General features: G+C 41.6%; 2 protein-coding genes across 5 annotated transcripts; one reads left to right on the forward strand and one right to left on the reverse strand.

Annotated features, from left to right (window-relative positions):
* The first annotated feature begins 7,748 nt into the window (after positions 1-7,748).
* Positions 7,749-21,159, forward strand: AGT (angiotensinogen). 2 transcript variants are annotated; one of them, XM_027806829.2, is made up of 5 exons: positions 7,749-7,838; positions 13,404-14,220; positions 17,973-18,237; positions 18,683-18,827; positions 19,458-21,159. In XM_027806829.2, the coding sequence occupies exons 2-5, from the start codon at positions 13,431-13,433 to the stop codon at positions 19,647-19,649; spliced, it is 1,392 nt and encodes a 463-aa protein (XP_027662630.1). In that variant the 5' UTR covers positions 7,749-7,838; positions 13,404-13,430; the 3' UTR covers positions 19,650-21,159. The 2 variants fall into 2 exon arrangements, with proteins under 2 accessions (XP_027662630.1, XP_005440312.1); XM_005440255.4 differs by having other exon boundaries at positions 13,407-14,220.
* Positions 21,160-24,841: 3,682 nt separating this feature from the next.
* Positions 24,842-56,958, reverse strand: COG2 (component of oligomeric golgi complex 2). 3 transcript variants are annotated; one of them, XM_005440247.3, is made up of 18 exons: positions 56,819-56,958; positions 55,797-55,958; positions 54,930-54,995; positions 53,922-54,002; positions 53,221-53,324; positions 51,816-51,924; positions 49,934-50,113; positions 46,749-46,873; positions 45,323-45,449; positions 41,343-41,482; positions 38,044-38,105; positions 36,593-36,744; positions 34,964-35,164; positions 34,053-34,125; positions 32,725-32,867; positions 30,241-30,380; positions 26,893-27,073; positions 24,842-25,295 (listed from the first exon to the last, which is right to left on the reverse strand). In XM_005440247.3, exons 1-18 carry the CDS (start codon positions 56,888-56,890, stop codon positions 25,194-25,196), a joined length of 2,220 nt encoding a protein of 739 aa, XP_005440304.1. In that variant the 5' UTR covers positions 56,891-56,958; the 3' UTR covers positions 24,842-25,193. The 3 variants fall into 3 exon arrangements, with proteins under 3 accessions (XP_005440304.1, XP_027662628.1, XP_055570031.1); XM_027806827.2 differs by lacking the exon at positions 56,819-56,958 and adding an exon at positions 56,306-56,412; XM_055714056.1 differs by lacking the exons at positions 24,842-25,295; positions 26,893-27,073; positions 30,241-30,380 and adding an exon at positions 30,387-32,408.
* Between the last annotated feature and the right edge of the window lie 14,883 nt (positions 56,959-71,841).

Here is a 71,841-nt window from a genome sequence, read left to right on the forward strand (position 1 = left end):
CTGAAACACCAGGATTTGCATCTGTTACCTTCAGCCATGGCTCCAAAGCACAGAGAGAGCGTGAACACCAGTCCAATTCCAGCTGCCCACCGGCATCACCCTCCTGCCTAGCCACGCTGCTCATCCCACGCCATCCGCAGAGGGGGCCGGGTACGTGCTGCACTGAAGCAGTGACTCTGATGGAGGGTGAACATCCTCTGCCAAGAGCATGGGTGATAGGAACAGGAGTGAAGTCATTTCTGCCTGCTGTCAGGTCAGACTTCCTTGGATCTTCTTGTTTTCAGCAGGAAGGCAGAAAGTCCAATTTGGGGTTTTTTTGTATGTTTGTTTTGTTGGTTTTTTGTTTGGTTTTTTTTGTGTGTGTGTGTGTGGTTTAAGCTGCTTAACCTGCTTTTTATCTAAGAGAGACTTATTCTTTCTCTCAGTAGTTATAGTTGATGAAGTAGAAGATGACATATAGGGGACCCAAAAGGCCTGATGTAGGAAACTATGATTTCCACTTCTCCTTGGCCTCCTTACTACAGCTTTGACTTCCACCCCATGCTGTTCCACATCTAGCATGTGCTTTTCTGAGTCACGCTTATGTAAGTCCTTCCCTATTAACATCAGGTGGACCCTGGTCATTCAGGATTTAAAGCTGGTTATTCAAATGACAGACACCTGATTAAGTCTTTCATAACCTTGTTGTCATTAAACCTCATGCCCTGTCATCAGTTTAACATTGGAGGGTTTATCCATAGCCTTTGACCTGACTGATCCCACGTTCTCTAGTGTTTGTTGCCTGCTGGCTAAGCCCCTTCAGTGTCATCTGACCTTCTCTAAGGGGCTGGTTTAGGCTAGGTTACTTCATTTTGTGTTCTTTCTCCAGGGGTTTGAGAGACATGACTGGTTTTGTCTTGGTCCCTTTACAGCTCTCCTTATATTTGCAAAGATATAAAGGTAGGTGTTGTTATATGGACTGAGGTACCGTCTGTGAAGCTCTGCAGCACTCCTTCCTTCCTTTCTCCTCTGAATTTGTATGGAGTTATATAAACCATCTTTGTTCTGCCTCTGAGATTAGTCTAATTTCATACTGCTTGGCGCCCTCTGAACCTTGCATTGATTTGAATCCAAACGCCACAGCCAGGGTCACATGAAACCAGGCTGTTTCTTACACTTTCCATTACTTAGGCTCAATGCAGTGCATGGACTCTTGCCCGGCGGCTTGCAGCCTGGCAGGCGTCGCACATGCTCCTGCATGCATCTTTGCTAACTGGGGACATGTTATATTGCTTTAGCAGCAGCTGAGGCCAGAAGAAATTGAGCCCAGCTTGGGGCTGTTTTTTTTAAGATTTTTTCCTTTGGCTTTCAGGCTTCCAGCAATAAGGTAATACATATGCTTTCTCTGGCATTGCCAGGGCTCCCTACAGAGGGGCTGGAGCATTCTTCTCTCCTTCATTTCCAGAGGCAGAAGTGATGTGGAGGGAAGGGATGGGGGAAAGGCCATGCAGGGCTTTAGGGATTGTAAAGGGACTGCAATCCAGGCCTGAGGACTGGACAGCCCTACAAAATGTTGTGGAGAGCCTAGTGAAAAATGCTGGAGAGCAATGAGAAAAAGGGCACCAGAAATCAAGGGAAGGGGTTTTAAGAACTGCCCTTTGAAAATCCTGCCCTGAGTTGATTAAAGAAAAAAAATATCTTAGAGGAATTGCAAGATATCAAAATCTCATTCAAAGGAGGATCCTAAAATTACAGTGAATGTTCATTATCATTTTGCATAGTGGTGAGAGGCCAGGGGGCACAGCCTGGCTGATTTCACTGTCGTGCATAATGGCAAAAGGTCCTTCTCCTAAAGAAGCATCAATCCCAATTGTGGTTTTAGGACTAAGCTGTGCTCACACCACCTACAGATTCACCATCAGTGCCCACTGCCATGCCTGGTTATGAAATGCAGACCTGGGGGAGACATCCTGCAAAACCGAGGGGAGGTGGATGCTGAGCTGTTGCCCTGACTGAGGGTGACCCCGTGGGGCAACTTCCCCACCGTAGCCCACCTTGCCCAGGTTACCCTGATGCTTACAGCACCCAGGGCTGGGAGGCAGCTCTGCTCTGCCTGTCCTCTTTCTGCTCAGCATCCTTGATGGGCTACCCCCCGGCTTTTGCACACCCAGAAAGAAGTATGAAACACATCTTCAGATGTGCTTTGGTAAGTAATGACAACATTATCTGTGCTGGCAGCTGAAATATCATTGTTAGACAGCCATCTAAGTGATTTAGCCAGCCAAACAGGCATGGCTTTCTGAGTTGTTGTTCCAGGCTTTTGTCAGAGCTAAGCACGCACTGCTGCATTAATACATTACTTTGGAGGAGTGGCCGTTTCACAAACAAAAGGCGGCTTTTAAGATTATTTTTATTCTTTAGACTGTGAAACACCGAGTGGCAGCGTGGGAGAGGAGCCAAGCTGCAGCATGCCTTCAACCCCCTAAGCCAGAGGCAATCCCTATGGGAGTTCAGCTTTTCCTGGGAGAATAGCTGTAAGAGCACCCACTGATCCTTTTTTGGGGAAGCTTATAGTTTTCAGAGGCATTTGTCAGGGTCTGCTTCAGCATCCTGACCAGGAAGCAATCTGAATTCTTTTCTCACTAGGAATATCCTGGGCTGAATTTACCGTCCCTCAGCTTTATCCCTTAAACAGTAAACTAAAATATTACTGCATGTTTTTACAGTTAACATTGAAAAGGTGGAAAAAGAAAGCAAAGTAAAAATGAAATGAACCCAAAATTGCAGTGAACATTTAAGCTTTTGCTTAAAAACCATCCAGTAAAAACAAAAGAGCAGGAAATTCTGATCTGCAAGAAGACTGATTTTTGCCACTTATGAAACCCCAGAAACTTCAATTACAAGCTCCTCCATTATTTCTTGTAAAAAACCACCACTGGGTACAAATTTAACTTTTCCCTCCTCTTGCTGTCAGAATTACGGGTTTAACAACGTGCAGTAAGGTAGTCACATTTCCCAACGTTACTGGCACCGCAGCGGTGAGTGCGGGTGCGCAGCCAGCCCCCCCGCGCCGGGAGCAGCGATGCGGTGGCGCTCCGCACGGAGGCAGCTTCGGCTAAGGAGAGAGGGATCTGCCACCATCCCCGCAGCTCCGCAACCGGCTGGATTAGTGCCTGCCTTCACCCGGTTGACCTTCTTTTGCAAAATTTCAACCTGTGAATAGCTGCACGTCGGTGCCGGCGTGGGAAGTTAATTCCCGCTTCTGCGTGCCATGGCGGGAGCTGCTCCTGAAGGAGGTGATGGGTCTGCACAGCAGTCTCGAAGAGAGAGATCCTGTGAGGCTCTAGCAACCTGGGCAGCCTTAACATAGTGCTGCCTGGCTCAATCTGTCTCTGCTTTCTCCCTCGCCACCTTTCTACCAGGATCTGAAAATGGGAGGGAGTCCAATGTGGCCAACAATTTTGCTACCGTCAGTTGTGCACCCCTCAAATTAAAGCAAAACTGAAAGCCATACCCTTCTCTCAGCTCACAAATGAATCTGTTCTTTTCCATATATAGATTGTATTTGGAGCAGTGAAAATTGCTGCTCCCTGCCCAAGAGGCTGGCTGTGTGGGAGCTGCCTTTCAGTGGCTACAACTCCAGAAAATGGAGGAGTCCCCTAATGCCCACAGTGGGGCAGAAGCCAGTCTGTTTCTCACTAATGAACTGCATAAACCGTATGTGATTAAAACCACTCCTCGAGTGAGGCAGAAGACCACCACAGACAGTGTTCTCAGAAGAACACTGAGTAGCAGCCAAAATAGTGGAGCCCTGCTGCTTGCCCACCCAGGGCAAGAAGCTGCAGGCAGAGGAGCAGGAGGAGGGGTGGAGGTGGCCTGAGGGAGGCTGGGGAGATGAAGGAGAACCTGAGTTTGCACAGGGAATAGGATTATCCCAGTTTCCAAAGGTCTTTCTATGGCTATGCTTTGAATTTCCAGGCTGGGAGACAACAACTATTATGCATGGTGCCCTGGGGACAGTTCAGGTCAGGACCAAAAGGTGCAATGAGATTTTCAAGGTCTCAGTAGTGCCAGCAAGGATTAGCCTTCCAAGGTCTCAGAAGATCCCCAGGAAGTAAATCGTCATTGAACTTTATGCAGCAACTATTGCAAAGTATTATTGCAATACTGAGAGGAGCGGGATGTTTGGTGGTGGAACCTTTTGGAGCTGAATATTGTGACACCTCCTAGACAGTGGTCACCTGGCTGCTTCCCTTGCTTATCTTGGGGAACAGCTAGAAGGCTTCAGTGGCTGACCCAGCTGGGAAATGTTAGGACAAGGCAAAATCTCTCCCTGACACAAGGGCATCTGTCAGGAGAGTAATCAGAAAAAGTGTATCAATTCTGATGACAAAGCTGGCCTCAGCTCTTTGACAAAGCATCTCTCTGTGCAGGCACTGCCATCCCTGCTCCTCTGCCTTGCAGCTCTCACCCAAGGGATGAAGGCACAGCGTGATCAAATAGGTAACACACTGGGCTGGGAGTCAAGAAACCTGGCTGCTTGTGCTTGAGATGTTGCCAACCCGCTGCGTGACTGAAGGTGAATCCTGTCACCTCTTCGTGTCTGCTTTCCCTCTTGGGACAGAGGCTCACCCTGCCCTGACTGCTTCAGTCCAGGATTGTCTCTTTGCTTCTCACAGGCACAGCACCTGCCACAGGGAAGGACACAAAATCAATTATAGATCGCCAATGTAACTGTTAGACTGCAAAGTATTTTGAGATCCTCAGGGTAGGAAATTCTGCATGGGCAGGCTGTGCATAGATCATTCTGAAAATGCTATTAAAAAGTGTGTCTTCCACTGGGAGAGGCAAAAAATAGGGTTACAAAAGTTCAAAGCAAACTCTACACTCAGGGCCTACAAACAGAAGCCATAACAAACCGAATGCAATTATAAGCTGGAACAACGTGTGCTAGTGTTACTGTAAGTTCATTTGGGTATTAAATAACTCAAAGAGCTCCACAGACAGGGGGTGATCAGAGCACAGACCTCCCTCAAGGGGACAGAAAGAGATGCAAAGATGGTGATGCTCCCTCCTCCACCATGGAGGGTTTGCAGCACGGCCAGGGCAGTGGCTGCCAGGGCAGCTGGCACAGCCAGGACACGTCTCCTCCTGTGAGGAGGCAGCGCCATGCCACACGTGTCCTTTCGGGGTGGCCCCAGCTACCTGAGTCAGCTCTCCAGCTGCCCACTCACCATCATACATTTGGGCATCATCCAAGCTGGCACGATGCGTCCCTCCACCCCAGCACAGGGGTAGAACACCTAGTCCTTGGGGTTTGTAGCAGCCGTGTTACCAATTTTTCCATTGCTCCTTGCTGTGAGAACGCGTGGCAGAAGCAGGATAATCTCTCTCTTTCATCATCTGTACTTTGAATGCTATTATTGAAAAGCATTTTTGCAATCCTCTTTACACAAAAAATTGGGCAAGCTGAGTACATCCCCCACGCTCACCAGCTGCCTTCACAGAAAAATGGTTCCAGCCAACAAGGGCAGAGGTCAGGTGTACAGAGAAAACATCGGAAAAATCACATGCAAACCTATTCCTTGTCAAAGTTTTATTAAAACAGTTTAAAAAAATTGCTTTACAGCCTTTCTCCACCAGGAAGAGCAAAAATAAACAAATAAAATCAGGTCCATGGCAGCTTGGCACAGCTCTCACAGAACGGGGGGAAAATCGGTTTGCTGATGTATAGAAACCTGCCTGACCCATCATCAGAGCCGTACTCCTTTCCCCCTGCTTATTTACTCTGGAAAAAGTGTGCAGCTGAAGTGAGAATGGAGCCCAAAGGTCCAGCAGGAGACAAGAGACACATTTCAGACCCCAGTGCAGTTAGTACACGTACCGTGATTAAGAGAAACAAAACTTGAAAAGTAGCTAACTAATGTTAAGAGCCTACCTACGGTTTTTGAAAATTGTTCATATTTTCTAGGGCTTATGTTGATTCTGGAGAGATAGCAGCAGGTTCCTGAATGCGCTGTGCGCAGGAGCACAGCCCAGCAACACCAAGGCTTAGGGTCAGGTTGGCTGGGTGTGTAGTTTCCCTGGCAGAGCTCTGCTGAAAGAGTATTTCCAGTCTGTGCTGCAGAATGAGCCAGCATAAGCTGGCCTCAGCTCAGACGTCTCTATTTCCATCGCAAGTTGAAGACAAGCCCTTGGAGGGGAGCGCGAGAGCTGTTCTATGGATCAAGCTGAAATCCATTCCAGCCAGCTGTCTGGGGATTTCCTGAGTTAGCAGTCGCACCTGGGCCATCACGTTCTGCATCCTCCGGTGCCCACACCCTCTGTGATTTCATTTAATCTCTTTTTGTACCAGCTAAGACTCCACAGCATCCTATGGTAATGCCTCCTGCACCTTACGTATGCGAAAGGGCCCTTCCTTTCATTTACATTTGCTGCCTGATGCTTTTATTGGGAACGTGCTGATTGTGGCATCGTTACTAAACAATGATTCAGGACTTGCTGTTCACCTTCATCACTTGCCATTTATACTCCCTGCACCAGTGGTTACTCTTCCAAACTGAAGCATCTTGGTGTCTGTAGGCACTTGACTGCTCTACAAATTTTTTTCCTGGGTGTCTCACAAATGGTGGTCCTTCCACTGTCATGACTGGCTGCCACACCTGGGGCAACCACCGCACCCACTGATGAAGTGATATTCCCTATTTCCCTTTTGTTGGATCCTTCTGCATGAGCATCCTCATTTTCCTTTCCTTCCTGTCCTTTTCCCAGTGTCTGTTTGCCCTCTCCGTTGATGCCTTGTCCAGACCCCGCACTGCCTTCCCTTACCCAAGCAGAAGAGGGAGGGAACGTTATGGATGTTGATGGGATGTAGATGTCTACAATTACCAACATCAACCCACAGGCTGTATAAACAATCTGTTTGTGGCCTACTTCTCACTCAAGGCACTTTTAGTCTTAAAAAAAGAAACCCTCAGATTTAGTAATGAATGCTGTATGACCATGCACGTGCTGTTACGTCTGAGTTAGCCATATGTTAATTCATAATCTATATAGGTCAGATATACCAACCCAACCCAGGAAAAGTCCATGGAAAAGTCTGTGGTCTGAGGTTGTAAACAGGGTGATTTATTATCCCTCCTCCACAACTCCCACCATAACCTCATGGGGAGACAAGAACATCATCACAGGAGTACATATGGTTGTTTTGAGTTCAGATCTCAGGGCAAAATTTGGGAAAGCTGGAAAACAAACTGAACAGAAGAGAAAAAAATATTTACTATTGTCTCTGCACAAAGTGCTGACTTTTATACAGCTTTTCCCAGAACAATCTGGATCAATGAAAACACTCTTTGACAGAGTGGAGACATGATGTTCTTCAGTGAAAGAATAGCTGCCTGGCTGGTCAATCGCAATTCTAGCTCAGACAATATCATTTTCCCATTCTACAGCTAATTACACGCTGCTGGCTGTAGGGTCAGTGTTCCTGTGCCAGGGTTAAAATGCCTAAAGCCTATATGACAGTATTTACAACGGAGAAGGGCCAGCAGCACCGTCACCAAGGCATTCTGACATTCCCGTGGGGCAGAGGAGCGCTTCCCCATCAGCACTCCAGAAGAGCAAGGCTGCCCAAGAGATCCACCCCTCTTTGCTCCCTCTCAGCAGCCACCATGAATAACAAGCAGGAAAAACAGAGGCAGGTTTTGAAGAGAAATGAGGGCAGCAGAGGGGAGGAGGGAGGGCCGGCCCCGCTTATGCAAGGGCGGGTATAAAAGGGGGAGCCAAGCGCCTCTGCAAGGTAGGGAAGCGTGGGGCAAGAGGAGAGCGCGGACCTCTTCGCTGAAGAGCAGGTTTGAGAGGTCTGTGGCTCTTTGTACCTTTACTGCCAGTGTCGCAGGGAGGCATTTGTTAGCAAAAGTGCGTGGGCCCTGGGCTTGCTTTGCACAGGGGACGCCTGTATGCTTCCCAGCCTTGCTTTCACCTTTCTCCATTCCTAGTTGCTGGAAAGCTTTTTTTTTGCCCAGGTTTGGCCCCATGCAGGTTTTCTGGTACAGCTCTCTTCAGGGAGCCAAATCCTCCAACCCCGGAGCCAAAGGGCAGGACAGAGACTCTCTTCTTTCCGAAGCTGAAGCTCTATTTTTAAGCACACGCTTGTCCTAAAACATGGCAAGCCAACAAAAAAAGCCGGACAACAGGGTCCACGTATAGTAATTGGAATAATGCTTGTGGACTCCTGCTTAAAAATGGCTCAGAAGTGAAATGAAAGACTAACTGTAATTAAATCTTACTAGGATGAAATACATTCCAAGAGTAGCAGTCTATGTTCTCCACAGTCTGTGAAGTATGTTCCAAGAGTAGCAGTCTATGTTCTTCATAGTCTGAAACCTCCTTTAGTAGCAACCGTGAGAAGATAAAAGACAAAGATCTAAGAAGTGTGCTAGTGTGTGATGCATCTTAATTAGGGGAATATTAATTGGGTGAGTATAAGTGATGGTCAAATTAGGGGGCTGTTGTGTACAGGGACTTTGTAGTAGGACATGAACATAAGGTGAAATCAAAGGATCTCCCTCATTACTGAGGCCAGCCACATTCCCAGTAGTCTGAAGGAGGAGGAGCACTGGTGAAAGTGGGTCATTGAACATTTTCTGGTGAAAGTTTTTTTCTGAAGAAAGCTGGGTATTTTAATTCTATGACTTTATTGATTGGGGGTGGGTGGGGGGAGTCTCCTGCACTCCTCAAAGATATTGACAGCATTTTTTGTTGACAGAAAACAATAGAACTCGGTGCACAGACACCAAAAGAGCCCCAAAGGTCAACTAGGGTGAAAACCCTGAGAACTTTAAACTAACAACTGATCTTTATTCATGTGACGGAGCCAGATTGGAGTTATCATTCAGGTGACTCTTGCTCCTCCTCTTTTGTGGGGCAGCATCCCCTGCAGCCACGGATGCCTGACTTGGGGCTGGTACCTATAGCAAAAGGAGACCACCAGCTGCAGTGTGACTCAGTCATGGCTTGCAGGGGAGTTGGGAGCAGGAGATACCCAAACACCGCCCTCCAGGTGCTACAGCACAGAGGCACATGATTTAAGGAAAAAAATAATAATACAGTAGCTTCAGATTATATGATTTCCCCTTCTAGTGTTTCTTGTCCACAGCAAACATAAATCTGGCAGCTGTAGTATATGTTACTAGCATCACTTAGAGCTTATTAGCCAAAGTCAATAATTCTCGTTAATAAGGATACTTTTCAGAGTGTTGCAGAACACAAGGCGCCCGCCACTGAAAGAGCCTAGGTTTCTTTGTCCCCGATACTGAGATTATCAGGCTGGGTTTGCTTTTTCCCTGTGTTCGAGCTTCGCCTAGGGGGATGTAGCAGAGCAGCTACAGCTCACAGGCACAGCATGATCTGGCCGCTCCTGCACACCGCTGGTGCCTAGTGCCTCATGTGGGGCTGTGTGGGTGGTGGGGCAGGAGACACAGGTTTGGGCTGTGCTGTCACACGTCCCACCCGCACCTCCACTGGCCTCTGAGGGACCAGCTTTCTCCTCCAGCATGCCTGTGGGAAGGACTCTCTTGGGAAAAGGGGAAACAAGGGGAATGGCAACCCAAAACCTAGCTCGTTCTCGTAGCATTTAGCCGAACAAAATGCATTTTTGATGGAGAAACTTCTCCCATTGCCTGTATCTGTGGCTGGGCTGCATGCATTTTGTAGCTGTCTGGAGATGGTACAAATGCTCAGGGACTGTTCTGTTGCCAGGTGCTTCCTCAGCTGAGATGTCCATGCAGCAAAAGGACAAAACACCGTGAATATTTCAAACTATTTGTTTAAGCCTTGTGTGCATGATAGCATGTCATATGGGCCTGGGCTCAGAACTACTTTCAGACTTCATTAGACTTAAGGTCATCAGACTGTTTAAATGAAAAGCAGGGCTGCAGAGACAGAAATTCCCAATCCCTTTGGTGTTACATGCCTGGCACACAGCGCTTGGGCTGGCAGGACTCGGCTGCCCCTGTCTCCTCCTCCAGCTCCAACAGCTCCGACTGCCCTGGTGCACTGAAAACATCCCTCTCTCTCGGCTCTCTCCTTGAACCCAACATCTAACTGGGCACAGCAGTACAAACCATGCCTGACTGGCCCTCCAAAATCAGGGCATGGATGTTAAAACAGCCCTAATCCCATTATAGCCATGGGATTTTAATTACGAACTGTAACAGGGGCACCGTGCAAGACCCAGTCTAACCCAGCTGAATCATCCCTGGTTTGATTCAGTGTTTACTTGATTAAAGAGGAAGAAGGGGCACACCAAAACTGGAGGACCATTTCAAAAGCAGCAGAAATATCTCCAAATCCCATCCCTTTTGCCAAATAGGACTTGGGAAGCTGAGACTGGGAGGCATGAAGTCTCTGTGATCCAGCTCTGGCAACCTCATCCGTTTGGCTTGCATCCTCTTCTTTTCAACACATTTCACTTTGAAAAGGAAAAAGAACAAACTTTTGATCTTCTGGGTAGATCAAGAGGGAAAGAAAGGGTAAAAATTGAGAGCTTAATCCTTTTATTCTGCAGTAGCATACATGTCCCACTCACTGATGGGTACCCAGGCTGCAAGGTAGAGATTAAAGGCAATTTGTCTGAGAAGAAAAAAATCTGGTCCGACTGTACAACAAATACAGGTACAAAGAAATCTGCATTCCTTTCAGTCTGGCACAAAACAAGCTGAGTTATTTTCAGCTCCTGTAATTTGTTCTTCTGCACAGAAAAACGCCTGTGTCTGTCTTAGTAAATGTGTAACTGCAGGCTACACAGACGTGCTGGGTCTGGTTAAAGGTTGTGTATCCATCCCTGAAACTTTCTGTGTGGCCGGTGTTGAGCCATGCTCTGGTTTCATTGGGTCCTCTCTGGCCTAAGCTAACTTCTTTTGGCCCCCCCAGCCTGTGATGTAAAGTAGCTTTGTGTAACGCCACTGCAGACGTGTCGAAAGGGCCATCCTGTGGAAAGGGCATAAATCCACCCGCAATCACGCCGCCCGCTCCAGGGGGAAGAGGGCACGCGCCAGGACGGAGGCAAGTAAGCACACCTAGATTCACTTGGAATGCCAGTTTTTCAACTCGGGATTCCGTGCTTTTCTGAAAGGCTCAGGGCTGACTTCTTTAGGGCTTTCTGCAGGTGGGGCTTAGTGCAAGTGCTGGGGTGAGAGCTGCTCCTCTCGCTTCTGCTCAGGAGAAATGAGCTGACATGGTGGCTCTGGCAGCCTTGAGAAGTAACCACCAGGCACCAGTGATACCTAATGGCACAGCCTGACTGGGCGGCACAGAGACATCCTCCATGCTCCTACGGGAAAGATTAAGAAATGCTTCCAAGGAGTTGCATGATGGAGACAACAGGGTGGGAAGAGCAGTGCCTCTAATTTGTGGCTTTTTGGTCTGTTTTCCTGAGCTGTCTCAGTCAGGATAATGCAGTGAGTAGTCTGGAAATGCACAGTGGCTGGGCTAGCAGTGAAGATGAAGTTGGGAAGGCAGGTCCCAAGATAATTTTTCAACTGGTCATAAGCAACGAAGAAGCTCTGTGATGCGCGTCACCTGCTGCCGGCGGGGCTGGGGAGGCAAAGACAGGGCAGGGAGCAGAGAGGACAGCAGCGCTGGCTGCGCTGCCTGCACAATAATTTAGAGGATGGGATGGGAGTTAACAGGCAATAGCAATCCTTGGATGAAGGCACAGCGCTGGAGATATGCAGCAGGCCCTCCCTTGCGTGCTTCTGGGGAGCAAATATTTTCAGGCCTGACTCACTAGGAAGATGTTCAGAAATTCCAAGGGACCATCACCAACAGCAGAAATGCCATTTGCAAACCAAGCTGTTAGACAGGAGCCTACAGCCTGGGAATTTAGATGTGTATGTTAGCAGGCATATCTACTTAACAAGGTATGTCTAATTACCAAGCATCTGCACATCTCAGTTTTTTGCATTTGCAAGAGAGTGGCGATACTGCAAACAGGAGTATTATTAGGCATGAAACACTTGGGGGTCCCTCAATGAAATGAATATGATTACACACAATAAATCAGGATGGAAAGGTGCCAGGTCTTGAATGGCTGGATTTAAACCCAAAGACTTTTACCCTGTGTAAATTAAAATGTTGGTGAGACAGATATTGCACTGTGTCCTCTCAAAAGGCTCAGGCTACTGGAATTGCAGTACCTGAGAGGCTGGTGTGACTCAAAAAATCTTAGAGAAAGAAGGCAGGGAGTGGAGTTTGGTCACTGCTGAGGCTGTTAGCAGTTTGCCCATCCAATGAGTCTGCAGAGCTTGGAAAGGGGAAAAGAGAGTGAACAGAGCTAAAATAAATAAGAAATGACTAGTAGAATGAAAATACAGCTCTAAATAACAGCATTTTGGCCAATGGTAAGTGTTATAGCTGCATAATTTCCAATGCATTTGGATCTCAAATACACAAATTCAAGGCTATATACTAGAAATCCAGGGAAGGTACAGCAGAGCTATTAGTTAACAAAAAATCAGATACAGTAGAAGTGAGAATTACAAAAATGCAAACATTTTCAGTGTATTTGCACATACGTGTGTATGTATGCATGCGTGTGTATGTGTGCCAATGGCTTTCTCATTCCCAATATGCAGCAGAACCTTTGTGCCAAAACATCAGTGACATCCATATCCAGTCAAACTCTCTACTTCTTATCAGGAAAAACAAGAGCAGCAGGTAGTCTTTTACCACAGGAGAAGACTACCTGTACTTTGGAGTAAAACTCAGCTTACCCCCTCTAACTCTGTATTCAGATAAAGAAGGTTCTATGAAAGCGGTTTCAGTGTCAGCACATTTGTATAAGGAAGCCGTCAGTGTGTTTGCCTAGAAGCTGGAATGAATGTTTGCACTGGGCTATGAAAACACAAAATGCTCTGCTAGTGCCAAGTATTATGCTGACTGGACATATAAAGTGAAATCATTCAGTGGTGGGACCTTAAGAGACCTGGTTCCCGACCCCACTTCGCTTAGCCTGTCTGTGTACCAGCCAGATTCATGCAGCAGTTTGCAGAGACAACTGACCAGGTCCCACAAGCAATATCGTCGCACTATTACAATGCCCTGCCAGAACTAGCACGCTCTAGCTGGCAAGCCCAGCTGGTTGGCGCGCACAACCGCACTGCTTCCCATGCTAAATCATTAGGGTGCTGCAGTGGGTAACGGAGTCACATCTGTGCTTAGCATTTCCCCACCTGCCACCATTGAAACCAGTGGCCATCTCATGCTGGACTTTTCAGGGGGCACACTCAGACCAGCTAGCACTAAATACTGAAATTCCTGCCTTTTTAATTCCAATGCAGCACTAGCACCTCACCCTGTGAGTAAGAGGAATTGTATTTACAACAGGCTAATCAGTCTTCTTTCCTCCTCACTTTTTCTTTCAGCAGACGCCGTGGAAGCAATTTCCCAACATGAACCTGATAGCAGAACTTCTCTGTTTGTTGGCGTGCCTCACCACACTGACTTGTGACCGTGTCTACGTCCACCCTTTCAATTTGTTTTCTTTCAACAAGAGTACTTGTGAGGAGCTGGAAAACTTGGTACAGGAGGGAAAGAAAACTTTTGTCCCTGTCTCCATCAAGTCCCAAACCACACCTGCCTATGAAGACGACCTGAACCAGGACAAGCTGGAAGTCCTGAGCCCGAGTGGCCGGAGGAGGCAGAAGATGAGGTACCTGAAGGACTTAATCTATGTCCTGGGTGCACGGTTTTACAGCGTGCTGCAGGAACGGCGGCAGGGCCAAAACGTGCTCCTGTCCCCAACCAGTCTTTATGGCTCCTTGGTGTCTCTCTACCTGGGCGCCTCAAACCAGACAGCGGCTGATTTGCAGCGTTTGCTGGGATTTGTTCCCCGCTCCGGAGATCCTGACTGCACCTTCAAGGTGGATGGACACAAAGTCCTTTCCAGCCTGAGGATGATTGAAAGCCTTGTCAAGAGCAGGGATGAGGAGTTGCAATTTTCCAAGATGCTCTGCCTGTTCTCCGCCCCCAGCGTGCCTCTATCCCAGCTGTTCGTGCAGGACTTGCTCCCTTCTGCTGATGCTCTCTACGCCCGAGCTGTTGACTTTACAAAACCAAGCGAGGCAGCAAAGCAAATAAATGCCTTTGTGGAGGCCAAAAGCAAGGGCCAAAGCAAGTGCTTACTGACAGACATCGACCCATCTGCTGATCTGCTGTTTGTGGTGGATGTCCACTTGGCAGGTATGAGGCAGCACTGCTTGTTTCAGGGGCAGGCTGGGTGGCGGACAGGCAGTGCCTCTGCTCCTGGGAAAGATGATGAAAGGCTGGACCACTGCTCCATGTGCAGTGCCCTGCTCCCCACCGCTGTGCTGGGGGTCCTGCCTACACTCTGCCATGAGCCAGCAAGGGCAACGGGGAGGAGGTGGAGGGAGATGGCCTCCTAGAAATTTCCCTTGTCTAGGAAGTGAAGAATTAGGAAAGGTGTGGGAAGATGAATAAGAGAGGTATGCGCAGCATTTCTGACTGCAAAGGAACCAAGTCATGAGGGGCTTCCAGCAGAAACGATCAGAGAGTAGCTTTAAAGCAAGCCAAAGAAATACCTGTCCCCAGAACCTGTGGAAACACAGGGAGCTGGGTGTAACAGGCTGGAGGTACAGAGTCAAGAAAGGCTGAAACACGTAATGGCCATGACTCCTCCAGTGGCTATTAAACACAGAAGTCTGGAGGCAACTTCTGGGCTAGGAAGGAATCAAACAAGCTACCAGTTATGGAAGTGGGGAGCATATACAAAATTAGAAGAATTAAAGCGATGTCTTAATTACCTAGGGTTGTTCCATGCTGCTGTCCCAGAACTCCCCCTGCACCATAGCTAAGCCTCCTCTTCCAAGCGTAGCTGCTTTTCAACATCCCTGTGACTGAATGCGGTATCAGAGACCGCACACTCTCGGGTTGCTTGCCTACCAGGCAAGTATTTCAGAAAATTTGCAGTGAGCCATAAGTTTCTAAGCAGGCCTCTGCTGCTAAAGGCAGAGCTCTGGTGCCCATGGAATGCTTTTGTGCCTTCACCTTCCCACCTGAAAACTGGATGTCAGGTTGTCTTTGCCTTTCATGGGTGCTGTCATAATGGATCTCAGCTCTTCAGGCAGCTGTGAGCATCAGCCTTCTCTTCAGTGTAAGGTCTAGAGATGATACTGCAAAAATAATTCTCGTGTTACAGACTTCAGCATGGTCACAAGAGTTTTCCTTTAGCAGAACAGTTTTTTCCTCTTCTTCTGTATTGGAAACATATAATTGTATTAGCTTAGGAACACGTTTGAGGGTCTGAGTCACTGGGTCAGCTCTACTACCTTCTCTCTCTCAGAAGGGTGAACTTGAGATGTAGTCTCCACGTGTGGGATGGAGAAAATTGGCTCAAGAACAAATGAGTTGGATAAGCAAGTCTCTTCTAATAAACACAGGAGATGACTTCAGCAGTTGCTTTGCCATTTGGTTGTGGAGAGCAACCACGACAGCTAATGCTGTCATGTTCCATGTCTGTCCCTATAGCTGCAGAAAGGAAAAAGTATATTTTTTTGATCTGAAACACAGTATATATGCTCCTGAGATCCTATCAACAGCCATAGGATTGATTACATGACAGAAATCCAGACCAAACAACAGCTAAATCTTCCAGTGGTCTCAACTGTTGTTTGCTTGCACACAGTTGTTTTTACATTTATAGACTCGCTGCTGAGCAGAGGCTGCCATTTAGAACCCAATACATAACATCAGGTGCAAATTTTGCTGACATGAGACTTCTTTTGGTTTTTTTGAAGTTGCAAAATAATTACAAACTACGGAATGAAAATAGCACCATGGGATTGCACAATCTTAAGCGCCCTTACCTTCTCTCTTTTAAACGCTCTTCTGAACAGACAACCCCCAACAACTTAGTGTTAACTTGAAATGTGGCAGGATGCTTTTTGCCATATTTTTTAAAAAAGTAAAAAGTCACAGCTTTCCACAGGAAGTCATCCTCTCATTAAGCTTGCCAGGCTGGCGTAAAGCCTGTATCACAGAACATGGAGATCATCACCTGAAGCAGAGAGGTCCAACATTTCTTTCCTGCACTCCCAAGCCAGTACTGCAGCATGCTCTTACTCTTGCAGGCTAAATCTTCACTCATGACTGACAGCCTTTTTCATTTTAGCTATCTTGCCTGTATTGTAGACACAGGTTTCTTCCCTGCTCTGATGTGGCTGCCAGAAGGCTGCCCAATCCCACAGCTTTAGTGTTCCGATAAAAGATCTCACTGTAAGAAACCATTTCTTCCAATGTGTCAGCTATCACTTCCTATAGCAAGGATGTTCATCTTCAGTTTTCCTTATATTACGTTCTGGGTGTGTGAGACAAAAAGCAGGGTTTCTGTAGTAAATGCATCTCTCCCATGTCCTGAAAAAATGCTGTGAGAAACAAATACTCATATTAAGACTACGAACATCTTTTGGAGCACTTTCAGGGGAGCAGCTAGTTACACATTTGAGGACACAGACGTCCAGACCCTCACCTAGCAGAAGGCCACAGGCAGTCGTTTCACACAGTGGTGCTGGTTTGTCAGTTCACAACTGGCACAATATTAATGGACACAGCCCCAAAGTCAGTAGCAGAGCTTTGAAATTTTGCAGTATCTTTCCCAAGACTATTTTAAATCAATTACTCTCCCACCTTCATACATTTAGCTATCTGAATGCTCAATTCTTCTTTCTCCCTTTTTATTTAACTCTGTTGCAGTCTTGACTTTTGCTATCCTGTGAGAATAAATTCTGCAGGTTATACAGACCCCGTGAAAGTGGCTCCTTTCTGCTTGCATCTCATAAGAAAAAAAGGTGAACAACTCTACTTCCCTATTCTTTGTTTTGCTTACACCTTTCACATCTCCTACCTGCCGCTTCTTTTTCGGTGAAGTTATAGTAGGTGAAAGTGCCTAAATGCTCTTCTTACACAAACTCATCCAACTTATTTAAGAGGCAAGTGTTCCTATGCAAAGCCGCTTACTACATATTAAATATATTAGGGTCCAGCATGTATCTGGATTAATTGGAGAATAGACTAATCAACAGTACAGCCAGACCAGCTCCTATTTTATACCATATTAATTATTTAAATGTAAGGAGCTCCTTTCTTTACCCCAACGTGTACATCTGTTTTCCTAATTCCCCCAAACAGCAATTTTGAGATTTCTGATCTTTGCCCTTCTTGCTGATGGCAGTAGTTTCTTTAATGCCAACAGGATTATCTGCCTAACTGGGCAGCAGCACTGATCTATGGCAGTGAGCAGATAACCTGTTGAAATGCAAAGCTGCACAGAAGCAGCGGGAGGTGAGAGCAAGGCTTTCCATACTTGTGAACTGGGTAAGAAATCTATATTAAGGTTTAGCAAGCATTCAGGTACGTCCTTTTTAACCTCCTTGGCTCAATCAACACTTGGTGCTACGCTTACTACCTTCCCCATTGCTTTGGTTCATGCAATGGCCAAGGGTGAGACCTCAGCCAGAGCTTGTGCTGCCTTCCCGATCCCGAATCCGCCTGGCTGCCTGCGGGTGCTCCTGCAGCCAAGGGCTGGCTCTGATGGGTGCGCTCCCAAACCACCACCACCACTCAAGGGATGGAGAGGAAATCCATCAGCCAACAAGGAAGCAGGCAACCAAGCAAGCAGAACTACTGTGCCCAGAAAAGGCCACAAAGCCAGTAGAAATCTTGTGGCTTTGGCTGCAGTCCTGATGGTCGCCGTCCGTGTGCAGCCAGCCTGCACCAGCCTCTGCCTGACGCTACCAGAAAGCGTAGTAAAGGCAAAATACATATGCTTGTAGTAGCAAAACATGATTTTATACTTGCAACCCTTGTCTAATGCACAGTGTGTTGGTTTTAAATGAACGTATATACTGGCTAAGGGGCAGGGGGGAGGAGTGAAGAAAGTGAAGAATAAATTTCTTCTTTCTCAATCTGTTTTTCAGTGAACGTTAAGCAAGCCTGCCAGCTCAAAGAGCCTCAGGAGTTCTGGGTGGATTCAAACACGAAGGTCTTGGTTCCTATGTTGTCAGTGACGGGGACATTCAAGTACAACACTGATGCTAGTGGGACTTTTTCTGTGGTGGAAGTCCCCATCAGCAAGACTGCGCTGCTGGTGCTGCTGCAGCCCATCAATGGCAGCGAGCTGGAACACCTGGAGTCTGAGCAGCTGTTGCAGTCCTCAGCTTGGCTTCAGCAGCTGGCCCCAAGGTAGGGATGAACAAGACAGGTACCCCACACAGGCCTGACTGCTCACTGACCGGGGTCGGATCCTGCCAGGGAGGGTTTAACACCCAGCACCAAGGGGAACACCTGCAAACCTAGGGGTCTCACTGCGAGGGAGCTCGACTTCAGTGGGATTGGCTTTTTATCTGGGGTGTTTCAAGGAAACGAGCAAGTGCTTTTCCATAGTTGACAACACAGGACCCATGAATTGGGATGAGCTGGGGTTTAAGTGTGCCCAGGGCAGATTTAAGGCAACTTCCCACTTGGAAACAACAACGTGACACCCATCAGCCCTTGGTAGCTGTCTGGCCCCACATACTGAGCACTTCTTGTGGCTGTTTTCACATGCCCGTTTCCCAGGAGTGCCCAGATACCATGCTTTCATAGCGGGGAGCATGCACTTGCCTCTCTCTCTCTCTCTTTTCTGCAGAGAAATTAAATTAACACTGCCGGAGTTAACAACAGAAGGCAGCTCTGATCTACAGGAGCTTCTTGCAGATATGGAACTGCCTACACTGCTGGGAAAGGGGGCAGATCTCAGTAAAATAAGCGATGCCAATCTAACAGTTGGAAAGGTACAGTACACATCACTGGCATTTAAAAATATGCCTCCTGCTCAATTTCAGCCTCTTTAACTGTACAAATTCACCCAGAACAAACCCATCAGAGCCATGTGGGACACATGCTCAGTAGGGAACTTCCAAGGTGACTGAACGATGCAAATATTCCTTCGATTAACCCTTCAGCAGCAACAGGTTTGCCTTAAACTCTTCAAATTTCATTGCTGCAGCCAATACAACATGTGCACAGAGATGAGGTTTGAGATCCGAGTGTGCTGCACATACAAATCAGGCTGCATTTGTTACCACCTCCAGGCACCACAGCAGGAGTGTATAGTAGAGGCTGCAGGTACTGGGCTGCTGAGGATAACCCTCCATCACCGAGGGACTAGGAAGTTCTGTCAGAGGCTGCAAGGGTACCAGGATTTCCTACAGCCCAAGTGTACAAGCAGCTGTAGAGCTTTTTCCTGTTATGGAACAAGTACTCCATCTTTTTAAACATCCATGGAGTCTACCCCGTGCTGCTTACAGCTGATCTAAGTTATTGATTACTTCATGTGCTTTATCGTTTACTCAAACTCTCATTTGTCTCTTTGCTATCATGCTCTGGAACCATCAGAGTTACTTATATGTTTTGCTTTACAGGTAATAAATAAAGCCTTTTTCAAACTGACCGGTGATGGAACAGATCAGCCAGAAGACCCCACAGCACAGAAGGAAGATGTGGCGGTCCTGGATGTAACACTGAACAAGCCCTTCCTTTTAGCTGTTTTTGAAGAGAAATCAAGGGCAATGCTTTTCCTTGGCAGAGTGACAAACCCTCTGAACAGGGCTTAGTGCAAGCACAGGGAATAGGGAGGGAGGGGAACGACATGCATTTCCCATCACCTTCTTCTTCTTCATCAGCTAATTTTACTATCTTGTTGAGTGCTCTGTTTAGCCTGGACATGAAGCAGGTAGTGTCTGAAATACAGCTTTCTGAAAGCTTTTAAAACATTGCAACGTTTCATCCTTGTTCATCTATTTCATACGAGGCGACTCAAACTGTTCCTCCAGCTTCTCTTCCTTATTCCCACCACTTTGTCTCCTTTCTGTCCCCAGCTCCCTTTTTTGATCCAGTGGGGACAAAGTAGTAGCCAGCAGGGCACTGACTTAAAAAAAATAGTTTTATAAGCCCAAGCAGCATTTACTAGAGAAAGGTGTAGCAAAGGGCCTCTTCCTTCTTTAAGAGGTCACTTTATAATTTTTAGTTTGGGGAGTCTTGCAACAGAGAGTCCCTTTTATGCTACAGTGAAAGTTTCAGCTATCCACAGAGATTTCTGTCTTCATCAGCAACATTTTCCTTTAAAACGCTGCCAACAGCGCAGGCAAGCTTCACTTGTCCCACTGAGACAAGATTTTCTGCCTTGGAAGCAAAAACACATTTAGAGGAAGTTTCTTCTTTCCGCAGTCCAGATGGATACATTCATTTCTTAACTCTATGGAAAAGCTAAAAATAGAGTTTGGTAGCATTAATGAACAGTGATGGATAACTCTCATAGCTTGACAGAATTATCTCTGACTTTTTAGGAAAAAAAAGCCCAACTATTTCAATACAAACCCGTTCCTTGGGTTACTTTCTAACCTGAGAGGCATCTATTACAGCCTTACATCGAAAAAGAACATTACCGGTTAGAGCCCAGGTATATAAACTTTAACATATCAAAACCATATGTTCTTAAAAACTAGTATTAATGGCAATAATCTGTACTAGTATAAATGGTGGATGTGCTGGTACGCATGAATAAAAAGGTTTCAGTGGTCCAATCCAACTGTTCACAGAGTCATAAAGGTTTGAAACATTGAACTGCAACGAGAGATTATTAGATGGCTCTTGAATTAGGAAGCGAGGAATTGGAAATGAAATCTTGGTACTAAGGAAAGCCTCTCAATGGAACAAGGATTTCCACTTCTAACCTCCAGATTTGCCTTTAACACTGATGGCATTTAGAAAATATCTGCAGACCTCTTTGGTATATGATGCCAGATGTATCCTACAAAGCACGGTAGCTCATTGTCATCCAGAGTGGCCCAAATGTCTAATCCAAACCCACTAATGCCAGTGGCTTGCTAACGGTGATGTAGATAACGTGACAGATCCTTCTGGGGTGTTGGAAAAGACTAGTAACACAACTAGATAACGCTAGGATTTCAAGTGCCATGATATAGCATCCATGTATTTATCCGATTACACTGTATGTATTCCAGCTAACATCTAAATACTGTATTCATACATAGAAGCAATTAACTATAAATATGCAGAGATGGAAAAATGCAAATAAACCCACTTCCAAGTTGCTTTGCCACAGTTCAGTTGGGTTTACGTCCATTAGTGCCTCCCTTGTTCTGGCTTCTGAAATTTGCTCCAAGTCAGATTTATGTTTTTTTTAAGTCCGTGAATTGCAAATTTTCATGCAAGACAGCCAATGGTATAGCTGTAAGCATGAAGCCTGGCAGCTCCCAAGTGTTTGTACCAATTTTAAAGTTACCCGTTTATTCATTAAAGGCAGAAGGTAGCATCAGCCACAAATAAAATTTCTGACCACAAAATGTTCCATTTCTATGTTGATGGAGGACAATGAAAGGAAGCCCCAGCCATGCTGCCAGCGAGTTCTGGGACAAAATGCTATTATTCGCTGGTGGGGGCTGCATGCTGTTGGAGGACTCCATACACTGTCCAGTGGTATACAGGCAGAAAAACAAACAAGCAAAATCTAGCATCCACAAAACCAAACACATTTCAGAAAAGAAAAGAAAGCACCTCTCACCTCTCCACTGACACCCTGGAGAAGAAAAGGGAGGAAGAAAGGGCAGAGACAAGGAACTAGAAGTACACTGGTCAGAGCAAGGCCTGGGAAGAGACGTGCTGGAGCAAGCACTACAGTACCCAAAAGTTAAGCTATCTGTACTTGTACCCACGCACCTGGATATTCAAATGGTAAAAAACCCAAACCAACCAAAAACTAAACAAACATCACACACACACACTGAATCTCTCCACTTCCCCAACAACGTATAGTCTCTTGAGACTTGTTTCCGACATCGATTTTACAACTAAAATTCTTCTGGCATTTTGTACTCTTCACTCTGCTGCAGTGGTGTCCTTCAGTTCCACCAGATTCCTCTGCCAGGCACACAGTGATGCACATCCTAAGCATCACTCACACACTGAGCTCTAAGCTGCGGTTTACAGCTCAGCAGTCTAGTGAAAGAAACACCTAAAATCATGCTCTAACAGGTGGGAGATTTCGAAATGGAAAACAAAGGCAAGGACAGGCTTTTTAAGTTTCATCAAGACAACATAGTTCATCCCTGAGCATAGCTGACAATTACGTGGGTAAATTTTAAAAAAATAAGTACGTATCTAGACAGCTTGCTCCAGTTCAAGCATGAAAATACAACTGCTGATGGAAAAAGAAGAGTAAATGTCATTCAGTATTGAGTGGTCTGGCCAAACACAGACATTGCCAGTTATCTGCAGGTGATGAGGTTAAAACAGCCCCGTCCACTTCTGGTATAACTCACAAACTTGAGAATCCAATTACCATTTTAGAGGAAAACATGCCATTATTCTTTTCCTCCTTGATGCTACTATACAAAAGCTCTTCCAGCTAATTCATTCCAGAATTAGAAAGGCATAGCAAGTTTTCTAGAAGTTACAGAAGAAGAAAAAGACAGAAAATCTGCGTTACTGTCATGAAGTACAGCGCACTTAAAAAAAAAATATCTGTGGAACAGGAATTAGTAGCAGAAGACACCTCTGTCAGAACACACTTACATGGTAGATCCTCTTCTCCTGACTGATCCACAGTATTGGAAAATGCTAGAAATTTTTTTACCAAAGACAAAGCCAATTAACACCTCTTCTTTCAACACGGGTATCACACAATTTTTTAAATAATGCCATATTCCACTGAAAGAAAATTAAATGCGATTCAAGTGAACAAAAGATGGGGAACTGACATAAAACCAGTGATGCAGACATTTACAGCAATCACAGGACCATTCAGGAATTTTGATTTGCTATACGATGTTATTTCCTGCCTTGAAATTAAAGCTGGTCTTCAGTGGAAAAGAACAGAATTCAGCCTGTACACTCAGCAAGCTGACGGTGACAAGTGGGAAGTGTTATTGCAGGAAGATGTGGGAAATCACGGGCAACAAAAGGGCAAGTAACCTTTTCATGCCTTTTTGGTTTGCTACACAGATCGCATCCTTTTCCCTGGAGGATACAAACAAAGCTGTTCTATCTTCAATCGCTAGCATGCGCAGATCTCAAAAATCTGCTACTTTTGTGACAGTTGTTACAGTAATTTAAATTTATACACACACACCTTCCAAAATTAGCACAATACATTTACAGTTCTACACTCTCAGCCTCAGACCACAACTTACACATACATTTTAGAATAAGAAAACGTCATTGAAAACAACAGTAGCTAGTGGCAGCAAGATGTCTCTATTCCTGACTTAATAAAAGCAAATTAAGAGGTGCAGGGAGATAAGACCAAGCTTTCTAGGTTCATCAGTTAGAAGCCTGGAAAAACAGAATCACAGAATCATAGAATGGTTTGGGTTGGAAGGGACCTTCAAGTTCATCTCATTTCAACCCCCTGCCGCAGGCAACAAACTTCTTGTTCATAAGGAGTAAGTTACGTTCATTTTTAGTGTGTACCTAAGCCCTTGGCTGGCTGAGGATCTCCATGTCACCGAATGAGACAAACAGATCTGACGTGCAGGAAGTTGGTTCGCTTTGCTGTTTCTTTCTTCAGCAGTAACTTGGATGCTCTCTGCATTGGATATGTTGCCGTGAACGGAGAGATGCTAAGCAAATGAGAAAAGCCAAATCTTGCTCTCCATTACTCAGATCGAATCCAAGAAGAACCAGCCTGATGTTAAGCAGCAGCACTTTTCCCACTGCCCCCCTTCATAAAATTAGTTTTAGAAAAGCTATTATAATCTTCCATCCTAATTGCTTGCAAAGCACAGCGATCACATATGTCTTCTCAACTAAAACATGGTCAGTTCTGCAACAGTGCAGAATAAAAGCCTTGATGCTGTGAAAGGTTTGCTCACTACAGCTTCAATGCTACATAACAGCCGTGTGCTACAAATGCTGTTATTTCTCAGTACTTGGAAGATTTGCATCATCTTTGGAAGATTTGCATCATTAAGACCCAAGCTCTCTAAATAATTAAAAATACCCATTTCTTCCTAAAGTAACAAACATGAACTAGAATTCCAGTGTTAAATTTTCACAGGTTAAAAAAAGCCCACCCCACCCCACAGTCAAATTAAAAACCACAAACAAAACCTTCCTTCACTCCCACAGGGCACTCTCTCATTTGAAAGCTTCAAATCCACCTCCTACTGTCCCCAGACTGTTACCCATCCCTTAGATACAAAAGAGAAGTGTCAATAGGCAAATCACTCTAGGTTCAAGAGAGCTCTTTGTTAAGCCCTCTACCATTTAGAAGCCTAATAACACTTTCAAATCTCCCGCTATATAAAGATACACCTTGTACTCAAGTAACTGGGTTTGAAGTTACAAGAATTCTGTATGTATTCAGGCAAAATACTCCCCTGAATTCTAACAATGTGATACAAATCAGAAATATGCCAACTCTGAATAAATTCTAGCTTAGCGAGTTAAGTTTTAGTTTGAAGGAAAACAGGCAGCCTGAATGTAACAGTAAGTTAGATACTGATACTAGAAATTATTTTTTAAATTACTTTAAGAGCTTTTTTAATGCAGCACTTCTCACCAACCAGGTCCATGAAAAAAACAGATCAGCAAGAGGAAAACATTCAAAACCCAAACAAGAGCTAACCATACCCCATGTCAAGGGAAAGCAGGTAAATGCAAGGCCAGTAGCAAGAAACAGCAGATTCCTATTTCTGTGAGCAGTTTCTTTATTCCAGAAGAGCTGGAATAAAGTCCCTTTGAAAGCTTTTGACAGCTATCAATGAACACACTCAATTCAAAAATGTATGGGACATCAAAGTTAGAAAGACAATTTATTACCTATTATTTTCATCATATAAGTTCATTTTTCTGCATTTTAAGATGTACAACAAAAATAAAAAAAACATTTTCTTCTACTTATATTCTACAGTAGAAAGTTTAGAACTTCTGATTGCTTTCCGTACAATGGAAAACTATGGTAAATTCTCAGTCTTTGGTGACACAAGCTTATCCTGACAGATGCACTGATTTGTTGCTCAAGATACATTAGGAAGCACTTCATTGCTACTTATTTGGTAAAATAAAGAAGAATTAAATTATCTTTCTTTCTTTTAGGGCCATTGTTTATCTTCAGTCACATGCTTTCAAAAAAATATCTAGGATTGTTCCATTGTAGCCTGATCCTTGGCAGTTAGAACCAGCTCTGTAAGGGCTGAAAAGCTTTTTATGCTGCTTGTTTCCAGTCCCATCTTTCGTATCTAAAAAGACACAAAAGAAACAATTATTTTCTTTAAAACATCAAAACCTCACTCATTATTCTACTTAAAACACCTAGCAAACCATATGTTTTGTCCTGAATTGACATGCGGTAAAAAAAAAACACATCTGCATATAGTGAATATTATAAAAAAAACCCCCAACATATTGCATCCCACTTTGCTCAGTTTAGTCTTTCCAGTTAATGTAGTAGGAAATATAGATTCATTTCCAGGCAACTAGTAACTACAGCCAGTTGGAAGTTTTCCAGTGAAACAGTCAGAAAGAGAAACTTGGCTGTAAGTTTGTTTTTAAGGCATTGATTTCAACTGAAATTTTTTCAAACCCCAAATGAGGTTTCTCGGCAAAACTTTAAAGACAAACATGAACACATCCAACAACAGCTAGCGGTGTGATGATGAAAGCATTTCAAGAGGCTGCAAGACCCTATGGTTCTAACCTTGAACTTCCTGGGGAATGAAAACAACTCTACAAATAGGGAGGTTGCTACAAGTCATTTCTTACCGAGGAAATCGATTGCTCTGACAATCAGAAAAAAATGCAACCACGAGAAAACTAAGAATGCACTGAAAAAGAAAAATCTGGACCTAAATCAAACCCTAACAAAATGATTCTGAAAAGGTGTTTGCTGTTGGAACTCTTTGTAATGTTCACATGTACCAAAACAGCACCTACATAATGATGAATAATCTATACCAGTTCAGCTTAAATCCACATTGCAGTGATGTTAAGAAATAAAAAGAACAAAAGCCCAACCCCAGCCACAAACTGCCAAATAACAGTTCTTGTTAGTAAGATTTCCATACTTCCACCCAAATCTTCCTTTGTAGGAAGCCTCAGATTACAAGAAAAACATCTGCTTACACACAGGCAGACTTTATCTACCTGTTCCAATGCATCAACAGCATCTGCTCATAAACACGACTGACGACAACTTCTTGGCAACTAATGATACGGACTTGCCGTTGGAAGATTTTTTTTTCATATACATACATAATTTTCAGAAAGAAATAAGTACAAAACAGTACGCTTATACAATTTGATGTAGCTACTGCACATCTCTCTTCTCCTGGAATAGTTTATTTTATTCATTTTGTTATTTAAAGTTTCATATTTGGCACCAAAAGGAACTTACAGTTATGCAGCACAACAAATAAAGCTAGCATCTTCAAAGCTCTAGGGAACAGACGCTTGACTATACAGTAAATCAAGGCTGAAATACCCAGAGAGGTGGCAAACAAAAACAGGGCCATGGGACACAAGGAAGGTCCCTGCCCTCTGATCTGTCCACACAGTGTTTCCTCTTTGTGCTTCTAAACACTAAGCCGTACTTGAATTTTAAATAGTAAGAAACACAAAGCACGCATCGTTGCTCAAGTAGTATCTACAATCACCAGGGTCTCGAGCCACCTTCCTTATACAGATGTGAAAAAACAAAGCAACCCCCTCCCCATACCAAAACCACATCAACAAAGCTTTCAAGACCAAAAAATAAAGTTAAGCTTCCCTTTCCTCCTCTGTCTCACTCCCTTCCAAATCCAGTAATAAAAGCAAGCAAATTTGTTTCTGATAACTTACTTGTTCTCCAAAATATTCAACATCTAGGGCTAGCTGCAGTCGGATTTTATCATCATCACTCATGCCCCCATTTGTACCGACAGGGTTTGAAGTCGCAGTTCTTCTGGCTTGCTTCAACCTTTTTAGGCTCTCCTCCATTTTCTTAACAGAACTTAGCACATCAGATACAGTTTCATAATACCTAAATTGAGAGATTAATGAGAAAGAAAAAATACTACACTTTTACCAAAAGCCTACTTCATACACATCAGTACATCACTGTCCCTGAGAAAAATGCTGAACAGTGCTGGGAGAAGTGGTTTCCCTTGTGAGGAAGCTAATTATGTTTCCATCGTTATCAATTAATCAGTATTTCCCATCATTAGGTCTAGAGGTCATTCTGACGCCAACTATTCAGTGTTGAAGCCTCCTTCTCATCACAACATTTCTGACCTGCTCCAGGTATCTGAACTCAATAGAGACCAAAGAATGCAACTGCTCAATTTTGAATGGCCTGAATCAGCCTCTATTTACAATCAACAGAGCATTAAGTAGAATTCCTTTTACAAACAGGACAAGAACAGCCTGACAAAACAAAAAAAATACATAGTTTTAGACAAGTTATAGAAGTGCACACCAGTGTGAAATGTCTACTTCTAAAATGAAGAACCTGATCTAAACAGGGCCCTCGAGAAGCTAGCAGGAAAAGTCAGAAGAACAGTAGTGCCAAGTTAGAAATGGTATAAACAGGATAAAAGACCACCTCCCACATACTGGGATCCACATTAAAGCAAGCATAGAATCAAACCAGGTAAACAAATCAACTCGTCAACAGAAGTTCAAAAAGCATTATGGGCTGAAATCCCACGCCTAAATGGGAAGAGCATAATACCATAGGCATTCACAGATGCCCAGGACAGCAAGTTGTTAAGAACAGCTAAGAGAAGAAAACAGAGCAACAATGGGAAATGAGAGGATCCGTAAGTGATCAGATTGAGCTATGTTCTATAATTTGCTAAAATCTGTAAATTTTAAAAAGCCTCTCTGTGACAGTGATGAAACTACTACTGTAAGGAACTTGAAAGAATCTTTCCGATAATTTTAAACAGGGAGGCAACAGAAAGCAGGCAAGCTTTTTTAAGGGATAATTAGATAGGAATGGCTAAAGAGAAAGTGCTTGCCAGTGCCATGGAAACTGTTTAACGATAATCATTCTACGAGAAGTATCTTCGTAAAAGTCAACTGTGCTCTCTTTTCAGATTTTGGTATTTCCTAGTCCCACTCACTACTTTTGCTGTACTTCAAAGTTCTTCTGCCACTGAAGCAAGTTCAGTCCTTCATGATTTTTAACTAGTTTATGCTCTTTTCTGTTTTTCTCATATAGATGCAAGAAGATACTGTCACAGCAGGAAATTAAACTAATTACTCACATCTGCACTCTCAATGAAAAAAACTACAATATTCCTCCATTTAAGAAAGTCAGTTTGTCTCCTCTTGTTCATTAAAGATAAGACATTTTAAAACAAACTGATAAAAATCATAACAATAAATCATGATAACAGAATTCAACACAACAGTCTAAGGAAATAAAAAATGAACTCGCCAATCTTACCTGTGTGTAACCACTACCGCTTAAGTGGGTTTTGGTAATGGTGACACAGAAAGTGAGAAACTTTTTTTTTGGGGGGGGAGGGAGGGGGCAGAGGAGGGGGAAGCTCTGGCTGGATCCAAGGAACTACAAAACAGCTACTTACATTGTGTGGTGTCACCAGTTTTACTGAAGCTTTAAAAGCAAGGCTTACTAGACACAGAGAGGTAGACAGACAGGCAAGAAATCATTCTAAGATGTTTTAGCTCTACAAGCATGCAACTTGACAGTCCAGAAATCTTTGGAGTCCTTCAGCAATGTTAATTAAACAAATCTAATTGCTGTGGGTTAAAAGTAAGCTTGTTTTTATGGACTAGTAAGTGGTTAAAATAAGATACGCCAACCTTGAAGAAGTTTTTGTGAAAAATGGAAGCGAGCAGTGGAATCCAGACCAATCTATGCCTACCCCTGTCCAAAATACTTAAGAATAATTTTAAGGACAGTTGATGAGTATTTCAGTGTCAAAACGGTCCTATAATTCCAAGTTTATTCTGTATAACCAAGTACATGAGTGCAAAGTGCTGCAGATGCATGCATTGGGCATTAACAAGTACCTGAGAGGTGCCAGAAGCGGAGCAGCAGGGAAGGATACAGAGGGAAAGGGCAGGAGAGAATTCATATTCTGACTACAGTTTAAAGCCTCAGTATTATGTGGCTAATTCTCAGAAAACGTCAATCCACTGCTCAAGCAGCAGTCAACAGACAAAACAATATGCTAAGAATTAATAGGAAAACCATGTAAGGACAGATGGAAATCACAGCATCACACTTTAACCTCCATGGACTCTTCCGATCATACCATCTATCACCAGAACAGACAAGGAAAAACAACAAGCTACTATAAAGATGGGAAGAGGAAAGAAACACCAAAACAGGCTAAGAGGACTCTTTAGACTGAAGCAAGATTACAGAGATAAAAAAAAATTATAGCTGGCACAAGGAATAAATTGTCCACAATGCAAGAAGTTAGGGATATCCAGTGAAATTATCTGGCAGGACTTCCTAACAAAACCAAGTATTGCTCTCTCATGTTGCAGAGTTTAACTGGTTGAACTCACAGAATGCAACATCCCATGGCAGTATGAATTTAAAATACAGCTAGACAAACAGACAGAAGCAAAACCCATTAAGGAACTTAATGCAGATGGACATTCATGCTCAGTAAGTTCTTCAAGATGCTAACTAGGAAACAAAATCTACTAAAGAATTATTGCTTTACAACTGCCTTATTAAACTGTGAACAATTAGTTCTTCAGCAGTTAAAAAAAAAACCCCAAAGATTTTTTTTAAAGCACTAGAAGTTGGATAATCATTACATACATTAAAATAGTCAAAGGGAAGCAGAACTCAAGTTTCTTGAAAATCCAACCATTGTTCACTGAAAATAACATGACGTTAAGGTCTTAAGTCAATTCTGAAACAAAATGCAAATTTTTAGTTCACTGTTGCATTATTAGAGGTAAACAATTTTTCAAATGCCCTATCCATAATGTCATGGTTTGCACAGATCTGAGCAGAAATCATGTCTCTGGATTCCCTGCCCTGCTTTTCATCTGCTGAATACACAACACCTGAGTAAATCTGAAGAAATACACCCTGCCAGAAGAGGGGTATATTCTTGTTTTCTTTTTGTGTTAATTCGTAGTGGTTTTTCCTGTGCCCATTCAATGGACACTGGAGGTTTTAATTAATGCAAAGAATGTTCTGTATGGGTCTCTTACTTTTGCGTGCTTTCAGAGAGGGCACCTTCCAACCATTGATGAATCATGGGCTGCTTCAATGCATCTTTGTATTCATTCTGCAGTCTGTAGAAGGGCTTAAGAGCACTGTCAACATAAGGTGAAGCTTTAGTTGGCACCTCCTGGTAGATGACAGGGAAACAAGGTGGGGAAAAAGAACCAGTAATATACTTACTGAAAGCGTCAACAACGAATACTACACCGAATACATAAAATGCTAAGCCTGCACCCAAGCAAACAGATACACACTCCATTCATGACAGACCAATGAAGAGGTCATCTTACATAGGAAAAAACACCATCACAAAATCATTCAGTAGTGTCATACAATGTGACATAATATAGAACAAGGTTCAAAATGACCAAAGCTTTTTGAGAGATGCACGTGCCAGCCAGCCACTCCTATTATGAGGGCATGATCCTGAATGCACTTTCTGCTTATGCTGATTTCAGAGAAAGCTAAGCAGACTCGGTGTCCACAACAGATTATTATATCTTTGTTAAAATACCTATTTTTCATACTATACTTCATAAACTGAAGACATTGCTCCTTCTGTTCTTATACCATCCTGCTCCCTCAGTTATTTTCTAGAAGAATGTTTTGGGGGTAACTACTATCCCCTTACTATCTTCTTCTCAACCAGTTTTGGTTGCAGAATGCTTCATCTCTCCAGGGATGATCCACACACAGCTTGGGTGAAACATCATGCATTGCAGAGCACCAGAACACATCCAGGGTAAAAAAAAAAAAAACGTCTGACACTTGAAATACCTCATCAACCTCTTAAGAGTTCCAAATCTCAGAACCTGGCAAGCAAGAGTCTGAGCAAACCTGATTCCTACAAAGACTATTCTCATACCAAATTCAGAATTCTGCTGAAAAAGCAAAGTATTAGAACACAGTAAAAATAAAGCTGCCATAGTGTGACTATAATAATGTACCTTCTCCACCCAAGTCATCTCTCAGCTGTTTATCAGTTCAGGCTCCACACCACATAAAGCCAGTTAGGCTGACGGCCAAGAGAGCAATGCAGTCGCACTCATGCAGTACAGAGCTCAAGCTAGCGACTTGAATGACTTGAAGGTGGCCAGGTCCTATGTCTTTGTTTAGGCACAGTTAGCTCACCGTCTCTTAAAAATTCCATAGATAAGAGAGATGATGGCAGTCCACTAAATCACTATGTAGAGTTTGCTTTCAGATAACTGAGCTAAGCACTGTAGGGTTGCTGCAATTTCCACCTTCCTTGGACTTAACATACTTTGCTCTACTCTTTCCTTAACTTCAGGTAAAGATATTCTCTTAAATACAGAACAATCTAGTCACTACATAGATTAATTTATTAGCCTTGAGGTTGTCTCTTGTTTTTAAATACAATTTCTGAGTAAGTATGTCCTTAAAACTAGAATAGTGAGAAAACCTAGGAATAAATGAAGTAATAAACTACTCCCTTAGGAACCAATTATCTTCCAGCCTACCCTAAATGTTTAGCACCCAAAGAAAATGTAATATCCTTGAAATAAGTAGATTTAACAGCCGTAATTTTTCCCATTTACCCACTGAAAAAGTACAGCACTGCTGGTGGCAGCACAGTTTCTTCAAGATAGCCAGGAAAGTGCTTTTGATTTTAGTAAGCCAAGGCAACCCCTTTCCCCCAGCCCCAACCAAAAACATCCCACAAACAAGCAGGAACCAAGAGCAAGGGGAGAGGGGTAAATGGGAAAGAATTGTGGCCTTGCCGATTGCAGCCTGCCTTCTGTGTTCACATTAGGTAAGAACGCTGAAGTCTGTGGTTCCTGTTACTCAACTTTTTCTCTGCTATCTGAATGACACCAAGCTAACCACCAACATGACAGTGCAGACAGACTGGCAAAGGCAAGTTGCAGTAGCAGAACAAGCCAAGATCAGACAATTGGGTTTGGCACCGTAATTTATCATTACTTTTTATTAGTTTCTCAACAGATTACTCTTTTTCCCCAACCCCCTTTTTTTTTTTTAGCCATTCTCATCTCGTTCCTTCTGTGCAAGATACTTCTTTAATGAAATCCAAGCAACTAGCTCACTGGGAAGAAGTTTCTTACCAGAGCAGGCAGAAGTGTCATACTCCCAAAAGAAGTCTGCAACTCAGCAGCACTGCATCTTATGGTGTATGCTATGACATGAGGAAAGTGCATTTATTCTCATTAACCCTTTTTCTTTTGCATATCAACGGTTCTACTCCTTCCCCTTCCTTCTATCTCAAACCTGTGCTCTCATCATTGTTACCCTACTTAAAATTGTGAAAACACCATTTTATTTTTCCCTTTGCAATGAGGTTAACAGTAAATCACTAAGTTATCTCAAGATATTTAATAGGGCTCTCGGCTGTCAAGCAGATATGGACAGGCCTGAAAAACTCATACATGTACTGCCCAGTTAACATTCTGGCCTTTCTGAGATTTATTTCTTCATCTGCAACCAGCACTGACCTTATTGGTTCTCCTATACAATCTTGGAACTTCCAGTGCACTCTTCAGGTAAGTGAAGGAGGACTCACTGAGATCCTGGATAATCCTGTTATTCAAAGTAGGCACGCAGGCCGATAAAGAAGTCTTTGAGTCTTCCAAGGCTCCTATCGAAGTAAAAATGCTAAAGTTTAAAGTGAGCTACCCTGCCCAATCACAACATAAATTATGTGACCCTCCCATCATCCCAATCTCACTACCCCTGATGGCTCCTGGTGTCAAATACAGGATGCTTACTAAATAAATACACAGTAGCCATTTATAAAACATCACCAGTAACAACAACTGTTCCTCACCCAGAAAAACAAAACTGAGGACAGGAAAGAAAAAAAAAAAAAAAAAAAAAAAAAAGGGGTAAAGTAACATTCTCAAGGTTCACAGTTTTTTCAGTATTACCAGTGTAGCAAGTGGCTTGAATCAAAAGGCTCTGACCTACTAAGGAAACTGGTTGTGAAATTCCTTCTGACAGTACCTAAATTCCATATGGAGTGACTGGAACATGCTCAACTCAAAGCTGTAACTGACAACAGACCATCTACTGAGTGGGGGATATGCACAAGCTCCCACCTCTCTTACGGACTTGGACATCTACCAATAATCCTGATTTAGAGATTTAAGTGGAATTCACAGTGCAGAACTTCTGGTTCTGCTGAAGACAGGGACTAGCTCACTCACCCAGCTACATGCCTGGCTTTAATCACGAAATTAAAGTCAGATTCTGTGTTTCACATAAAGAATGATCATATAAAAAAAACTAAAAAAACAACCAAAGAAACAAACAAGAAACCAGAAAAAAAAAAAGCCCAAATAGTTAATTGCTTCTGTCCTCTGAAGTTAAGGTATTTAATTATGAAACTTTGATAACTCTCGTCCTTACATGATTGATCAGGCTAGGGAGAGAAAAGTCTTTTTAGAAAAGTATTTTTGTTCCAACTGGATAATGAAACCCCTCTCCTTACTTATTCTCCATTTCCAAGTAGGTGTTTAAAGATACCATATGAATCTTCTAGTCTAAAAGCGCCCTACAAAAACAACCCAACAAAAAAGCACCAAAAACCCAAAGCACTTTAGATTCACTCAATTTTCATCATTTTCCAGACTCAACATGTCAGTTCAAAATAGTTTCTATTTAACAATTTAAACCCTAAAGCACAACTTCATTAATAAAAATATTGGTAATTTCAAATTTTTCATTGTAAATGATGAAACTGTGTGTAAAAGCTGGTTCTGTATGGTTGGCAGAGGGGATTTGGGAGAAAAGGGAAAGACAGAATTTAACCTCTTAGCTTTACCTGCAATACAAGATACATTCTTGAAGCCGATCATTTCAAGTTTTGGTTTCATCATTTCTAAGATGTCAGGAATCTGAACAAAAAAACCAACAAACCAAAACAGATACAGTCATGTTATAAACATTTTAATTACTTTTCCTACATTCTGTAAGTTTCCAGTCTTTCAGAAGACACCTTCAATCTTTTCTATATTTTTACTGCATTTTTGGGAAACCAGTACTAGAAGAATACAATATTCATGGAAATTAAGTAAGGCCTACGCACTAAATCCCCTACCTTACTATTGTCCTCAGAGGAAACAATTTAGAATTAACAAAATATCAACCCAGATGCAACTTACAACTTCACAAATAACAAGAAATTTCAGTTTTATTGACAAAAGATATGACAGAAGCCGTCCCTACTGAGAGAAAATTAATACATCTCTTTCCAAGATTTTCGATCACTAGAAAAGTATAATCATGATGATAAAACCTTTCCCAACCTCAGAGACTAAAACCAGTAAACATTTTAAAAAGAACATAATATTAAAGCTGAATATTGTACCACACTCCAAGCTGCAACAGATATTTTACTAGCAAAGGTAAGACTCTGGCACAATGACACTTTGCACCAAAAATGAGCAGAAACATTATTTTAGGGGTTAAGTCCAGCAGTTACTGATAGAATTTAAATACCTGAAGTGGTTTCTTTGTAATCTGCCATTCCAAATAAGCACAATGTAGACCACTCATTTCAGGTGATATTTTCTATATCAGACTACTCCAGATTTAGCTTTTAAGATAAAAAAATAGCTTGATGGTACATTATTTTAAACAATTTAATGTCCTTAACAAGATACCAGACTACAGTGGTATATAGGCACACAGATCAACAAAGATTCTTTTGTAAGTATAGTCAAAAGCACAAACCTGATCCTGGAGTTTGTCCAGATCTGCAGCAACATACACCAACTGAGTACTAGATATAGAAGGCAATGGCTGACTTTCTGGAGAAGACCCATTTCCTTGGTCCTTGCTAGGACTGAGGCTTACAGAAGACTCCTTTCTACCAGCTGGCACAGATTTTTTGCTTTCCTTTGTATTCTCACTGGAAATTGGCCTTACAGAAACCTGAAACACCAAATTGATATGTGAACCCTAGCAACAGCGAAGGCAGTTCAAGCTGGACAAACAGAAATAGTATATAAAGGATTTGTAGGTTCTCAGCATCAGAATGCCACACTTCCAAGGGATATTAGTATTCCTAAATTACATTATAAAAAAGATATTTTTAAAACAGTTTTTGGTACACTAAGGAGTTGGATGATTTGGAGAAATCTGTCACTACAGGAGCGGGCAGTCCAGTCCCACAGCAGTATTCACCTGTGTGGTGTTCGAATGAACTACTGCTCTGGAGGAATGTGCAAGACCAACAACGTGATCATTTTCTGCTTCACAGAAGCACGGTTTATTTTTGTATCGTGGAATATAAAATTCATAACCACTCACTGCTGTAAAACAGCCCCTTTCTCCTACATCTCTTCAAGCCCTCTGCTGTCAGGCACACACTTCACTCAACTACTCTGATTAACTCAGAGTTTTAATGTTGGTACTTATCAGTATTTTCATGAGCCAATAAACCTGAGAGAACTGAGTCACTGATTCTTAAGAAAAGGATAAAGGGATATCTTACAGCTGTCTTCAACTACTTTAAGGGGCATGTATAGAAGATGGAATCAGACTTTTCCTTGAGGTACAGTGACAGAGTAAGAGGCAATGGACATGGACTGTAGCAAGGGAAATTCTGACCAAATATGAGGAAGAAGCGGTCAGTCATCGGACCAGGGTTCCCAGAAAGGCATGCAATTGTCATCTTTGGATATACTCAAAATTCAACTTGAAAAGGCTCTGCACAACCTTACCTGAGCTGGCCCTGTTTTGAGCAGGAATTGGACCATGATGACCTCCACAAGTCCCTTTAAAACCCACTTATTCTATCATGCTGTCTTTCTATGACACAAGAAACAGAGGCAAACTTGTATGCCTGTGAGCAGGGAGCAGAAGAGCAAAGCACAACTCTGCTCGGAAGCAGGGAATCATTGATGTGGAGTTAGCTGCCCAGGAAACTTCCAGTTTTACAGTTTCAACACTGAGCAGTTGATTTGGATTAAGGTACCCCTTTTTATTTGCAGGGTTAGTTTTCACCTGGCTCAGCTTCACAACCTCCTTCCTTGTATCAACTAACTAAACACACAAACAGAGCAAAACCAAGATTGTGGCGATTTCTTTCAGTGGCAGAGGCAGCCTTAAACATACATGGAAAGACAGCCTTGGCAACCAGCAGACAGCAATACCACAACAGCACTGGTATTTGTCGTTAGTAACATATTTCGCAGTGATACTCTTTAGAAAACAAACTCGAACCCCTGAAAGTGTTCTTGTTAAAGAATGTTAAGTTCAGAAAAAAAGCACTTTAAAAGACATCACATACTTTGTTTCAAAAGGTCTCTTACTGGTGGACATACCCAATCAACAAAACCATAAGCATGCTGCTCTTACCTCACCAACAAACACAGAGTAGCGTGCCAAAATCTGCAGGCTAAGTTTCCACAGACGGTGTGCTAATAATGGTAAAAACATTTGATCTGACCAGCACTTCACAAGACTCATCCAGGCCATGTGAGTGGCCAAAAGACAGTATGAGCTGCCAGCTAGAAACAATCAGACAACAAATGTCATATTCCTAGGCACATTTTTAAATAATGTAACATCAGTGTAATTGCATTAACTGAGATTTAAAAAAAAAAAAAAGCCTTCCAAAGAGACACAATCAGAAAGATAGCAAAGAGGATTTATTAAGCATTGTCTGAAACTCTTAAAAGCTCCTCGTTGCTTTAGATATCAAATTCCACCAAGTCTTGCTGTAGCTGTGCAGGCAAAAGCACAAATGAGAACAAATGAGAATCTGCCTGCAACAAATGTAGGAACAGCTTGTCTAAATAATCCGCTTCAGCAGATAACATTTCCAGGATAATTTTTGCCTGTCTTACAAAGAAGTTTTATTAGACTCATTTGCCAGCCGTAACAGCCATTGACTCCTTAGCACTAAGCTACTGCTCCTGTCAGTTGTATCTGAGATACCTGCTAGAAATATTTATTTTAAACACAGTAGGGATATCCATATTTAAACTAAATACTTTTAAAGCACTTCATGCATTAGCATTTTATAGTTTACAAGCAGAGAACTAAGAAACATATCAGCAAGTTTCAGGCAAATGCTCGAAGTCGTAGGATTTATGCATTTTGTCTCCACTAGAATTTTTTTCTCCTTGCTCTCTTTAAAGAGCATGTGTGCATATATATATACATATATATATATATATATATATACAGACACACACTTCTACTTTGCTTTTAGCTGCCTTCTTCATAAATATTTACTCTGTTAACTGAAGTAAGTTTTTCTGATTACAACATACCACTAATGAATATACCAGGTTTTCCTTACCACTCTAATCCTTCCTGTGCATACCACCTCATTTGCTCATAAATCAAGTGTTTGTTTTTGGAGCAGACACAAACACTACAAACCATAGCAAGCCTAAATGCTGCCAACAGATTGCCATTTTCACTACCACATAGTCCTACAACCATTAAGGAAAATATACCTCAGTAACACAGCACAGCCTTTTGGTTGCCACTTAAAAGAGGATGCCAAATGCCAGTTTCATTCCTTTTTGTACTGAAGGGACAGTTCCACAAGTATGTTAATGGCTGGTGCCAGAAAGGGCAGTTTTGGTAAGTGAAGTCACTTACACTGAACAGTACTCTCATATTGCCTGCTCTAAAAAATCTATTACACTGTTTAATCAGTTCATCAGAAAACAGAAAGCTCCTGTAAACAACAGGATGTATGTTACTAAATACTCAACAGACAAACAGTAATCGCTACTACTTACACCCCTGATTCCTTCACAATAGAGCAATTATTTTTTGCAATAAAATTTTACCTGGTGCCTCCTCTAATGTGTCTGAAAGTGCTTCTTCTAAGGCTCCAGCTATTTCTCTGAATCTGAGAGACAGAAAAGTTTTGAATATTACAATTCAACAACTGTTTAAATTGATGCCTAAACACTTTTCAATGTTTATTTCAATATTATTTCAATGCATTATCAATGCATATTCACAGATTTTAAATGTGGGGTTATATTTGCCCAACATAAATTGGGAAATAAATCAGACCAACATTCAAATACTTGAAAGAGAACCTTTGACATTTTACAGGCAGATATGAAGCTTATATTTCAGGAAATTATTAAAGTCACGGTTGTAAACATTATCAAAATGACAGCTCACAGAGTGTCAAGTCCTCAGCTTTTTTGAGAGAAATTTTTTTGTTTTGTTACTGTGTGTAAACTAAGTGAACACTGTGTCTCATGCTTGCTTTAGCTGACCTTCAGATATGTCATGTGACACTGCAGGCTTCACTTTCTACATATTTGTTAATGAACAGCACCATAAGGTTCCGCAAACAATTCTGTACCTGATTAAAAAATCAATAGCTCCTTACAGGATACCTTGACCTCCTTTTTTAAAAATTCATCCATCAGCAAAGTAAAAAGAATCCTGCCTCCTCAATTTTTTAGGTATCACAGCAAAGTTAGTATTAAAATCTGTGATATTTTTCCATACTTAAAACATATTGGATAAACAACATAGCATCTCCCTCACCTAAAAACTGTCAAGCAAGATGCAGATTCTTCTTTAATGAGGTTTTCCCTCTAAATGCTGAAACAAAGCTATCATTTTAAGCTCCCCTATAGAAAGTTCTATTGTTTTTGGTTTCCCCTTTCTTGCTTTTATGTGTATCATAGTAACACTGTAAGACTTTTCAAACTTACTAATTACAAACCTGTAGGGCTCCTCTTAAAGCCTCTTAACTGTCATTTCCACATGAGAACAGAGGCCCACCTAACTTTTCTTATCAAACTGCTAATGGACTAGATGCATGTTTAGCACCTAAACACATTTCAGAAATAATTGTGAAATTACTTCAAAACCTCCTTCCTGCTTATACACCAATTCCACTGATAGAGCATATCTTTAATTATGGTGAAAAGGATTAAAGAATAGAATCAGATTTTTAACAATGACATAATTTTTGCTGAATGTTCCTTAAGACAGAAAAAAAAAAATCTCTCCAATGTGGGGTTCGCTACGGTTCCACTATCAGTTGGACTAACATAATTGAAGGAATGGTAAGGAAAAGAGTTACTGGTGCTGTCTGTGCCAGCACTGCTACAGAAGAAATGCCTGTACATCCATCTGATCGTCAAAGGATTGTTTGTAAAGGCTTTAGTGAGGGCTGATTGTTCTGGGTAATTTCTGTAATTGAAAACAGAAAAAACCCAACAATCTTAACTATAAATGCTATAGTATGAGAGAATACCTCAATAAAAATCCTGTATGACTTAAGGATATTAACATAAATCAAAGAAAAAATTTCCCTATAGTAATATGTTGCACTATTTTCACAGTTGTGAAATAAAGAATTCATGGGCACTTCTGAAAATTACCAGATTATTCCAATATGGAGGAACAATACGGTGAAAGATGAATGAGCTGCTGTTAACCAAGCATTTATCAAAATAATGCACTATTTATATTTACAGTAATCTTGGATTAAAGGTAAATGATTTTTTAGAAGTTTTTTTTCATCAGTCAGAAATCGAAATACCTAATGGGAAAGAACGTTTTTGAACAGAAAGAATTATGCTGAAGCTCCATTTCAATTTCATGAGAAAGAGTATCAAAGTTGGATCAAGTGGTTACTTACTAGAAAAGCTGCACTTTCAAACAAAAGGGGCAGACTCACAGAGCTATTAATGATATACGTCTGTTAAAAGGTTCATAATGGCTACAGTTCCATGGGCACTTTTCGTCTGTGCACTCAGCACTACTACTGTAGTGAGCAGTGCTGCCCTTTTCCTTGGGCCAGCACGAGTATTTGTGCAGTTAAACGGTTTGGAGATACTGACTGGAGTTGAACATCAGCCTTTTTTTGCCCAGGGTAACAGATCTTTGTATCAGTTCACTACACAGCTGCGGGAAGAGATGTGCAAGCAAAAAATCAACCGAGGATGTCACAGGCTGGGGCTACTGTTTTACAGAATGCAGTGAACCATCAAAACACTAAGACCCTGCTCCAAGCCCCATGCTCTTGTCACTTATCTCATATTGGATACAGCACTCATAAGATTCCTTTATGGAATTTTTCAGCAGCAATGTAGACTTATCCTGGATTAAAGAAACTGCATAAATGTGGCTACGGTTGTACTGTTATTGCCAGTTATAGAGCCACACAATAAAAAAATGATACGAAAGTGATCCAGGTGAAAAAGTAGTATCAATTTCTCTCCCCTCTCTTTTGGAAATCCTACCTTTTAAAAAAAAAATCCCAAGCAAACAAAAAAAACCCCAACTCTCAGAAGGCTTTGTGTGCATTTAGGTCATAGCACGCTTCAACTGTTTCTTTCTTGCCTGGATGCCTGCTATCCAGCCCTAAATTCAGATGCGCAGACTACACTTTCTAAGAAGATGGTTTTACATTCCATGTAAATGAACAAAAGTTCATTAAAATTCTAGCATTACTAGAACTAAACCGGGGCTTTCTTGAGTCTCTCTGCTCTCTTCTAGCTGGAAGATCTGTAAAAGCTAATACTACAGGTACATCAGACCTACCAGAAAAGTAAGCTAAAACTTATTACTTAGCTACTCAGAAAAAGGGAATAGTAGGGCAATCTTTGGAATGGCAAAGCTGTAAGACTCAGCACTTCACACAGCACGTCCTGTGAGACAAAAAGGATGTCAGAAATATGGCTACGTCTGGAAAAGCTACAAGTTGTCAAGTCTTAAAATTCTTTACTTCTAAGAAGAAAGACTTCTCTTATGGTAAGTATTCCTCTGGATTTGCACAAGTAGCATACTTCAACACCCAGTTTAATTCCAGGGACACTGGAGAAAAAGAATTTGAAACAAGATTTCAAGACTCATCTAGATCTGTTCCTGGAAGTCAGCAGTGTAACATGTTCAGTCTAACAACACCACAGTACATACTGAAGAGCAGCTGGCTGTAGTTTTGCTGAATTGTTGAAAGATATATAAAACAGTTATTTGACTTAGTAATTAAATTCTAAGTTTTACTTCTACAGTGATTTGTTGACAAGTGATACTTTGAACCTAAGCCAAGATCATCTTGCTGTGACTGAACTCTACTTTTGAAAGGGTGAACAAAAAAATGCATACTAACCTTATTTGAAAATATACAGGCAAATTCCATTTGTTATTAAAGCTGTGGTAAGAAGGATGAGATCTTAACCGTTTCACACTAGCCTGGGAGCCACACTGTCGTTCAAATTTCTGTACAAAATCCATACTAGTAGTGTACTTCTGCAGAAAGAGAATGAATATCCCGATCATGCACAGGGTCCCAGCGAACAAGGAAGGCCACCACCCATTCAGCAGGACTCCTGTATCACACTGTAGTTAAACCTGAGGTTCAGAATGGGCTGACACTGCTCCCATCACCTCACCACACAAGACTAAAATCCTGGATTGCAGTGAAACCAAACCCAACTAAGTAGCAGATGTTTTTCTATGATAATAAAAACTAGCGCAGGGCAATCTAAAAGGCATAACATTGTCCAAGTACCCTGAACAAGCAGAACTGACCAGAGAGATGCATCAGTATTTCTGAGCTGAATCACTGGGGTGGAAGAACAGTGCTGCACAGTACTAACACAGTCAGTTGCAGGGGATAAAGGTATACAACAAACAAATGATCAGGAACAAAACCCAGAAGACACACACAACCAAATACACATGAGAATGAAAGCATGATTTTTTTTGTTGTATAGGACCTGTACTACAGGAACTTCTAGAACTGTTTCCCTAAAAATACGTTTTGCAAATACCAAATATTTGCAGAACTTTAAACAACTTCAGGTAACTTTAACCAGTGTATACTTTTAATAAGATGTTTACAAAAAGTATTGAGTTGCAAGCAAACAGGAATTCCATTTACCCTCAAATGCACTGTGGGCTTACTCTCAACAGTAACTTATTAACACCCTGAAAACAATGAAATAATAAATTAAAATGTACAGAGCAGAAAGCTGAACACTTGAGTGAAAACCAGAAGCAAAATAGTGCAAAAACTGTTACTGCACACAAAACAGACCTTGCTAACAGAACACAAATCAATTTCAAATCAAAATACAGCTACAGTTACAATCTGCTTCTGTGCTGTGAAAAACAGTTGGGCTTATGTGCAAGTTTCTTCTATTAGAAAAAACGAAAACAGCCATAAAACTTAATATACATGCTAATTAAGCCACTGATGAATAATTAAAATAAGCCTGACTGAATCTCTCAGTGCTTCTGACTTCATTGAAATAAGAGCAGCAGCAGGGGTGTAGCAGGAAGGCTTTTACCACAATCCAGAGCACTATGTGAGTGATGTGATTTTGCCTCTTACAAAGCAGTAAAACATTCACAGGAGAAGCCCCTGAGTTGCTGCTTACAGGTTCTGCTCTCAGAAACTCTCCTGCAACCACAGGACACGCACTGACATGGGTATGCTTTTGTGTTGTGTATCTCAGTAAGTATACCTTTAACAGAAAGTTACGAAATTACAGCATATTTTTCTTGTGACATGGCAGTTTCAGTGCGTCAAGATAGTATTCTGGAAATTGCACACAAAAGCTTTTAGGTAACTACCTTTCTCCCAGCGTGGCTGTATTTATAACACAATGGAACTGTAAAAGGTATGGGAGTTAAATCCAGAATGAATGACAGACTATTGCTCTTTCAGGCTTCCTTTCTTAGATAATAAAGCCAGCACTGTAAAAAGGCAAACAAGCTGTTAATGCCCAGCTACCTTAAGTATTATTTATATTATAAAAAGTGTTTGCTTTAGATCTCTGACAAGACCTATCACTTTCGAAACAGAAGACAACTCAAGAGACATCTAGTTATCAATAACATTACATCCAAGAGAGGGAACTAACTGCAAGATTGGTTCCCATTTCAGCTTCTAGGATTGGATTGTTGACTGCATAAAGCTATTTAAGAGAAGCTAAAGTGGGAAACAAAATGGAGGAATTTTCAAACAGAGGAATCTAAACTTAAACTCAAATGTTTAGGGATAAAAACAGTATTCTTTCCAAATACCTGTAAATCTTCAAACCTGACTCAGAAATAAGGGAATGACAAGCTGAAGCAATTTTTTTAAAAAAACCCTGCACAATAAAAAAAACATGTATGCTTAACCCTGCCAGTCTGGTTTTTACAGGATATATATATATAAAAAATTATTATTCCTCTCCTCTACTTGTAAAAGCCTCCTAACAAATAATACTGCATATTCAAACTTTTCAGCTTTAGAACTATACACACATACATACGCAAACAAACCTGAAAAAAAGACCTTTCTGCCTTTCTATCATCCTAGAAAACAGAGACAGAAGAGTACTGTCCGAAATCTGTGTTGTATTGCTTGCATTATCAACAGTGCAGAAACAATTTTAAAGAGGTTCCCCCCCACACCCCTTAATTCAGAACTATTAGTCTTTAGATAGACATAATAGCATTTTTACACTTGGCATTTCAACTTGTTATTGATTTTTGGATAAAATATTTTAATGATTTAGACTCTTGAGTCCCTTAAGCAGTCAAAAGCAGTCTGGAAAGTACTTCAGACTTACCACATGATTTACATGAAAGCCATGGGGTGTGTGTTGGGTTTTTAGTTGTGGGTTGTTGTTTTTTTTTAAATAAACAGCACTATCAGTGTTGGTCAATAACAACATACTGTAAGATTAACAGCCTTTTTAAAATAATTACTTTAAAACAGCAACAGCAAACCCAGCTCTTCAGAAGATAAAACAAATTTTGCTGTAAAAAAAAAAAAAAAAAAAAAAAAAAAGAGGACAAATGCCCAGCAAGGCTCACAAACTGCAGTATGCAGGGCATTAGATGAAAGCTTGAAGACTGAATTTTTACACAAACTAAGTATTCTCATCAGGCAGGGGGGACGCCCTTTAGCATCATTTGTATGGTATTACCACAGCTTTCTTCAACAGCTATTTCATTTGCTTCTTGAATAAATTGGCTCTGAATAAAGCCATTCCTGCAAACTTCACTGCCATGCCTGCCTGCCTTCAATATTCAACGTATCTGTATGAAAGAGACCTGAAACTCCAAGAAAAATAGAAGTATTTAGGTAAAAGCAGTTTTGCATGTACACAGGAAGAATCTTTTTCAGTATAAACCTCTACCAGCCATCTAACATTTCCCTAAATTGTGTCCTGATCTGCCTATTAAGCCTTCCTTCAGACAATTTATCACCGCCTGCCACCTCCATCTTGAAAATAAAAGGTTTCAGACTAATCATAAGTCAAGCTGCAAGGGCAAAAAAAAATCCAAATATCTCAGCAATCACTGCTACACAGAGACAGGACATGAAGAAAAGCAAAAAACTCACATTTCCTACTTGTGACATACTAATAAAGTAACTGCCAGAGCCACTCTTCATACTAGACCAAATATAAATTTAATAAAAGATCATCTTTTAGAGGCAGAGCAGCACTGCCAATGATGAAAATACAAGTGACAAGTACTTTAAAATCATTTTATAATATAATCTTTCTTCACGATTGGTTGTGATACCAGAGAAAATACTACTTCTGTTATAAACCTCATCACACTGCCTCCAAGTATTTTTGTTTTATTTAGTTGACTTGTGTTTCTAATCACAACAGAATCTGCAGTACTGAAATACAGGAAAAGCTACAACAAGCAAAACGAATCATTTTTTCAACTTTCCCATAGTACAGAACAAGTTGTAACCCAGGTATTTAACTAATGTAACAGCCCTTGCTATACAGAAGTCCTGTTCTTGGGTGAACACTGTAGTCATCCACTCCCACCTTCACTTACATTGCAATTCTACAACTAAGAAAGAACATCTACTCCTAAAGCAAATATTAAGGCCAAATTCACATGACCAAATGGCTTCCAGTAACTTCTGTCTATGAACTTTCCTGACAAACTTGAGAGGAGAATTAATTCTTATGAAAATTAAACCAAATTATTTGAGATAACCTCCTCTTCTGAGCCAATCAACATGAATTTACACAAAAGCAGCAGAGGAAAAAAAGATAGAGAATATGACTCATTCAATTCTTGCACGTTAAAGGAATCGCAAATGGAAAAATTAAAATTAATTACCTCGTGAAACACATCTGGGTTTCCAGGGTTAAACAGTGATGGCAATTTCTCTTCTAAACCACGTACTATTTCTGGCCACACTGAATTCACTAAGAAATCATATCCAGGAACAATATCTGCTTTTTCACTGAAATAAAATTGCAGTTATTCCATGGTTATATTTACCATTAGGCCTCTATTTGGAGGTAGGGATAACTCAGAAGACATGCACTGCACTAGACGAAATGTAATTAAGTTTTTTTTACTAGGTATGCTGATTCCCTTAAATTGTTCTTCCTTTGAGGTTTCTTATCTGATCCTATCGTCTCAACAAATGCAAGGTATTTTTTATAACTCAAAGTGTTTTAAAATTTTTTTCTTACGTATTTTACAAGTGTTGTAGAAAATGAGTACATTTCAGCTGAGAACTCCTATTCTTACTTGTATATTTCATGTTTTAACAGCTCCAAACTTCAAAGAAGTACCAAGTAGGAGTAATGCGACTAATGCAATGGAAAGAAGCAGAACTTTTTCGTAATTGTTCCAAGCTGTATTCATACATGATACTGTGCTTCGAAGCAAAAGATTAAAAGCTATCTTGATTATGAAAATTTATAAATTGAGAGCAGAAGAGATAAAAGCATTTAATTCCGGTTCAGTACACCACAGTACAAAATAGCAACATTCCATTATTAAGAAGAAAGATTAAAATTTGCTGAGGGATTAAAAGAATTGAAATGTTAGTAAAACTTAGGAGTCATAAAAAGCTCAGCAATGGATGACTAATTAGAAAAGTAGTTCTGCAGTCCCTGGGGGCTACATCCATAGTTCTTCTAATTACAGCAGTCTACTATATTAACCAGCCTGCAAACAGATGAATAAATGGATACAATTCAGTAGACCTGAATTATTTAAACTTCAAACCAGGCAATTTAATTGCATAAGGAATTAAGCACTTTTGAAGACAACAGTGGAAGCACAAATCAATTAAACCTGTAGTTCTAGTACACCCAATAAACCAGTGAAACCTCTAGGGATCATCCCCACTTTTCTGATGTGCAGTAACGACCCAAAAACTTTTGAACTTAGTTTTTTTAACAGCTTTATTACACCTCTCTCCTTGGATGAAGTGTACTATCATATTAAATGGATTAAATAAAACAAGGTATCTGACAAACTGTATCATGAACAGTACTCAATTCTACTACTGAAATACAGGATTCTCTTTCCCTCCTCTGAAGGTCTGGGCCACAGCACCAAAGAAGTTTTTCCACTGTTTTGTTTTGAAAAAACACAGGCATGAGAGAGAAATCAAATTTGCCTATGAATCTTCAGGAAAGGCCAGATAAGTCATTTGAGCATGGAATCTAATTATGCAAAGCATTTCAAAAGTATATCATACTTGCTGTTATTTTAGTATGACTGAAAGAAATCCCAAGATATTTACCTTGAAATAGCTCCACCTGTTACTTCACGCAAGAGACGGCAATGATGAGGAACAAACTCCAATAGTTTATTATACATAGCCTGAAGGCCATTAGGGTGAGACTGAACATACTGTTCCACAATCACCTGCCAGAAAGAGGACAATGTTAAATGTCAGAAAAGTGAATATAAACCACTGTAATGCAAGACTTACAGTCTACTCAAAACTGCTAACACTACAACCCCAAATGCCGGTGTAATGCAAAAAAGTAATAAACTGACTATAACTTCCAAGTATAGCTTGACAGCATGAATTATTACTTCCTTTAATGCAACACTCTAACTGGCAAGACTGGCCCAAAGAATGGGAATGCGCCCCTTGCTTTTAAATGTTAGCCACTGTGCCCAGCTCCCCACCCACTGCACACATCACTGCCACCAGAAGCAGTCCATGAAGTTGAAGAGGTGAGTGGCAAAAGCTAATCACACCTCAGAATAAAGTAAAAAAATTCTTCTAAATATAGTTGGTCCAATCCCAAATGCAGGTAAGCCAATAGCCAAGAATCTTCTGTGACAATGCTAAGCTCCTAACACACCTAGCAAAGCAGTTTGTCCAGACAGTACTTCACATCCAGTGAAAAGGGATAATCTCTGCCATAAAGAGAAGGCAGACAGCAGCTGGACAATACAGGAAAAGAACAATAGCTTGTATTTATTTGGTATTCTTCCATCTGTCTAAACACTTTTGCCTCTCGTGACACAAACAAGCAAAACGGTGCAGAGGTTGGGAAAGAACAGACACTGAGAAAACCAAGAGGGGAAGATGATCTGTCCCCCACAGCAGCAGTTGCTACAGCATTAGCAAACACTTAAATGAAGCTTGTCCTTAAGGGGAGAGGGCACCACTGTTCGACTTCCTCTCCCATTCAGAAGTCAGGAGCTCTCTTTGCTTTGTACATCTGTATGCATACAAAGTAAAACCAGAATAATTTCAAATGTTTCCTTCCCAACAGCAGAAGAGAAACAGCCTACTGACAATGACATACAGCTCAGGTGCCACCAGAAATACTATTCCTTGCCAGGAAAGGGAAGGGTAGTAATTCCATCTTTTGGCTGCTGAAGACATTTCTGAGTGAAAAAAAGGTAATTTCTTCTCCCTATCTTGATATAGAACAACTCCTTCAGCAAAAGTTATGCAGATTAACTCTTCACTTGCCTTGACTGGGAACACTGAGGCAAATGATCACTAAATGAAAAAAGGAAGGGAATACCTTAAAATCACTTCTGCATTTATATTCAGAAAGGCACATCAGTGTAAGAAAAAGCAACTGTATTATTGCCTACAGACACATGTTCAGTACTTTTAGAAACAACAGTGACATTGCTTTTATGGGTGTTAATAAAAATGTTAATTCTATACTTCAAGCAGTCTAATTGTTTTGTAAAATACTAGTAGAGAATTAACTGTTTTAAACATCCCGAAAGCAGAAAAAGAGTACCCCACATCATAATATGACTCTCACGGTTTACTGAGCAGACAATGTTATTAAATACCTCAATTTAAAGAGAAATGACCACAAAAAAATCTTGAAAGCAAAGGCAAGATGTATCAATAGCATAACTGGGGACCCAAAACCACTAACAACATGTTTGTATTACAAAGGCAGTGATGAGGGGAAGATCTATTCTGCTTTCTATTAACATGTCCAAATTCAAGCAAGCGTATATTTGCAGTCACCAAGGCAGCTCTGGTACTTTACAGTTTTTCCTCCCCACAGGAGCAGGAAAATGAATACTGCTGAAAGATTCATAACGCTAGTTTTAGAACAACTACTTTATAGCCCTGGCGCTGGCCCAGCCTAACTTCTTTAAGGACAGTGAATTTAATGCATTTATGAAGTACTCTGACAATCTAGTGAAAGCCAGGGAAACTTCCTGCAACAGGGCAGTCAGTTTGTACTAGTAATTATATTGTAAAAGGGCACCAGTTCAGATCTCAGTATGGAACAAATATCCTCTGAAATGACAGGGAACAGTTACCTGACCTGGACATAATTCCCAACACACTGATGAAAAGGGTGAAAAGCAGTCCTGGTATTACAGCGACATCACTTCAGCAACCTCCGCTAATAACATAACCAACCTGTTTTTGTCAGGTCATTTCAAACACAGCAGACTATCAAATATCTTAAAATAAATTTTTAGGATTTTTACTTGAGCTACCATAATACCATCGTAGGCCCTTAAAAATTATTTTAGTTGCAACCACAGGTCTGCTGACATACAAGAAAAACTGAGCACAACTGACTGACTTGCTGACCGTTACATTATTGTGGCAGGTTACTGTCTGAGGGGTTTTTTGTTGTGTTTTTTTTGTTTTTTGGGGTGTTTTTTTTTAGGAATTACATTATCATCAATCACAACAAAAAGAAAAAACATATTGTAGACTAGTCACCAACTGTTCAGGCCAGAAGCAGCAGTAAGAACAAACAGTGCTACAAGAGGGTGAGAAACAAGTTGCACAGTCGTAAGAATTAGCAGAAAGTCCCTTAATTTCAGAGAATTCAACCAGTACTTTGTGATTGGTCCATCTTGGCAAACTGATGGCCTAGTAAAATCAGTTTCTCACTTAGGAAATTGGCCATCTGACATATTTTTCCCACCAGACAACAGTAAATGCTTTTCAAACACACACTTGTTCCTGCTCTTGCTAATGTCCTGGTACATTAGCACATACTGCTGGGAACTGCAGAAACTGCTTCTTCATACAACGCGAAGAAAAGGATGTTACACTGAGAACTATTTTTGCTGCATTTGCCTGCTACTGAGCGAGCCACAGAGAAATGCAAAGCCTAGATCTGATCCAGTTCCCACAGACGCACCCTGGTCCAGAATAAATTGGATTTTACTCCAGTCATATGCTTGGTTTAAGGTTTGTTTTTTGGATTCTTCACTCCAAGAAAAATGTAGACAAGAGAAAGAATTCCAACTGGATAGAACCTGAATGATAACAGGCAGATAGAGAATTCCTCCACCCTTTTTTCTGAAACAGCAACAATAAATTAACTGACATTACATCGGGTCTCAGTTCTCCTGCTCTCTCCACAAAGGCATTTTGAAGCTGCTAATGAAAGCTGGAGGTCAACAGGAAAAATAAGCATGTTTGCAAAGCACCTTGTGTTCTTCGGATTCGTGATTTTCTCTTACCTCATCTATATAAGGTTTTACAAGCACTTGACCAACTAATGCCTCTGCGTCTCGTGTTTTGTCAATTGTTGCATAAGTGCGAAGACAGTGACGTATTATGTCAACATTTGAAGTCTGAAGGCCTTCCAAGAGCAGCCCTTCCAGAGACTGCTGCAACATAGCTGTTATTCCAGCTATACGCTATGAAGAGAAACAAAATACAGCAATAAAAAAAACAAAGCCTTGTCATCATTGCTGAAGTAAATTCTTCCAAAACTACTTAACTTTCCATTTTCATTTGAAAGCTGCACAAGTTTTGATAACTGTCAGCAATAAATGAACATTAACACAAGCTTAATGGGTTACTGATACTATTTAAACGTAGTATTTATTACAGTAAGCTCAAAAGGCAATTACTTTATATGTTGTAAGTTACGCAGTAACATCTAAGGTCCTTTTTATCCTGAAGAAATAGGTCAATTGTTCCTTGTTCAACTGATCCATTATGTGTGATAATACACAAAAGCTTTACAGTAAGTCACCAGGGATAACAACCATGGCATTTATCCCTCACTGTCAAAAACTAAAACACAGTGTGTTCCCAGCACTACTTGTCAAATCAATGCAAACCGAAGACATTGAGTGACACTGGCAGGGGTGGGGGGTGGGAAGAGACATGTCATTAGATTCCTTCTGGCTTCTGCTAAACAGCTGCTTCAGTCAACATATATTCTCTCTTTTGCTAACCATTTTTCCTGATCTCCTGCTACATCTCTTCTACCAGATCCAACTCGCTGCTGCACTACCTGCAGATATACTACTGGGCCAAGATGGCCCCTTACAACCCTGTATTTGAAGTAAGTTCAGCAACACACATTAATGTAAACAATAGCTGAACTACGAATTTAACCCATCAAATTTCTTCTCTGCCCTTTTGCATGCCATACTGTGTTCACCCATCCTAAAACAATTCCACGGAATTTGTTCCGAACATGTAAAGTCGGTAACTCAACTGCTGACCAGTCGTGAAATCTATGACCTCGTGAACCTTAGCAACAACAGTTACAGGACAGAAATCCTGGCAAGCATCATTAAGGAAGCCACATAACAAAGTAACAAAGGCTCTCTCACCAGGAATACTACTCCGCTGCTCACGCTTCCTTCTGTTATTATCCCTGTTCAATAACACAGTGGCCAGAAGAGTCTTGTAATCTGTCCATGAATCAACATGGTACCACAGAAGACTTGAGCTGAAACGTGTTTATATGGCTAACAGCCATCAAGGATGACAGCTCCATGCTATCTAGCTTAAAGCACTGCCCTGCCTCCATGTTCATAATATCTACCTTTAAGCACCAGTTTTCATTTGTTCCCTCTTTCCAATGAATGAAGAAAAAACCCACCAAAACATCAAGTAATCTTTTACAGTAAATAGTCATTAGAAACAGGATATTAGGGAGATTAGTATACCAGCCTGAACAGTCAGTTAGGCAACAAATTTCACCAAAAGACAAACTCCAATATATTCCAGTCAGCCACTCTATGTGCACATTCCATTTATATTCTGCTCTGTATGCTGCAGCTAACAAAACCAACATACATGTCTAGAACTAGGCCTCAATATCAGTAATCCCGACAAACTGCAAGATACACTGGGCTAATAGTGTCTTGTCATATTTCCTACTCTTATTCTAAGTAATTTATCCTAAAGAAGTTAGCAAACAAAGCATAAAACCTCAGAAGAAACAATACTTCCAGTCAACTGATAAAAATGACCTCCTGAAACCCGTTTTCCTCCCTAAGTTAATTCAATAGAACTCTTTCAAAACAGGCATTTGTCTTCCAAATACATTGGTTTTGCTTAACCTTACAAATGTTAAGCTGGCTGTCATGCAATACTTACTGGTCTCACTTTGTCCAAAAGGGGCATTCCTTTGCTTTGTACTGCATGAAATTGTAGTTGATTAAATTCTGTGGCAATTCTCTCTAAAACCTGTCCAGTTAAAAGTGGGCTAGAAGGGAGAAAACACAAAACGTGAATACACAGATCCTCTCAAATCAACTCACTTTCCTCTGCAGCAGATAATGTCCTCCCCCAATTTTTGTGGTTTAAGTACTTTAAATTCTGATAGGTACTACTACATTTACTGCAATCACGTAATAATAATTAGGAACAGACTACATGATTAGAGTTGTTTTGGAGCTGCTAAGGTATGAAGTGGGTGAAGCAGCAGCTGAGAGGAACATAAGATCTTGCCTCAGCAATACGAAGCACTGTTTTCTATATGGCAGTGCTGTTTATTGTCACATAAAAAGTCAGCCTTACAGAGCTCAAAAACTGCAGTAAGTGCTCTTCACCATCCAGATTTGTTTCTTATTTCCCCTTTCTATCATGTGGTAAAACTAACGACACCTACCTCTAGAGAAACAGTCTTACCCTCCTCAGGTCTACAGAGTCCTGATAACTAGCCAAATTTTCAGCCACTCAAGTACAATCTTGCTTCCAATCATAATTCTGCAAAGTGTCTCACCCTGACTGAAAGCATCTGCATATGCTTTGTGCCTCTAGGTATCAACCTATTCTTCTGTCTACCTTCCCTCGCTATCATGTGAACTAGTGCACTAAACTGAACGGCAGTTTCATGTTCAAACAGGTTCACAAAATTGTCTTTTCCTCGTACTTGCACCCCAGTCAACTATTTCAAGCACATGGCTGGTGCATCAGTTCCAGAACTGGTTGAAAGACATCTTCCATTCCTCAGCCAAGGCTGAGGGAGAGGACACTTTCCATGAAGTTGTTAAAAAGCAAGACTTGGGAGTCTGACTTGAATTTGTCACAAACCTTCCTTGTACCAGAAGTATTACATGTGTGGCTTGCCTGCCTTAGACTACTCTTGCAGCAGTCCCTTCAGTGATATGTAAGCAGGGAAAACAAGAAAAGCTGTTTCCCATTTTAATTCCAAAGGATATTGGAATAAACTGTAATGCAGAAAGTATTTCAGACATGACAGGATTAGTGACTTCCAAGAAAAAAAACCAAAAAACGAACTATTGCATTCAAACTTCAAAAAGCATGCTTACTGGAAGCACTACAAGTAATACGGAACTTTGGAGGGTGAGTCACATGCCCTGTGAATGACCACTTTGCAGAAGACTAACACTGAGAAAATACTAAAGTAACAGTCACTTATTCCATCAGTTACATTTCTAAAGATATATCCTAATGCTTGTAAATTCATCTACAACATACTATGAAATTAAGTTAGTCCCACCAGTTATAAAAAAACCTGAACATTACATATTTTTACCTGTTTCCCTCTAATGAGGACAATTCTTTAGTGCCTTGGGAATGTAGAATCTTCTCAATTTTCTCAACAGACTGAATAACATGAATAAGTCTCAGAACACACATCTGTAATTAAAGAAAGATTTTTCATCTCTGACCCCAATCCCAATTTACATTATTTAATGACCCTGAAGATATTTTGGATTTTTTTTAGGTCTGGTTTTTTTTTTTACAGGTGTAAGTTTTCTCCCTTCGTCTTAATTCTTGAATCATGTCTTAGTTGAAGTATTGCTCACATAAGTCCATAAAACTCCAGAAACATTTGTCATGAATGTAGAACCGCTATTATTTCCAATTTTTTTCAAAGTTAAGCACAAAGACAAATGTTACTCTGCGTGTCCCCTAAAAATTAAACTGCTGTATTTTAAATTACATTCATAATAACCAAATTGATGTATTACAAGCAGAAACAAGAGTAATTATAATTTAAAAAAGCCAACCAAATCAAACATGTATGTTTTTAGCAAACGAAGTAAAACAAAGATTTATGATCAACTAGACACTGTAAAAAATGAAGTCTGTCAACTAAAATGACAATAATTATTTTTAGAAGTGCAACATCTGCAGTGTGCACTTTAAAAATTTCATTTTCTCTGGGTTAATGGCACAAAAAAAAGCCATCCTAAGGAGGATCCTTTCAAGGTAATAATTTATCTGTTGTACCTTTTTTCTTCTAATATCTTCTTGTTTAGTCATCCGGTCATCTACTGCTTGAATTCCTTCACTGACACAAGACTTCAGACTCTGTGAGGGAGAAAGTCAGTATGTAAAGCTGGCTTCCCACTTAAGGTTTAAAAAAACCTTAACTCAAAAATCTAAACTTAAAACTGGAGACAGATTAATAAGAATACAGGACTAATAAAAGCTACAGTACATCAAGGGCCCTCTACACGAAAAAGCCAGAAATAAGACTAAATTACTGAAAGTATAACCTGCTCCTTAAGTACTGCCACCACAAGTAGTATTATTTCAACCAGAAGTGTTCTTTTAGTACCTTACAGAGAACAACTGCCTTTCACATAGAAACGGGCAATAAACCCAATACGATTTTATGTCTTGAAACTGCAGTTATAAATCAGATCTAAGTACCATTTTTCACATAATAAATATTTCTCTATGTTAACTGAGACTATTTTCTGTTTTAGACATCAAAGCTGTGATATTCTGAAGGCATGTTTATGTAGCAAACATCCCTCTGAACTGGCTGTCAGGATGATCAAAAATTGTCCTTTGACAATTACCACATCACTGTGGAAGTGCCAGAATAAGACACACCTTCAAGAGGGTGACCTTTTACAGTTAAACCACAGGACTGAGCAAAAAAAGCCCTTAATGGGACTGTGTGGCATCAGAGTTATTTACTATCATCTTTCAATTACTTAAATCCTAGAACAGTTTCTGTATTTCACCATAGACTTGTAAGAGTCCATTCATTTACCACACTTAAAGAATCTTTTATCTCTTGGTTGAAAGGCATGAGAGAAAATGTAAATTCACTGCTACTAAAACTGCTTGAAAACACAACGCCTCTCCTACTAACACTCTAAGTCATCAATTTTCAAAGAGAAGTTTATTCTAATAATTATTAATATGAGTAAAAGACATTCTGTACATCACATGAAAGTGAGCTGAAGTTTATCAAGCTGTGTATAATAATTGTTTTGAGCATACCATAACTTCTTCCCTTAACTGTCCCAAGGGTACTGAAAGCTGATTAAGAGCCTTGTCCATGCCAACCTAAAGAAATTACCATAAAAAAGTTTATGACTTTTTTGGTAAGTTCACAAGAGAATTACTGTCAAAGCCTATGGTTTTACAGATACTAAGAGAGAACAGAAAAGACACCTCCCTTTATAGCTTCCATTTTAAATGCAGTGCAAAAATACTCTACCTCAAATACAGGTATAAGGATATCCAACTGCTTGACATACAAAGCCAAAAATTAAAGAAAATTTCAACCTACAAAAATTTTTCTTCCCATAAAAACATTAAATCTCAGTCTTTGAAGCCGTATAATTGGAAGCTGGATGAACCGGAGTCAAAGAGCAGGAAACACAATGGACAAGACGTTGTAATGTGAAAAGTATCACAATTTTCAGTCATGTAGGTTGGTTTTTTGTTGTTTGGTGTGTTTTTTTAAGACACATAGTAAGCTTAAAGATTCCTAAAAGAATCCTTCAGAACAGCCTCATTTACCTCATTGCTGTGCTTTTAATCATTTTATTTCCTTCAATTTTAAAGCTACTGGCAATTTGAAAAAAAACCCTTTGCCTTGAGTCTAACTTTCTAATGAATTAAGTTTTTCAAGACAAAAAGCATACATCCAAAACATTTATTACAGGCCAACAGCAATTCTGTAGAGTAGCCAAGTTCTACAGGATTGGTCTTTCACTTTCTCTCATTGCAAGGTATCACAGTTTAAGATGTCTTAAATCTAACAATGCCAAAATAAAAGCCATATGCTTTTCATACGAAAAATAAAAATCCCACTAAAACACATTAAGTCTGAACTACACAGCACAATTTAATAACACTTACCAGATTTGTTGAGAGATTAACAAAATCTGCATAGTCCTTATTTATAAGTTCTACCATAGCAGTTTTAAGGAGTTTGTAGTAGAGCTCCAGATCCTCTCTGAGCTCTTCCAGCTGCACACGTTTCCTGCAGTCTGACACAAAGTGGTCAACATCAAAATCCGGCTGAAAATGAAACAGGAAAGAGAGAAGGATGTAAGTAAAATGTTCAAACCAGGAACACACCCCTCCCCACCCCCAAAATACAGTATTCCATATGCCAATGAGCTAACCAAACTAAAGCTCTGGCGGCAAAAAGACTACTTAACAGAGTAGTTTCCAATGTCCCAAAGTCTGGGGGTTTAATCTCTAAAGCACACAGTGCCAAGAGTCACAGACTAGCTCTCCAAAATCCAGAGTTGTGTATTCCTTTACACACTTTAAAAACAAAACAACAGAACCAAAAGCCGAAACACACTATTAAGAACTATTTTAAGCTCTCCAAGCAATAAGGCCCGAACGCTGGTTGTTACCAGCCTATCTGCAGCTTGGCTTCAAAGCACGCAAAGTATGCAGGAAGCATGGCTCGGGTCTGCCCTAGGAAGCGAGCTGCAGCACCCGGCCCGGGGCACAGACACTCGCATCACCGGCTGCAAAACTGCAGGCCCCCCGCCCCGCCTCCGGGCAGGCGTCCCCCTTCCCGGGCAGGCCTCCCCCCTTCCCGAGCAGGCCTCCCCCCGCTCCGCCGCTCAGGCTCCCTCTCAGTCCCGCCAGGCTTGGCCGCAGCCAGCTTGGGTACACCCGCAGGGGTGCGAGCCGCCTGGCTCTGGGAACGGCCCGCAGCCCCCTTCGGCGACACGCTCACCACTTCTCCGGGACGCTCAGCCCGCGCAAAAAGCCGTGACGGAGCTAAAAGATCCCGGCCAAGGACCCGGGCCCCTCTCACCCCTCAGGGAACCCGCCACCCCCGTCCTCAGGGGGGCCCTGGGGGCACCGCGGGCCCACAGCGCCTTTCGCAGCCCGCCTCCTCGGCGGCCCCCACCCACCTTCATGAACTCGTCCTTGTCAAAGCAAAGGTTCTCGGGGCCCCGCGGCAGGTTCATCTTCTTCGCCTCCATGGCCAGCCCCGGCCCGGCCCGGCAGGCCCAACGCGGCGGCAGCTACAGCGACGCCCCCTCCGCCAGCGCGGCACCGACGGGGCAGGCCGGGGCGTGCGCCAAGAGAGGCGCAGCGGCCGCCCGCCGCCGCGGCAGCGCCCCCTGGAGGGCTCCCAGCGGCCCTGCAGCCGGCAAGGGGCGGGGGGCGCGGCAGGGATCTCAAAATGGGGGGGCGGGAGGCGTATGTGTGAGGGCATGAGCCTGTGAAGCTGGCCTTCCCAGCCTCTTCGAAGGATGTTTTCTGATTTCTGTCGTTCTGTGCTGTCCGGGGAGTTGGGCTGTGCTGCTGGAGAGGGTGCTTGGTGCCCCTAAGCAGGTAAAACTGACCCAGTCATGTAAAATTGCAGGGGTCAGCTGCTAGTGCCCATGGCACAAGCTGTGGGGACCTAGGGCTGCAGAGGTGGGAAGGGGCTCTAGGCCACGGTATGGTTCTGTCCCCTAGCCCTGAGCGGGGTCACCCAGAGCCAGCGGCCCAGAGCCACATCCCTTCGAGGTTTGGGTATTGCCAGGGGTGGGGGGCCCTGCAGCCTCCTTAGGCAAGCTGTGCCACGGTCTGACTACTCCTAACAGCCAAAAAAAGCTTTTCCTTAGGTTTAAATTTATTGCAGCTTGTGCCCACCTGGACCTGAGTAACAGGAATCGAGTCAAAGCATAATTTACCTCCTCTGTCCTTCAGCTTTTCTGCAGACTTCTCCTAGGGTCTTGTTTCTTTCACATTTTTTTTGTTCAAGGTCACTTATGCCTTAGTGAAGACAAATATAGCTCTAGAAAGCCTCCCTGCTGTCACTTGTGTTTCTCTTTGCTGCCTCGGGATGGAAAATGGCAAATGATACTGTTCCTCACATGTATGTTTTATGGCTTTAATTTTGTTTCAGTGAGCTCAAACGAGGAGCGGGCCCAGCTCCTTCCCAAGCAGCTCTCAGAGTACATCTGCTGTAGCTCTGCCAGTTGCTCCATGGGCAAGGGTGGAGAAGGCGCCATGGGCCCGATGGATGTGGTTCAGTGGTACATTGGGCTGGAGATGCCCAGACCTCCCGGGCGGCCAGCGTTTTGGCAGGGCCAACACGTACATCCCTGCCTAACTCCGTCAGTGCTGCCACAGAGCCCAGCTGGCTTGTAACGGGCAAAGATTTATGCCAGTGAGTCCCAGCTGGCACTGAGTTCCTTAGGGTTTCCCTGAGTTATTAGAAGTATGAAGAGCCAAGCAGTTCAGTAATGAATGTGGTGGGCACATGCATCTGGTGGCTGGCTCCTTGGGTGCTAATTGCCCCTCTTTGCTTTCACCCTGTTCCTTTGGAAAGCTCTTTGAGACTGATACCCTCTCGATATCTCAATTGTTGGCAGGCATGGTTTATAGCTGTCGTGTGTTGTCAGCTACACAGCAGAAAAGATACGCCCACCATATAAATCCACACTGGCACTTTTTTTGTGATAGCTATGACTATATGTACCAGATCAAAAAAGTTTTCTTATGTTGTGATATTTGAATGTCTACATTCTGGTACGGGAAGCAAGCCAATTACTGGTCAGCTATCTTTTTAACTTAATGAGTCGGCTGTGCTTGAAATTAAAATTCTAACCAGTTTTTTACGTTAACTCTTTAACAAAGGAGTTACACCTACTTTTTTAATGTCTTATTTATTAGCTAAGCCAAATCTTGCTCTGAAGAGATCTACTGTTGCCATTGGTGGTGTTGTTTACAAAGTTCCTTAAGGAAATAAAGTATGCTTCCATTTGAATTTGTTTACTGATGCGCTCTTTACAGTCTTCATATTTATTGATGTCATCGTAAATTAAATATGAAGTTTGTGGAATTTAATAATTTGCCAGTGAGAAACTGCAATATAGCATCCATTTCAGTAAGTTAACAGTAAAACCAGAATTAGGATTCATGGGTTATTTCCACATGCTGTCCCTGAACAGCCATCTTCACCTGGGGCAGAAGTGCAGAAAGTAAATTTTCTCCGAGATGGAAGAGAATAGCAAAGTGAGGGAATTAGCCGTTCCAGAGTCATATAAAGCTCTCTTTACTTCCATTCATTTTATGCTAGGATTATTTAGTTCATTTGGGCTAGGATTACTAGGTTTTACTAGTACTTGGTTTTGTGCTAGGATTACTTAGTTAATTTCTACTACAAGCCCCTTCATCCCTTTCCTTTCCTGACTTGTTACTGTCATTCCAAGATTTCCAGGCTTAGAAAAAAGTTTTAAACTTTTCCATCATCCTTTCCGAGCCATGAAGACATGACACAATAATTTCTTGTAGAAACTGTAATCGCTATTTAATATGCAGGTTTTGGATAACATATCATTAATACACCCATTAGATGAATGAAGAGAGAGCATCTGAAAGTCTGTCTCAGTATTATTGTTATTATTTGAATAGGGGTGATGTAGGTGCCAGAGCGTAGAAAAGCTACTTTTAGCTCTTGTGTGGGTGCGAAATTTTAAAGATTCCAGCATCCCCTCTTATTCTCAAATAAAGAACATTTCAAGGGATGCGTAATGATATGACAAATGATGTTTAGTATAATTGTATCATCATTTTCCTGAAGGCTGCCAATGACTAATCCACTATCTCGGAAATACTTCCAGTATGTATCAGTTAAATTGGGAAGGAAAGCAGCTAGTTTTACCTCCCACCACATTCTTAACTTTTCTCTCTTCTTTTGTTATTTCATAAAGGCATTGCATACAATTTATGATAAAGGAGAAAAGTATGACAGTGTGCAACTCGCAGGGACAGAGATACTACAATTAATTTGTGGTAGAGACTCCAAGTACCAAGGACCTTCAAAAATGTAGATGGTATTGGACAAACTAAGGTGCCAGTACTGATATGTTATTTTGAGTATCTTGCCTTCCTAAAATGACACCTCCATCAAAGTATGACATGACTGGCAAAATTTTGGAAGAAAAAGTCTGTGTTGGCTGCTTTCGGTAAATGTTAAAAACAATGAACAAACAGTTAATAAATAGAAGTTCAAGGCAGAAAAGGGTATGTTCCTAATACTGACATCGTACTGAATGCTTTTATTTTGTTTTCTTTTGGGAATGGAATTGAATACATGAATAAAGGTAGAAGAGTTTTTGTCCCTGGTTCCAACCCTGAACGTTGAAGTCAGTGACTGAATGTTGCTGATTTCTGTGATTAACTGTCAGTCACTGCAAGACGTGCCTAACACCAAAGGTGTAAATAATCTTTTGACTAAGAATGCTTAGTCATGCTTAGTATCAGTAAGTAGCTTAAAAAAGCCTTGGCCGAAGTGAACAAGGTAAAGAACTTTGCAAATTCCTCAAGTGTTGGGTCTTGGAACCCGACCACAAAATTATAATGCCATTGTTTTGTGATTATGTTAAAATATGATTTTATATGTATGATATAAATGTACATCTTGACATAAAAAAATGAATTTTAAAAATAATCATTCACTGGAACAAACTCCCCAGGGACATAGTGGAGTGCCTGTCACTGGTGGTTTTCAAGATATAATTGGACAGGGTACTAGTCTCATCTGGGCTCCTCTTCCCATGAAAGGTTAGACCAGATTATCTCTGGAGCTCTTTTCCAACCTGGGCTGTTCCATGATTCTATGTTATGTATTATAAGATCTATAGTGAGTGTATGTAAAATGTAGACCTGCACTATGAAAATGGACCGGTCTAAACCCTGTTTTGAACATATATAATGTTAAAATGTTGCAGAATTGTCACCTGAAGTATATAGACTGCTGTTTTACATCAAAGATACGCTGAGCATAGAGAAATGAGGAGGAAGAGAGGCAGGGAAGGAGGAGGCTTCAGCTCTCTCATGCTTGAGCTTCCATGCCTAAACAAATCATAGCATAAAGGAGCTGCTTATGACATCCTGCCTCCGTGCCCCAGGTAATTGAAAAAAAGGCCATGGGTTTCCACCTTCTCCTCCTGCTCACGATGACAGTGAGGAAAGCTCTCAAAACAGGACTTAATAATTTTGAATTCGTCTGAAATTTTCTTCTGGGCTCTTGAATAGTTACCTGGCTAATTGGAGTTCAGTGATATCCCAGGCAGCACAAAAGTAGCAAAACTGAAACTGAGATAACTGCTTACATCTGATTCGGCAGACTCTTACCCAGCATTCAGGGACTATCAACTTATTTCCATCAAGAGCGGAAACAGATGGTAGAGTTGTTTATTTCTTTGATAATGCACTTATTACAACAAAGTACAAAAGCCTCCCTTTTTTAAGAGGAGAGGGTTCAAGCAACAGCACAGTGTATTGGTTTGTGGATCCGTGAAAGTGGTCATAGGGCTGGAACACCTCTCATGAAGAAAGGCTGAGAGAGCTGGGGTTTTTGAGCCTGGAGAAGAGAAAGGTCTGAGATGCCTTATTTCAGCCTTTCAATATATAAAAGGGACTTGGAAGAAAGATGGAGAGAGACCTTTACACCAAGGCCTGTAGTGATAGGACAAGGAGCGACAGTTTTAAATGGAAAGAGGGTTGATTTAGATTGGATGTAAGGATGAAAATTTTTACTATGAGGATGGTGAGATATAGGAACAGGTTGCCCAGAGAAGTGGATGCTCCACCATTGGAAGCTTTCAAGGTCAGGCTGGATGGGGCTTTGGGCAACCTGATCTAGTGAAAGATGTCCCTGCCCATGGCAAGAGAGTTGGACTAGATGATCTTTAAAGGTCCCTTCCAACTTAAATCATTCTTTAGTTCTGGAGTTCTGTGATGCTATGACTGTCCAGAAGATCACTCAGTTGCTTTTCTTTCTTTCTCTATTAGTTTTTCAGCTTGTGTTACTCCATCAGACACATACCTCCCTGGAGGACTACCTAGTGAAACCCTTATGTGTATCTGGTTTATATTTCTCAGTGGTTTCACATGTTTGTTTGTTTGTTTATTTTGCATTGTGATCTGTATCTGTGTTTTGTTTGGAGATGGCATGGTTTCAGCCACTTGGTTTCTTAAGGAAGCTCTGTCATTTCTTACAGTTATCACAAAGGAAAGATAACAGTTGCATGTTGCAAGTTCAGCGAGGTTTAATCAAATCCACAGTAAGAATGTGTTCTGGAAGAACTAGGAAACATTTTTTTTGCCTTTCTTCTTTTTCTAGTAACTATCTATTAGTGAAAAAGATAGAAGTTTAGGTGTCCCTTGACAATAGGGATTATGCATTTTTAGCATTTGCATTGGTAGCCACTGGATGTCACTAATGGCTCACAGAAGCACAGAAATCTGTGCACTTTTTCCGAACATTAAAAAAAGCCTTAAAGAGCACAAGGTTTGGAGGAGAAACATTCTCTGTGAAATGGGAGCAAATTTTATCACTGTGTGGTAAGCATAGATCTGGTTGGGATTGCCGAGTTGTGTTGAACTTGATGATTGTAGCAAATAGATCCTCTGTTACAAGACTCCAGGGAACAAAGCCTGCAAAGTTTCTTGCACAGCTCAGTTAAGAGGCATGAGCATAACCAAGCTGGAAGAGAAACTCTGCATGAGAAAATATGTGTGAGCTGTGATGGATATTGCACATAAGTGTGCACTCACCTGCACAGAGTCCATCTAATAACACCACAAAAGAGGAAATAATGGAAAAGATTCAGATGTGCCATTATTGTGTAAACCAGTTAAGAGGAAGTATACACGTCTGAGTATTTTAATAAATGTACTTTAAGATGGTGAAGCATCTTCTGGCCAACATCACCATATAGATGCCACTACTGTTGTGCCTTTTGCATTGCGAGGCTCGAGAAGACAACGTACCAAATGACTTAATGCTGCCATGATTTTTACCTCAAATTAGCAACCACTAGAATACCTGTTAAAAGATGTGCATAGGACTTCCATACTTTTGTTCAAGAGATCCTAGAGAGACATTTCTATTTATGGAGCACACATACCAGATATCAGACATACCACAGCTGCTTCAGATTTGCTGTGAATGTACAGATCAACTGTGCAGCCGCCAGGCAAGGGACAGCTGTTTACTATGGTTCAGGCAGGTGTTTTGGTCAGGTCTACTGGCCTCAGACACATTCCCGTTGCCTGGAATACCATGAATTTCCAGACATACTCTGCTCACGTCTGCTCATGCACCACCAGCCATCTGCCAGGGGCTTCCTGATTTCTAGAAATTCAGAAAAATAGTCAGACTCTGCTTTTTCTCCTAGGATGTAAACGGCAGGAAGGAAAAAAAAGGGTATGCCAATCAAAAAATGAATCTATAAGCAAGCATACAGAGAGCAGAAGTAAAGATACGCTATAAATACAGTGTAACCATTGCAGTCTGGGGACTGGCCCACATGTTAAGGCAAGTTGCCCTTACACATGAACACTCATGTGATCAAATTATTATTTCATTCTTTGTTCTTCTGTTATCTCTGTTTTGAATACTAGTATTTTTTGCTTTGTCCACTATCATTTCCTTCCGTTTCCATTTTAAAGTTTGTCCTTGTTTCTAAGTTGTAGTCATGTTAATGTTTGTGTGCAAATTAAAGCCCAGGCACAACTGAAAGTGATAGTGACAGTGGTATATGCAAAGTGTGAATTTTGCAGTATGGGATACTGGCAGTAGCACCAGCCAGACTATGATGAGGCTCAGTGTACTAATCACTTTGGTATGACTCCTAGGACTTCAGGTGGATTATACCAATATATATATAAAAAACTTGTTTCTTAATATGTACAAAAAGATGTGCTGAGCCATGAGGCAACATCGGTCAATGGGTGCCAAATGTAAGGGAGACATCTGTGGTTTTAAGGGACTGATCATTCATGGACGGCATACCCACAGCTCTCTTTTATCAGTGCTTGGGCCAAGGACAGATGCTTACAAGATGTGCTATCTGTTCTTTTGTGGGACTGCATCCTGGTCAAAGACTTGGGAGAGCTGAAATTTTAATCTCAGCTCTGATATTAAGTTCCTTTTTGATCAGAGGCAATGTGCTTAACCTTTACTTGACTCCATTAATGTACATTTTAAAAAATGACTCTGCACAGCTAGAAATCTAGAGTGATATTATTTTTTTAAAAAATCCTAAACTCTATTTAAGTTTACCCAAACGTTCAGAAAAACCTGTCTTTTATGAGAAAAGCTGTATGTGATTGGAATTAATTTTGCCCCTTCCTACTAGGATGCTGTCAGTCTGCATCGTTTTCTTCTAAGAAGAATTCTTAATCCTCATGCAGATGGGAAGTAACAATAAACACCATCTGCTGCAAATTAGGTTACTCTCTTAGCAACGAGTGAGATCAGACTCCGTCTCAGCCTCCCATTTTCTGTGCTGATGTACGCACTGGTACTTTACCCTGTAACAGAAAAACTGATCAGAAACAAAGCAAAAATGAGAAATGAAAAAACTTTCTTACTCCCCTCCTGATAATATCCTTTCCGTCCCTGCCAAGCCTGCTTTTTATTGCTGTATGCCAAAGAGGCCAAGCTCTGCTCCTCACCCCACCTTCCTCCAGCTCCCAGCTCCTCTCGGGGGAGTGGGAACTGCATCATCAAACACTGGCAACCTCTTGCAACTGCTAGGTGCTGGGAGCCGGCCCAAAAAGTCAATAGGATCATCAGGAGAGGGCTATGTACCAGCTGAGAGGTGATCTAAAGCTGTCTGCTGCTGGCAGAGCTCACAGGGAAGACAGCCAGTGAGGCACTCCACTGCTAGCTGGCCTCCCCCAACAGGACCTGTCCCCTGACCCGCAGCTGCCCCATAGGTGCCATTGGCCTCCCCAGCCAGCCATCTGCCTTCTCCTCCCCAGCTCCACCCCAGAACTCCTCAACGATTACAGCGTGTCAAGTTGTTTAGGACAGCAGGTGTCTGAGCAGACACTTGTTATTAACTTGTCATGGCACCTCTCCATGTAAAGCTCTCCTGCACCGCAACAAGGTCACTTTAAAAGAGAATGGTCTGGTTTTTCCATTATTTTATACGGTGCCTGACTGGTTGGTACTCTGTTGGTAATGTCCACAAGGTCTTGACCAGATTCGGGCAGCTGTTAATTCAAGTAATGTGCGCATCACAGATTCACATGCACACTCAGAAGACAGAATTCTTCAGAAGTCATTTAAAGCATCTTTCTGATGCAGCTATATAAGGAAATGTTATCTGTGCCCTGAAATCACCAAAAATACACTTGTAGACAAAGGACTTGAAGTTGACTCACTGCCAGGGGAAAGGTCTCTCTGCTTTTTATTCAAATATGTGTGAAAAAATAGGCACATCTTGACAGTTTCGAGAACTCCTGATAGAAATGTTGTATGTGTCATTCCTTTTTCATATTTGTCATGCTACAGTTTCCAGTTTATGCACTGGTAGGGGAGCATTGGCATGATTAGTCACTGGAAACCAACCTTTTCAATCTGCTCAGGAAATGTTACTGCCTCTGTATTGAATTTGTTAAATTAACACGTGATGCTCCATAAGTGAGACTCAGCTAATTGCAGTGAGCTGTATAGAGTATGCTTCTAGGATATGTCGCACTCAACTGTGTACACACGTGCTAATCAGCTGATGCTCCTGAGAAGGGTAGGGTTTATGAGCACATGTGCTAAATCATCCACGTGTTCATGTGTTGGTCCTGCAGGTCAAGCACTGTACATCTGATCTATTAATGCTCAGAGGAAATATTCCAGCTTTCCAGACATACAATAGCCTGGTCGGAGCTAGTGAGAAATAATGCCAGCTGCCCAGAAATGATAGGCAAATGTGGAAGATCCTCTTATTCTGCCCAGGCAAAATTTTTGAGTGGAAAGAGATTATATTTGAGACATACGTTTGCCTGAACTACACATAAGGTTGTGAGTCACTGTCATTGTCTAGTACAATTAGAGCTGGAGAAAAAACACAAAGCTATGATTTGCAATCCTCATTCTGTCCTTAGGCTAGCTTTGTCAGATTCTCACTTAGGCTACCAGTTAATTTACACGTGGCAGTAAGCGATTGTGTAAATGGCAAGATGGCAGTAAGTGATGAGCTTATATTTTCTGTTGATTCCACTATTTTCTGCTTGTCCTCTGCCTTGTAAACTTAATGAATGGCTCTTGTCAGGACACTTGTGCAGCCAAGTGCCTTTGTTAAAAAAAAATCTCCCCGACCTCAGCTACAGTATGGGAATATACTATAATTGCAGATGAAATTTTCAGTCAACTAGTTTTATGGTGCTTTTGGTTTAGATATAGTTTATAACACTTCAAAGGGACCACATATTCAACAGTCATGTTTGAGGATTCTTAAGAATCAGATCCCTACAAGGTGGATCACATTTAGCATCTGAAAAGCAAGGCAAGCAAAATCATGTGTCGTTTATTAAAAAAGTAGAATGTATCTGTGCTTTACCAGTGGTGTAATTATGTGCACTAGGTTAAGAAAGCTCTTTTTATTAAAAAGAATTTTTAGCATGCACTCTCCTAGGATATAAGCAAAGAAATTAGCAATAGAAATTACCTATTCGGTCATTAAGTACATCCCTTCACAGCAGGATAATTGCTGCGCAATAAAGAACACAAATAGCTCAGATAAGCTTAAATTTCTCATGGAGAAGACTGAAGGCAAGATAAGACTTTTTTATACAGATTAAAAGGACTTGCCTTGATGAAGTGGTCAGCGTTTGTTATAAAAAGAAAAGAATCATTGTTTGTTATAAAAATAAAAGAATCATTGTGCCAAGAAGACAATATCCAGCCTGACCCAGTTTCTGAAAAGCAAAAACAGTCTTTTCTGCCGTCTTTTGAGTATATGGTTCCTGTGAGATATGGGAAAGATGTGCTATGGAGGCTGATTAGAAACAGGAGTGCTAAATATCATTTGCTGTTAGGAACTTCTCCTGTTTCTCCCTTACTGATTGATCGGAGTGACTGGCTGTTCTCCACTTTCTGAGCAAATAGACGTGGACCTGTTCTGTAAACCTTGCATGAATGGCATTGGATATATGGTGTACTCTGCTGGGGTTCCCCACACCCATGTTAAATGTAAAGGTGGAAGGCAGGGTGCTGGGGTACACACAACATTACTTGTGGCCCTACTTGCTAAACTACCGGAGCTGACTACCCCTGAGTCACTCTGCTGTGGGGGATCCACCAGTACGAGGGAGGCATTTATGTCAGCTGCTCCCAGTGCTCCCACACGTGCTGCTCGCTGGTAATTTTTATTGCAAGTCTCACAATACAGCACTTGTTTCCTTCAGTTCCTATCGCACTTCTCTTTGCCCTAGCCAAACAGCAGAATGGACAACAGCTGTTCTTCAGTAGCTGGATGAATCCTTGAGGGCACATACAGGGGACAAGGCATAGACATCTGATGGACAATTAGAGAAGTTAGGAGCACTTCCCAGCCTGAGGTCAGAGTCTTACACCTCCCAGATATGAGTGCAGCCGAGAGTTGGGCTGATAGGTGTTTTTGAGAGTGCTGCTGGATGGCTTTCTTTAAAGGATTGTGGCACTGGAGAAGCCTCAGAGCGTACTGTGAACTGCATTCTAGCATGTTTGCATCAGTTAAGAAGAGCAAGAGAGGAAAAACAGAGGAAGAAAGATAATGAAGAAGTCAGAGCAGTCTGAACTTACCCAGTAAATCTATATACAGGTGCTGCGAAGATGCCCAAGAATGCCATGTGAAGCATTTGAAGTAAAAGAAACCACAGGAAAATTAACCTGGAAGAGTTACAGGTCATCCAGGAATGCTGAAGAAAGTGGACGGAATTCAAGTGAAGGTGTCTGAGTCATGGGAGAGACTCACAAGAACACTGAGGCTGTAATACTCTTAAGCCTTTCTGAAGCCCACCTCTAAGTTGTTGCCTTTGAAATTCTTGGCAGTTCTGAGTCATCTGGTGCTCTGCGATTACTATGTCCCTTGCTGTTCACAGCTTGATTCCACTTGACCAGGTACCTCTAGATCTATCTCCATTGCCTGATTGGTTTTATATCCATCTGAAGTTTCATAAGCTGTATTTCACATGGCTATAATAAGTGATTTGCAACTGGATATGTTGTCATCCACAACAATGACATTGTTTGGAAAAGAGAGAATAGAGCCTGGGAGAATTTTCAAGGTTGAGGTACATTTTGGGTAGATATAAATAGACTAAAACTATCATCACACCTGCTTCTCTTCTCTAACAGTCCTCCAGATCACAGGCTTTAAGTGTCACACTCAGCAAGGACAGGAGAATACAAAAGAAAGAAAGAAGTACTGCTGGCAGTGTAAAAAATACAAGGTTTAAATTTATTTCTGGCTCACAGGCCCTAAACCATGACAATTTTGGGCAAGTTGTGAGTTCAACCGTGAAAGCACTGTGGGTCACCTTGCTACCAATATAACTCACTGCTATTTTCTCTCATTGTCTTATAAAGCATGGCAGGTGAGGTTTCATTTCTGCTTTACTGTTCCAGCTCTCTGCAGTTCTGCAACATCCCTCTCCTAAATTTTTTTTTTCTAGTCCCCTCTGTAAATTAAAAATGTTTCCAATTCAGCTTTTGGGTTCTTCTGTTTTTTTTAAGAAGATAGCAGTTGCTACAGAAAGTCTGACTGACAGCTCAGCTTGGCCCCACATTCTGTCCTTGGTTTCTAAAAACAAGGAAATTTACTGAATCCCTGAAAGATACTCTGCTAGCTCCCTAGCTAATAGTCAAAAGGACTCGGATGCCTCAAAGCAAATTAATAAGCTGAGATGTCAAAAAAAATCTCTTCTTATCCCAAACAGTGATTGCAACGTCCCCATTAATAAAACAAAAGGCCAAGAGTTAGGCTTACAATTAGATCCAGCTTCAGGCGCAAATACTCCAGTGACTGCTGTCACCATGCACTTACAAGGACCTCGCCATGTGCCACCCTGCCTGGACCTGCATCGCATTAAGCCAGCCCTCTGCAGCAACTGCAGACATGGAGGCTTTAATTCAAGAAAATTGAAGTCCTCTTTCCCTTTGCAGGCAAGGCAGCTTGATGTGCACTGTGGCACAGGATAGTAGTGATGCTGGAGTGACAGATGCGGTGTTGTGGGAGGTGCTGGATTTGCAGCTCCCAGATCTCTTCTGCAGCACCCTGTGCAAAGACTGAGCCCTGCCCTGTAAAAGCACTGGTGAGGCTTGGGAAGCAGGGTATGGCATGGGGTGAAGCACGGGAGGTGAGCAGGTAGAACATGGGAGAGGTGGAAAGGATGAAGACAGCCATGGGATGGGCTTTCAGCCTGTGGGGAAAGGTAGATGTGCTTATTTCAGAACAACTTCGAGCCCTGAATCCAAGTTTGGCAGGTGGCCTGGTTTTATTTCAAGCCAGTCTTTATAGTACACGTTCACTCCTCACCAGAGAAGGGGGAGAATTTTCTTCACAACATCTGAGCTGACAGGACCAGCTGGAAGCAGACAGTGTGGGAAAAAGAAGGGAGACTTTGAATAGGTCTTCAACCAGCCTGGTGGATGGCAACAATTTAATTTGTTCCTTCAGCTCAGAGGCTCTGCAGAGAGCAGTGTCTCATCAGCATCCCAATTTGTCTTTATGACCCTAAGGCAGGAATCTCTGTTCACATTTTTTGCATTGACCCCTCAGATTTTTATTTTTTAATTATTTTTTTTTTTAAGAGAGGGCACAGGAAGTTCCACGTGCTCTAACATTTGCTGTTTGTTATCCTCCATCTCATTCAGATTATGGCTTGCAACTTCTGCAGGCTGGGAAGTCTGCATGATAGTTTCAGTTCACTTGTTAACAGTAATTATTTTTTCCAGCCTCTCTTCTGATGTAAGCTGAATAGCTTGGCCTCTAAGAGATGTAATTAGTGATTCCTGCAGTTTGCTATGGAATGGGGCAATTGCGTCATTAAATTCAAGATAAGTCTTAACTTGGTGTTTCAAGCACTCTTGTAATGTGTTATGCAACAAGGGAATAAATGCTACACAATCCTGTCCTTAAGAACTTTGCCCCAGTTTTTTTCTGCCTCTCCACAGCTTTAATGCAAAGAAAGAAAACACGATTGATTTACCATTGCAGATGAAGGGATTTCAGCTGCCCAGACAGCGTCAGCTGGCATGTAGTTGGCTTGTGTGACATGGGATGAAGCAGCGTAGCTCCCCCTGCTCCCCTCACCCTTTTGGCTATGCAGCAAACAGTATGGACATCATGTGTGCAGCAGCAAAGACGAGGCATGATACTCACTCAAGAGAAACAAAAAAAAAAACGCAGTCCCAACTTGCTTGGAAGAAATTGTATCTGGGGAAGTCAGGTCAATCATTCAAGGGTGTTAAGATTTACGGTTTTCTCTCCGCTTGTTTATTGTCTTCTGTGGAAACCCAGTTAGTGCAATAGCAACCCTTGAAAATTTTTAGCATTTACTATCAGTGGATCTGAAATCTCCTAATGTTATTTAAGCCTCATGACACTCCTGTAAAGTAATCATGATGTTATTAATAGGAATACCCATTCCCTACCTCATAGGGAAACCAAGGCACAGAAACTGTAGTGTTATCTGTGTATGGCTGTGCATAGCATAGGTGGTAGAGTGAAGAACTGATCGCTAGTATCATGCAGCTTTACCAGTTCCCTACCTTCCCATTTTATCCCAGGAACAAACTAATTAAAAAAAAATAATAACCAATCACAGGGAGGGAAAAAGAATTTAGTAATATTGAAATTACTGTTTCAAATATTTACTATTTTCATGTTATTAATTCCTCTTCTTTGCAGATAACTAGGGTTGATTTTAAGGTAACAGTTCTTGAAGTTTATGTACAATCCCCTTAAAAATGTCCCTGCTTTGGGACTGTCCTTTCCTCAAAGTCATATGGCAACCCTGTGACAAGGCAGTTGTACCTGCACACAGAAATCCTAACACTGCCGCGATGATTGATAGGACACTGCCACACTGGAGACAGGAGCACATTTTTAACAAATTGCAGTCCCATCTTAGGGGCAGAACTGCATGACACTCAGAAGAAGTGGCAACTACACCAAAACTCATCACTTTTATTTCTGTCTCCTCTGACCTGCAGGCTAATACATAGCTGGATGGGTGTCTCCAGTATTTCTTATCAAACCGTCAGTTGTTCAAACCATATGTTTGCATAACCAGCAAAACACATATAGTCATTCTTGGACTATTCTTTGAAGTGCACTAACATACTTCCATTTTACAGCCCTAAGAATGTTTTACTAGGGCTAGTGCTTTGTCCCTCTGACGTTATCAGAAAGCAGAGAGAGGTGAAAAGAAATTTTCTCTTCTTTCATTAGGTTGCCTTTTCCCACTTACTTTTGTGTAGTGTATCTCTTGCCTACGTACATATTCTGAGGTTGCCTAATTGTCTCTTTTTCCACCCTCTCTTACCTGTTTTCCAACAGTTTTTGCTCCCTTTTCTCCCCGCTCTGCTATTCCAACTCTTCATTTTAACATTCCAAGAAGAATATGCCAAATATCACAATGGATCCTGTGAATACTGGGCCAGATTTAAAATCCATTTTAACCAAGGGAAATCTGTTAATTTCAGCTATAGACAAAAATAACATAGCAGGAACTGGAGTTTGGCATTTCTGGTGTGTCCTTCCAAAGCACAGATCACACATCGGAATTTGGCAGCTCTGTCCCATATGTTGTTTTTTAACTTTACAGGGATATAGTCCATTAGTAGGGCTTGTGCATGTTTCCCCATTTCTGAATTAGCCAGAATTATTTTAATTTTAACATCCAGACTCTCTCAGGAATGTGTCTTATTACGGCAGTATCAGTATTGCCTTGAAGGTAATATCCATTGCATTTTTGGCTTTCTTGGACAAGCTACGTCTTGCCTAAAACCTGGAATCAATTTTTGAAGATGTCCTTTTACACTCCATTAATTTGTTTATCACATTTCATGTATCAGGCATTTAATTCCTCGTTCTTGCTGTGGCCAATAGGCAAGAGAAACACATCATTCCTCTAAAAATTGCTACCATGGGGACCAAGC

This window comes from Falco cherrug, chromosome 6, assembly GCF_023634085.1.
Source record: "Falco cherrug isolate bFalChe1 chromosome 6, bFalChe1.pri, whole genome shotgun sequence".
Lineage (NCBI taxonomy): Eukaryota > Metazoa > Chordata > Aves > Falconiformes > Falconidae > Falco > Falco cherrug.

What these genes read in the sequence shown, in the direction of transcription:
- AGT (XM_027806829.2), top strand. Translation starts at nt 13,431, where the DNA reads ATGAACCTGATAGCAGAACTTCTCTGTTTGTTGGCGTGCCTCACCACA. An exon ending in GGTGGATGTCCACTTGGCAG is followed by an intron (nt 14,221 to 17,972) that starts GTATGAGGCAGC and finishes TCTGTTTTTCAG; the next exon opens with TGAACGTTAAGCAAGCCTGC. An exon ending in CCAATCTAACAGTTGGAAAG is followed by an intron (nt 18,828 to 19,457) that starts GTACAGTACACA and finishes TTTGCTTTACAG; the next exon opens with GTAATAAATAAAGCCTTTTT.
- COG2 (XM_005440247.3), bottom strand. Translation starts at nt 56,890, where the DNA reads ATGGAGGCGAAGAAGATGAACCTGCCGCGGGGCCCCGAGAACCTTTGC. An exon ending in AGTTAAGGGAAGAAGTTATG is followed by an intron (nt 54,003 to 54,929) that starts GTATGCTCAAAA and finishes TCTCCCTCACAG; the next exon opens with AGTCTGAAGTCTTGTGTCAG. An exon ending in CCTGTATATTTTCAAATAAG is followed by an intron (nt 38,106 to 41,342) that starts GTTAGTATGCAT and finishes TCTGTCTCTCAG; the next exon opens with ATTCAGAGAAATAGCTGGAG.